Genomic DNA, 66448 nt, shown 5'->3' on the forward strand with positions numbered 1-66448 from the left:
TTTGTGTGGTGACATTTAGTGATTCAGTTTCATTCTTCTGTACGTTTCAACACACTTTTCCCAACATTTGCTGAGAAGACACTCCATTCTCTATTTAATAGTTTGGGTGCCCTTGTCAAAAATTAGACGTCCATAGATAAGTGTGGAGGTTTATTTCTGGGCTCTCAATTCTATTCCACCTGTCAGTGTGTCTATTTTTGCTCCAGTACCAGGCAGTTAGTTTTCAATACCATGGTCCTACAATATAGTTTCAGAACTGGGATAGTGATGCTTCCAGTTTTACTTTTTATTTTCTTAATGTTGCTTTTGAGAGTCTAGTTATTTTTTTATTCCAGATAAATGTTTTTAGCTTTTATTATATTTGCTTAAAAAATAGTGGGTCCTTGATGGGGATTGGATTAAAGAACAGAAATGAAAACACAAAGCAGAATTTGGACAGGAGTTGGTGTATTGCACGAAAATAAAGGACTCTGGGGTGGGGGGTGGGGAGTGTTCAGGCCCTGGAACATGATGGCAGAGGAAACCTAGAAGGGGTTGAACTGTTAGGTGGAAAACTGAGAGATGTTACACATGTACAAACTACTGTATTTTATTATCAACTGTAAACCATTAATCCCCCAGTAAAGAAATATATATATATGAAAAATACTACTGGTATGTTCCCACTTCAAATTTAATTCAACAAGGACATTGTGATCAAATCCAGCTACTGGACTAGAAAATACACTCCTTTCACAGGTAGTGGAGGAGCACTGATATTTGCCAATATTAGTAAAATCATCACCCTTGATCTCTTAGCTTTTAATAGCCTTTCATAAAATCAATACTATTAATATCTATTTTCTATGATGCAGGAAGAAATACTTTTTAAAATTTTTATTTATTTATTTATTCCTTTTTGTTGCCCTTGTTGTTTTATTGTTGTGCTTATTCTTGTTGTCATCGTTGTTGGATAGGCAGAGAGAAATCGAGAGGGAAGGGGAAGACATAGAGGGGGAGAGAAAGATAGACACCTACAGACCTGCTTCACCACTTGTGAAGCGACTCCCCTGCAGGTGGGGAGCCAGGGGCTTTAACTGGAGTCCTTACACTGGTCCTTGAGCTTTGTGTTACTTGTGCTTATCCCACTGCGCTACTGCCCGGCTCCCTAAGAAATATTTTTTTAAGAGTTTAAGCACTTCTCAATTTCTTGCTCAGCCCCCTATCCTAGGTAAAATGCAGTTATTAATTTCCTTCATGTGAAATGCCAAATTCATCATATTTCATACATATTAAGGTATCTGGGATTCTCAATACTTCACTCAGTGTCAAAACTATTTGAAACTCTAAATCTTTGGTAAAAATAAAAAAGTGATACTGATCCATACATTAAAAACCTGATAATAGGTTAAATCTCTAGCATCACCATAAAACAGAACTAAGTAACATACTTGTTGGAAAAAATAATAACTATAATGCATATGTCTAAAGATAGTGTAGTTATGAGAAACTGGATATTTTTTCTTGAGATAACTTGTCTTTAGCTATCCCTAAAGAATTTACATTGTGCTAGAAATGTTTAACTCCTCTAGACTTACTCTCCACATTTTTTTTGCCAGTCCTATGCTCTGGAGAAAGGCTGAAGTGTATGAGTTATTTCAGCAGGTTCTGTGACCTCTGGTTTCTATTTGGCAGAAGATCTGAGAGAGGGAAAGAGTGAAATTAGTTTGGTTATTTTCCTGGGTCTTTCCCATGAGGTCAAATTAAATAAACTGCTTGCTTTGATCAAATTATCTTGAAAGTCTTGCCATATAGATCCTTTGCTACATAGTACCTTTGATTATGTCACATTTTCTTCAGCTGTATCTAATGAATTCATGAATCCTTATAGTGCAGTCTTCCTATAGCATTCATCTCCAGTCTCCTGCAAGGGCAGAAGGGAGGGCATGCTGAGAATCTGAGATTCATTTTTTTTAACTGTAAAGCATGTAGAGAGAAGCACACTAGAAATTATTTTCTTTTGTTTTTCAGACTGAGATATAAAGCATTTGACTGCCTCCAGTAGTTTTGCCTTCCTGTAATTCTGTGGCAGTTTTATACGTAGAGTATTTTTTTATTTCTTCCCCAAAGCACAATATGAGAATATTCTAATCAAGATTTTACTTCCCCAATAAAGAAATTTAAAAAAAAAGACAGATTTCACTACTGAAGTTAAAAAATATATTTGGGATTTTTTAGAGGAAGATAAAATGATTACATCTTCATATTTTAAACATGAGAGGTTTCAGTTTTAAATTTCATTTTTACAGATTGATAAGCTCACAGATAATGATGATGCTTTTGTGATAGCATGGTTTCAATATCTATTAACAAAAAGAAATTGTGCTATTAAAAAAACATGTTGATCATATGCAAAAAGAGTTTCAAATCACTTTTTTTTTTATTCACAAGAACTACTCTTACCAAGTGGTCAAAGAAAAAAAAAAAAAACGCCACCAAAAGTAATACATAGGCCATAAATATGCACAAGCAAAGCAGGAAAGTATGCATCAACTTTTCTTGGCTTCACAACCTTTTCCCTGCACTCCTAACCACGGAATATGCTCTTGCCTGACTACCTTGCTTATACAGATCTCACACAGTAAATTACCTTTAGGTGAAGGTTCCTTTTATTAATTTTTTATTATCTTTGTTAACTTATTGGATAGAGACAGCTGGACACTGAGAAGGAAGTGGATGAAAGATCCAGAGAGACATCTGCCAACACTGGTTCACCTCTCTTAAGCTTTCCTCCTCCAGGCGGGGACCAAGGGTAGAACATTGTAACATGTGTGCTCAACCAGGTGCACCACCACCTGGCCACTAGGTGAAGGTTTCTAAGACAAGTTGAGTCTATAAAACAACAACTCTACCCTTTGAAACTAAAATTGGGAACAAAAGTCGTAGAACCAAAGAGCCTCCATTTACTACCTACCCACAACTTTAGTTATTTCCAGATGCTAAAATTGATTCATTTCCATGAGGTCCTTATTTCATTCTACCACAAGTTACAACAAAGCACTTTCTCTTAAACTATTGGTCAAAAGCAACAGGCTTTGTACAGCTTAATAATGAACCATTTTATCTACTACAGCAACAAAGAAATTACTTTCCCTTAAGCCTTTAACACGTAAAACAACAGCCTTCATACAACTTAGTCATCATTCTCAAGCAGCTCTATAAACTTCATCCTTCACCTTCCTGATGTGTTACTAGATTATCTTGGTTGAATGAACACCGTGCAAAGTGAAACTTGCATTTCTCAATTACTATTTAAAAAGATCCGTGTCACCAGTTCTTCAAGACAGCCACCCGGTAAGTGATTTTTTTCGACTCTGTCTTTGAAGTGATCCTGTTTTGTATAAAATAAAATTCAGTGACTGAAAAATTACACAAAGAGAAAAATAATTTCTACTACGGCCATTCTGCTAAAGATAAGTATTTGGGCAAGTATATTTGGGCAAAAATCCAGGTATTTTCTGTATTCCTGGGATTTTTCTTTTATTATTTGAAATTGTGTTGAGGTAACCTTCTAGGTTTTAGGTTTGTAAAGCTGAAACTAGTTACAAAGGCTATCAGCCTTTCACCTCAATATTTATATTTAGTTGGAAGGAATATTCTTGAAAGGTCCTCTGCTAGGCAGAATTCTTAATAAGTCTTTGTGGTATCATGAAAATCGGACCTAGACAAAATACACATTTTCAAAAGTTTTCTTTGTTGTACTTCTTGAGGTTACCAAATATGAAGTGTTGCACAAAGATGATAGATAAGTGTATTTTCCATTGACAACTTCATTATTTCTTTTTTTTTTTTCTCAAAAATCCTTTGTCTATATGGCATGCTTTTCACTGCAACACACACGCAACTTTTTTTCAATGTTACACCACAGAATCATAAAAGTGATGGTTTACAAACCTCTAGGAATTTATTGCTTCCTAAAGGGTTTTAAAATTAGATTTGAGCTGTAATTTTTTTATTGATTTAGTAATTATTGACAAGACTGTAGTATAAGAGGGGTACGATTATACAAAATTCCCACTGCCAGAGTTCCATATCCCATCCCCTCCCTTGAAAACTTTCCTATTCTTTATTCCTCTGGGAGGATGGATCCAGGATCATTATGGGGTGCAGAACGTGGAAGGTCTGGCTCCTGTAATACTGCAGTTATTTTTATACTTATTTATGTAATAATATGTATTACTATATTTATTCACTTGCAGTTGCCTAGTGAATAATCGCTTTGATATGTTCTTATGTATCATTTTGCTTTTCAACTTGAGTTTGCTATTACCAAAGCTATATTCTAACCATGCAATGAGTATGAAAAAATCCTAAAAAAAAAAAAAAAAAAAAAAAAAAAATCCTTATAATCAAAAAGTCAGATGGCATCATTTCTTACATCAATAATGAAGTGTCTTATACTGTAAATTAAATTTCAACAACAGATGAAAACAACTTAATAGATTTAATTTTAAATTAAAACAATTTGATAAGTCAAATTAACCTCACTCTAGTGCCTACAAGTTTTCTCAGGAGGTAAATGTTTCACACAGACTACTATTTCAAAAGTTCTCTTCAAGTTCTTTTCAATATATACATATACAAATGTATATATTGAAATTTCTAAACCCATGTTCTGTAAATGATACAACATTATGTTTTTATTTTTATGGTAGGTAGATTTATATTAGCTATTAACAAGTAAAGATATTAACACAAATAAAATTGTAACTGGGCTTTACAAATTGCTATGATCTTAACCTAGTAGTATAGCTAATAATCCTTAGATTGTTATATGATTTACACATTTTCAGAAATGCTAAGAAATTTTCTTGTGAATTAAAAAAAAATAGTTCCATGGTGTCAATGAATGGTTTAGTATTTCATGATGAACCAGAATATTTGGAGGGTGTTTTCACTTACAATTAGATTCTTTGTTCTTCCTGGATTTTTTTTTAATTTAATTTTTATTTATAAGAAGGAAACATTGACTAAACCATAGAATGAGAGGGGTACAACTTCATACAATTCCCACCACCAGAACTCTGTATCCCATCCCCACCCCTGATAGCTTTCCTATTCTTTAACCCTCTGGGAGTATGGACCCAAGGTCATTGTGGGTTGCAGAAGGTTGAAGGTCTGGCTTCTGTAATTGCTTCCCCGCTGAACATGGGCGTTGACAGGTAGATCCATACACCCAGCCTGTCTCTCTCTTTCCCTAGTGGGGAAGGCCTCTGGGGAAGCAGAGCTCCAGGACACATTGGCGGGGTTGTCTGTCCAGGGAAGCCTGGTCAGCATCATGCTAGCATCTGGAACCTGGTGGCTGAAAAGAGAGTTAACATACAAAGCCAAACAAATTGTTGACCAATCATGGACCTAAATGCTGGAATAGTACAGATGAAGATTTGGGGTGGTCTCTGTTTTGTAGGTAGCTAGTAGGCATATTTTAGTTATATCCCAAAGGGCCTGTAATTATACTAGTGGTTTTTTTGCTTGTTTGCTTTTTTGCCTGAGCCTGAAATCTGATATGCAGGTGGATTTTATTTATTGTCTGGGGTGGTGATGTCATGGCTGGCAGAAGGACCAAAAAGGTGGATCAGGGAAGAGAGTAGCTCCCAAATATGGGAAAGGGGTATAAATATTGTTGACTGTAAACCCTATCGATTTGATGTGATCTTGGGCCCATATTCAGCTTAGGAGCCTGTGTGAGCTCTGCATCCCTCTTAATCTGAGCTCACATTCTGTGGTCATGAGTAGGAACATTCCAAGCTGCCCCAATATCGACCCATCTTCCTCAGGTGTAGCATACAGTATGTTGTCCATCCTCCTTTCAGATGGACATTGTTGATCCAAGTTGAGGGCAAGGTCCTATGGGGGCCCAAAAAGGGCATTGTGTTGTTCCTGATAGGAATGACCGATACGAATGGAGAGAGGAATTTATTTGAGGTCTAGGCCCATCATGTCTATTTGGGAATCTCAGGACTCCCCAAATAGGGCCCCAGCTGATGGGGTGGTCTGATAGCGACTAAAGAGTTATCATTAAAGTATACCAGTTTTTTGCCCTTATTCAGCTTTTGCAGTCTTCACTTTGATGAAGTTAGCTTTGGAGTGAGTGAGAGAACTGTAATAGGAAGTAGGTGGGGAGGGTATCTAAGTCTAAGTAGACACTATTTTATTATGAACTTGATACTGACTCACCACAGACTATTATGTATTTTTGCTTTCAAGTATATATTTTGCCCTAAATTATGGATACACGTGCCTGGAATTTTTTTTTTTTTAAGTCTCCGTTCATTGCATCTAGAAGCAACTTGAACTACATGGCAAGCTTTGAAACTTGTTAGAAACAACACAGAAAGAGCTTGATTGGCTTCAAATTTTGATAAGAATTCATTTTCAAAATTCGTTATAAATCTACAAAGTAGTTTCAAAGACAAGTGACTTTTTCAAAATGACTTATACATGAAGAATTTATTGTTAAAATATTTATATAATTTATTCAAAATCCTACTTGAAAATTCCTTTTGAAAGCTTTACTAGAGTAATCCACACTCTTTTAAAAACATTGTACTCATTTGTTTAGTGATTAAAGACACAGTGATACTGAGGTGAGGAGAGAACACCTGCAGCGCTGCTTCACTACCACTTGTTTATGAAGCTTTCCCTGTGCAGGTGGGGACTGGAGGCTTAAACCCTGGTCCTTGTGCATTGTGATATGTGTACTCAACCAGGTATGCTATGTCACTTCCTGGCCCCACCAATTCACTTTATTTTTGGCTTCCAGGGTTATCTCTGGGGCTTGGTGCCTGCACCATGAATCCACTGCTTCTGGAGGCCGTTTTTTCCCTTTTGTTGCCCTTGTTGTTTTTATCATTGTTATGGTTATTATTGTTGTTATCATTGATGATGTTGTTGTTGGACAGGACAGAGAGAAATGGAGAGAGAAAGGGAAGACAGGCAGAGGGGTGGAGGGAGGAAAGATAGACACCTACAGATCTGCTTCACCACTTGTGAAGTGACCCCCCTACAGGTGGGGAGCCTGGAGCTCCAACTGGGATCCTTAAGCTGGTTCATGTGCTTAGCGCCAAGTGCCTTTAACCTGTTGCGTCACTACCTGACCCCCCCAACCTTTAAAAAAAAAAAATCAACCCTTATCTAATTTAGATTTTGCAAAATAGGAAGCTTGCCTTTTTTCTTTTCTACTTGTTCTTTTTCTCCGTCTTCCTTTTCCTTCTCCTCTCCTCCTTCTCCTCCTCCTCCTTTTCCTTCTCCTTTTCCTCTCCTCCTTCTCTTCTATTTGCCTCCTTTTGTCACTCAGAGCTGCTGGGGTCTTGTGAAGGAGTCTCAGATTTTCCAAATAGTGTGAGAGATTGAGAGACAGAGCTGTATGGAGAGGCACAGAGAGAAGGAGAGACAATACAACACTGCTCCACCATTTGTAAAGTTTCCCCTTTGCATGGTGCTCTCTTGAGGTGGCTGTGGCCTCAAAGCATGGTACATCATGCACTCTACTAGGTGAGCTACCTCCTGGACCCAAGGCAAGAAACTTGAATTCAGTCCTTCTTAGAACCAATATCCTCTGAAGGTTATTGCCTTTTTTTTTTTTTATGGTGGTACAGGGGATTGAACCTGTGGCTTCAAAGCCTTAGGCATGTGAGTTTGCATAACCATTATGCTATCTACCCCAGCCTGATTATTGCCTATTTTTTTATGCAAGGAAATCCTAATCTTCTACTTAAAACTTCAGGTAAAATCATAGAATAGCATGGTGACAGGAAAACCAGATCATTTAAGAGAGAAATAAGAACAGATAAGTTTTAGCAAAGCACACATATAGAAATATACAATTATATCTTTAATGCAGATACATGTTTGCTATCACAGTCCTAGCATATAATTTATACAGGCTGAAAAGCAAGCAGGCTGCTGTAAAGCAGAGTTGATTGGGCTTCATGAACCAAACCAATTATCTCCCATGCTTTTCCATTGCTATGACATAGAGTTGCTGCTTTTCTGGATTTGAATATGCCCCAGAGATTTCAAATGGAGAAAAGCATGATTAACTCTTCACCACCAAATATTATATTTTAAGAGAAATGCTATGTTACAAAGAGGGTGAAATTCACAAGAAGCATTACTCTGAGCTTTAAAAGATACATTGCTCAGATAAGGAGAACTTATTTACTGATATCTGAACATGGAGCCTCCCAGACTACATTTAGGTTGAGGCCCAAAGGGATTTGGCTTACATTTAGTTTCTCATATTTAGATGATACTGGAAGAGGTTTACTCTGGGCATATTGAGAAAAATTGACCTGTAACTCTATAATTTCCTATTTTAAAACATCTCTAAGGGAAGTCTCTGTTTTAAAATTTGTGTGTGGTGGCAGTAGATCAAGTTGTCTTATTTTAGAATATCTTAATCCAACTGAGTATTTGTGTCTAATTCCTAAAAGCAACCCTGTAGTGGAATTCCAATTTTTTGTATTATACACCTAGTAATAAAAGGCATTTCTCTTTTAAATTTTTTAATTTTTTAAAAAATGTCTTTATTGGAGGATTAGTGGTTAATGGTTTGCAGTCAACAGTAAAATACAGTCATTTGTACATGCATAAAATTTCCCCATAACAATTCAACCCTCACCCTCACTAGGTACTCCTCTGCCATCATACCATCATGTTCTAGGGCCTGAACCCCCCCACCCCCACCACCACCACCCAACCCAGAGTCTTACTTTAGTGGAATACACCATAATTTTTTTAATAGTGACTATTGTTTCACAAAATTAGGGCCCAGGCAGTGGTACACTCCATTAAGCACACAAAGGACTGAGTTCAAGGACCCAGCTTTGAGCCCCTTCTCCCCACCTGCAGGTGTTCACTTTATGAGAAGTGAAGCAGGTCTGCATGAATATATCTTTCTCTTCCTCTGTCTATCTCCCCACCCTCTCTCAATTTCTCTCTATCCCATTTAACAAAAAAAAAGAAACTAGCCACCTACCAGAAGCAGCAAGGAGGAACTTTATTAACATTAACAGGCTACAGAAAGAGCTTGAGTTGTTATGAATTCTGCGCTTCAAACAAAGGGACTGTACAAGCTTGTATAGGGGGTGCAGGCTGAGAGCAGAAAGTGTCATTACTAAAGCAGAGGCTGCAAGGTTAAGGGGGTGGGCCTTGCACACATTGTTCAGGGTCTGTTGCCTCAGTGACTGTTATGGTTACTTTTATCTTTTCCTGCAAAGCTGTGTCTGATAAAGTTTAGCCTCAGGATGTAGAAGCATCAGCATAAAATACATCACTGGGGGTTAGGGGCAGTACCTTTCTTTCTCAAGGTACTCCTGTTATCTGGGGCTTCTCTCCAGTTCTTCCAGTTTGGTTAGTTAACTCTTTGCTTTGACATTCTCTTTTCTACTTCACTGACACTGAGCCCTAGCAATTACCCTGGCGGCAATTTAAAAAAAAAATTACAAAATTATAAGATAATTTTGGTACAAAATTGTGATACAATTCCACACCTCTCCCACCACCAGAGTTCTGTCCCCATTCTCTCCACTGGAAACTGTATTAAGTCTCCCATGACCACAGGTATGGGTTGACTATTGTTTCTATAGCTATCTATTTCTTCCCCTATGGTCCTACCTTCTCTTCCTTTCTAAGTCACAACTACTGCTGTTGAGTGTCCTTCCTTCCTCCCCCCCTCACCCCACCCCCACTAAGTCCTGATGGAATTGGAGTTCAAAGCCCTCTGGTCATCTTCCTCCCCTAACATTTACCCCTCTGAGAATATGGACCAAAATTCTTTTTGGGTTGCCGAAGATGGGAGATCTGGCTTCTATAATTGCTTCTCTGATTGACATGGGCTTTGACCAATTGATCCATACCCCCAGCATGTTTCTGTCTTTCCCTAGTGTGGTAGGGGTCTGGAGAGGTGAGGTTCTGCGACACACTGGTGTGGTCACCTGCCCTGGGAGTTCAGGATGAAATCATAGTAGCATCTGCAACTCAGTGGCTGAAATGCATTAAGATATAATATTTAATGAAGATAAAATATTTAATGAACAGGAACCATAAAGTAGGAATAGAGGAGAAGGGAATAGGGATTTTAGGGTGACTAGAAGCTAAGAACTCTATTTTTTGTGTGGATAACAGTTCTAGGAAAACATGTCATTTGAAGATGCATTTGTCCCAACATCTGAAACTCTTCACTGACAACCCTCAAAACTCCTGACTGGAATTTCTAGGTTGATTTTAATGGCTAGACAGACTTTCATGCCTGAGGCTCAGAGGACCAGGTTAAATCCTTAGCACCACGATAGCCAGAGTGCAGTGTAAGTAAAGCAAAATATTAGTTTTAGTACTAATACTTCTGTCATTTTTTGAGTTTTTATAAATGAGAAGCTTCCAAAAATATGTACTTTTAGTTTTTTTAAAAAGGGAAGCAGAGTTTTAATTAATAGAGCCCTAGTGGAATTCTTCAGCCTTATTTCTATTGTTGAAATTCAGTGTTTAGTCAAAAAGAAAAAGAAAAAATGTTTAGTTTGATACAGAGAATACTGATTTCATTTAGAATTGTATAAGTTAGTGGTCTGGGAGATGAAGTCGTGGATGAAGTATTGGGCTCTCAAGTATTAGGTCCCGAGTTCATTCCCAGGCAGCACATGTACCAGAGTGATATCTGGTTCTTTCTCTCTCTCCTCTTATCTTTCTCATTAATAAATAAATAAAATCTTTTTAAAAAAAAAAAAAGAATTGCATAAGTTAGAAGTGAGCATGATAATTTAGCACATTTCCATGATATATTTTTAAAAGGTCAAAACATGGCATAGAATTATGAAGCAAGCAACCTACCTTTCCTGGGCAGACCTCACCAATGTGTCCTAAAACCCCACCTCCCCAGGAAGGGGAAAGGGCTAGACAGGCTGGGGGTATGGATCAACCTGTCAACACCCATGTCCAGTGCAGAAGCAATTACAGAAGCCAGACCTTCCCCCTTCTGTACCCCCTAGAGGTCTTGGGTCTATAGTCCTAAAGGGATAAAGAATAGGGAAGCTTCCAGTGAAAGGGATGAGATATGGAACTCTGGTGGTGGGAATTGTATGAATTGCACTGCTTTTATGCCACAATCTTGTCGAACATTATTAAATCATAAATAATAGTAATAATAATAATAAAGAAGTTGAAAAAGAAGAAAACACAAAGCAGAACTTACACTGGGTTTGGTGTATTGCACCAGAGTAAAAGACTCTGGGGTGGGGGCTAGAGTCCAAGTCTTGGAACATGATAGCAGAAGAGGACCTAGAGGAAGTGGAATGTGGAAAAATGAGAAATATTACACATGTACAAACTACTGTATTTTACTGTTGATTGTAAATCATTAATCCTCCAATAAAGAAAAAAAAAGAAAAAAGAATTGTGAAGCAAGTAGTTCAGGATTATTCTACTGACTTGGGAAGAACTGTACTCATTCTCTCCAGATCTAATGCTGTGCTTAGAAGCATCCCACAAACAGCATTCCTATAATTAAACTATTTTTGCATTTATATCCTTAAAAATGAGCCAAAATAATATTTTGTCTCCAGAATATGTTGACTATCAACATTCCATCTCTTAGGAGAAAAGTGTATTGATTACTCAGTCAGTATAATATTCACTTTAATGTTTAAAACATAGTATATGACTTTGGGGATAATACTTCATTATTTTAACTTGTAGGCAGGGGAAACAACAGTTTTGTTCAGAGTAACTTGAACAAATATTGATTTTTATCAGCATAAAGAAAATTAAATGTTTTCAAGGACTTATAATTACCCTCCAGAGGGAGATATAGTTCAAAGGACATTTTCAGAGAAGTAAACAAAAGAGGCTCCAGGGAATAGTCGTGTTTCAACATTTCCAGAGTTTCACTAGCACATTTTATCTCACATAGTGAGTTGAATGTATGAAGCTCAAGGGTATTTTCCTTATAATAATTTTTTGGCTCTGATTCTTAACTTGAGGATATTCAGTTAAAGCTCTCAGGAGTTTAAAGGTAAGTTAAATTTGACTGCCTTTCTACCAAGAATATTTTCTATGGGATTTTGTAGTCTTAATGCTAACATCAATTATTAAACTTCTACCCAATTTGACTAAAATATAAAAAATATTAAAATATAGTGATGTGATTAGTTGATCTCTAGTGTACAGTTTTTAATAACCAAATATTGGCCAAACAGATATTCCAAAAGTTGCAAAATGCCAATGTCCATGTCCAGCAGAGAAGCAATTATAGAGTCAGACCTTTCACATTCTTCAACTCAAAAAGAATTTTGGTCCATATTCTCAGAGGGGTAAATATTAGGGAAAGGTGACCAGAGAGCTCTGAACTCCAATTCCATCAGGACCTGGAGAGAGAAGAAGGGAAAGAAAGAAAAGGAAGGACACTCAACAGTAGTAGGTGTGACTTAGAAAGGCAGAGAAGGCAGGACCATAGGAAACAATGGGCAGATATATATAAATATGGATAGATAAATAGTTATACAAATAATATCTGTGATCATGGGAGAGCTATTGCAGTTTCCAATGGAGGGCATAGAAACAGAACTCTGATGATGGCAAGGGTGAGGAATTATATACTCTCTTATAATTTGGTAAATCAATAGTAAATCACTAATAAAAATTTATTATCCAGCATTCATACATAAAAAGGTTAAAATGTATAATTTGATTTTTAAAGTAAATCCAAATAAAAATGTATACAATTCATTAAAATATGGGACTATAAGTTGAAAAGAAATATTGGGCATGGACTAGAAACACAATAATATGTACTCTGGAAGTAGCTATGTGTGATTATGTATGTGTATATACTTATGAAAGAGTGTGCATATTTTAAGTAAAAATCCTTGATTAATGGGCCTGTATTCTACTACTGCTTCCCAGGATTGATAATCAAAATTATAGTAGTAAAATAAAATTATCTAATCTTTGATTACTCCACTTATATCAAGTAATCCTGTTACTACACACTAAATATTAGGTAAAAAGGAAGCAAATAGTGAAGATCATGGAAGTTCAAAGTTAAAACTCTTTAAACTTTACCCTTTGGGTTACCAGTTGTTATGATCAAGTATGAGGACATTGTCAGGTGATAGGAAAAAACTGATTTGGGGAACTAATTAGTTCTATGGGAACTAATTTTAAAATTATAATTGCCATAATATGGAGTAGATGATGAGTATAATTCGAGACAGACCTTTGGACAGTAATAATAGTAATAATATTAATAATGGCTACCATTTATTATGCACCCATTTTATGGAGCACCTTATTACAATCAGTTACTTCACAAGTAAGTCATTACTCTCATTTTAAGATTAGAAAGTTTAATAATTTAGGTTTATGATTTGTCCAATGTCACATTGATAGTAAATGGCAAATTTAGCACATGAACCCTGATTCTAGAAACCTACCAATTCTAACCACTAAGGTATTTTGTAAAAAGAATTTGTTTTTTCCAGGAATATTTGAAAAATAAAAGTGACCAAATTTGTAAATCAACTGGATTTGGAAGGTCAAAGAGAAAGTAAATGATTTAAAATCTCTGATTCAGACTTCCTTACAAACAGGAAATTCAGGACAATCTCTATTTCAGTGGTAAATAAGATGGATAAGTTAATTTTGTAGTTACTGAATTTGAGTTGGCAGAGTAAAAAGGGCATAGGGGGATGGATGATAGTATTTGAATATATATATATATATATATATATATATATATATATATATATATATATATATATATATATATACAACTTAAAACAGAAAATGAAATTTAAAACCTACCTCCTGAAATCATCAGCTCACAGCTGGTTGATATTTTGCTGTTACTAACATTTTTAATCAGTGATTAAACAATATTATAAAATTAAAATTACAAAGCTAGATAAACTCCACACCACATCTCCTACCATTGTTCTCTTAAGTCTTAAAATAAATAAGTAAATAAATGTCTTAGAGATCTTTAGGCATTTTTTTCCCCCAAGTTCATGTGCTCCTCACAGCCTATGAAAGTATAAAAATAATTGAAGCAGCTGTGGAATCTTAAAGAAAAATAACATTCCTGGCCTAAATATATAAAAATTGATTTTACCTTTTGTAGACTGTCACTGGTAATTTTTCAACAACTACCATTCTAGTCTATAATTGAAGAAGAGAATTTAGGTCACCGTGACTTTTTAAAAAATATTTATTTATTTCCTTTTTGTTGTCCTGGTTGTTTTTTATTGTTGTTGTAGTTATTACTGTTGTTGATGTCATCATTGTTGGATAGGACAGAGAGAAATGAAGAGAGGAGGTCAAGACAGAGAGGGGGAGAGAAAGATAGACACCTGAAGACCTGCTTCATAGCCTGTAAAGGGACTCCCCTGCAGGTGGGGAGCCAGGGGCTCAACCTGGATGTTCATGTAGGTCCTTGCCCTTTGCACCAAGTGCTCTTAGCCAGCTATGCTACCGCCGACTCCCTAGGTCACCTTGATTTTACAGTTAAGAAGAGCAAATAGTTTTAGGGTTTGTTCAAATGTCTGCTGCAATAAATTCACAAGGATGTGGTAAAAACATTTTCGCATACTTCCAAAATCTGGTGCATTATTACATATTCCAGAAATATTTTTTTGAGGAAGTACTGTATAAACCAGTACACAAATACAAAAGGTTGGTATCACTTTATATATAAACAGCAGATAGCATGTATTAAATAAATTATAAAAATTAATAAAGCAAGATCTTGCTTATTATTATTATTTTCTTTGCCTCCAGAGTTATCACTGGGGCTCTGTGCCTGCACTACAAATCCACTGCTCCTGGAGGCCATCATTTTTCCATTGCTGTTGCTATTACTGCTGTTGCTGCAGCTGTTGTTGTTGGATAGGACAGAGAGAAATGGAGAGATAAGGGGAAGACAGAGAGTGAGAGAGAAAGACACCTGCAGGCTGGCTTCACCTCTTGTGAAGCAACCCCCCTGCAGGTGAGGAGTCAGGGGCTCAAATTCATATCGTTGAGCTGGTCCTTGTGCTTCACACCATGTGTTGTTTCTCCTCCTCCTCCTCCTCCTCCTCCTCCTCCTCCTCCTTCTTCTTCTTCTTCTTCTTCTTCTTCTTCTTCTTCTAATATAGGCTTGTACAGTACCGTCATTGGATGCTTCCAGATCTACAGCAATAAAATGTGTTCTTATTAATTTAATAAAATGTTAATTTGTTTTAAGATTTGTTTGACACCATTAAAACAACACCTTTTAGCATTGTCTGCTTTGTTTAAAGCCTAGTCTCTTCTAAGACAATGGACAATAAGCCGGATGTGCTCAGGCGGGAGCTGGTGGATGTTGAGGGCATCCCCCTCTTCTGGGGCACGGCTAAGGAGTGGTCGCAGGTGCAATCATTTGAGACCCGACCAGATGACCTTCTGATTTCCACCTACCCCAAATCTGGTAACATCTTTATATTTATTTGTTTTACCCAATTACTTATTAATCCCTAGGAATAACTGATCAAACTGAACTGAACTGCAAATCACTAAGCAAAGGTGCTTGTACTGTATATAAACAATGGAATACTACACAGCTACTGGAAATGATGACATACTCTCCTTTGTTTCAACATGGGGGGAACTGGCGGAAATCATGTGGATTGAGATCAGCTAGAAGGAGAAGGATGAGTATCACATGATCTCACTCACAGATGGATCCAAGAAAAAGCAAAAATCAATACAGGGTGGATCCTCAAAGGACTATATCCTAGCACAGCAGCTTCAGGGACTTGAAGTGGAAAGGGAGGGTTACTAAGGCAAGTTTGGGGGCATAAGATGATTATTTGGTTGAGGGTGAAATATATTGATATCTGTTTTGGGGAAATATGCCTTTGTGACAAGAAAAATCCTATAAATTAACATTTCCTTAGTGAAGTGTTACTTGAATTGGACACAAAATGAAAGAAAAGAAAACTGGAAATATTACCTTAGAAAGCCATCACTAGATGTTTGAAAACTTCAGCATTCTTTTCAGTTTATAGATTTAAAAAAAAAGCCAAACTTAAAAATGATTAAGAGGAATTGTGGGAGATAGTATAATGACTATGCAGAAAGATTTTCACACCTGACACTCGGAGATGCCGGATTCAGTCCCTAGCACCACCACAAACAAGAGCTGATTAGCACTCTGGTAATATAATCACAATAAGTATTACTGTTAGAATAATCATAATAAAATAAACTATTATTATTATTTATTTTTATAAACACTGTGGCAGCTATTGTCACTTCTTTTTTTTCAAACTAGATAAATTCCTCCCTATTGTGAGGAATCCATAACTGAATGAATGCAAATTCAAAAAAAAAGATTGTTATCTTGTCATTTTGAAGTTCAAATAACATTATTATAAATGCATATATATAAATTATCTGACTTTATTAGAACATATGTTAAATAAAGTTAGTTGTACCCCTGCTACATATTTTGTTTGAATACTATATTTTTAACACATATTTTGAAAAATACTAATACTGGAAACATATTTATGACTATATTTAGATTTTTTTGATATATCTACAAACAAGTATCTATTAAGATAATGTTTGGGAAGTTGGGCGGTAGCGCAGTGGGTTAAGCAAGGACCAGCGTAAGGATCCTGGTTCCAGCCCTCAGCTCCCCACCTGCAGGGGAGTCCCTTCACAGGCGATGAAGCAGGTCTTCAGGTGTCTATCTTTCTCTCCCCCTGTCTGTCTTCCCCTCCTCTCTCCATTTCTCTCTGTCCTATCTAACAACAACAACAACTACTACTACAACAATGAAAAACATCAAGGGCAACAAAAAGGGAAAAGAATGTTTGGAAGGAATCCTACAAATCCAGCAGCTTATGAAGAGGTACAGCAGTTGAGCACAGGGCAAGCAACTCTTAGATCTTGAGTTCTGGCCTGACACCACACATATGTCAGAGTAATAATCTAATTCTCTTTCCTTTTTATTAATAAATAAATACTTTTTTTATGAGCTGGACTTCACACATGCACAATATCATAGCTTCTAGGCAAGGCTGCCTTCTTATTTAGCTAGAGAGACAGAGAGAGGAAGAAGTGCCACAGCTTCAGAACTGCCCCCACTGCCAGGGCATTTCCATATGGTGCTGGCATTCAAACCTGGGAAGATCACATGCTAAGGCAGGCACACTACCCAGAGAAATAGTCCTGCTATGCCAGTAAGACTTTTTCAAAAAGCAGTTTATCTGTGAAGGTGCTCTTTGAAGCTGGAATTTTTTTTTCCCTAAAATCATAACGTTAGCTGACTATGCATAAATGAATATGTTCTTTGACTTCTTGTTCCCATTTAGAAACTGTTGAGAATACGTTTTGAAGTTAATGTGTCAGTGCCCTGTTAATCTTGTTTTAATACATCCAAATTAATAGTATATGGAATTTATGATGCACCATGAAAAATAAACATTTCCATTTCAAAGCATGACATAATGACAGTTCTTTCAATCATGTCCTGTTGTTTTGACTTGATAGACCACTCACTGAAAAAAAAAATTGTAAATATATTTTATTGTACCTTTGAATTTAGGTATATCTCTGTTCTTCAAAGGACCATTATTTAACCTTAAACTAGATTAAGCAATAGGATATTGAAAAACAGTATGAATTTGACTGATATTCGTGTTTAAAGGAATTGGGTACTGGGAGCCGTGTGGTAGCTCATCGGGTTAAGCACATGCAAAGTTCTAGGACCCACATAAGAATCCGTTTTGAGCCCAGGCTCCCCACCTGCAGGGGAGTCGCTTCTCAGGTGGGGAAGCAGGTCTGCAGGTGTCTATCATCCTCTCCTCTTTTCTGTCTTCCCTTTCTTTCTCCATTTCTCTCTGTCCTATCCAACAATGACAACATTAACAACACCAATAATAACTACAACAATAAAAAACTGTGTACTATAGCCCCATATTTGTGGCTTAGGAGCAATGAAGAATTTTTACTGGAGAAAGTGCCAAAAACATCACACTCTAATATTTACTATCAACCCCAAAGTGTACCCATATATAAATCAATTTTCAAAAATATTGCTGTATTTCTTAGCTTACTTTTTGTTCCACTCCAAGATTATTCTGTTTAAAGACTAGCATAAACAATAATTTTCCAGCTACGTGCTATAAATAGTGTTCTTTTTCATCAGTATCTTGAAAACCTGATTACTGTGTGTTGTAAGAAAGCAATTAGACCACATTCTAATGTGCTCTAAACACATTTCTAGAAAAAGAAAAGGTGAGATGAAACCTCCTAAAGGTCACTCTGCTCAGCCAGTCTAATTGTAATAGTCTCTGTGAATATTAGCCTAGCCACTAAAAGCATACTCACAAAGTTTTCTGTTCTGCTTCTCACCCCTCCACGGAAAATTATACATTGTTAGCTGAAGTAGTCAATCAGTTACAAGGTCTAATTATCATTTTATATCAGAAGGAAATGTAGAAATTATTATGGAGATTCACAGAAATTCATTGTTTCTCTTATCTGCTCCATAAGGAAGGATATATTACTATTGCTTGTATATTGCCTCTTTAATACTCTATGTTTTATACTGCAAATCTCTCCTGAGTATGTCATATATTACACATATATATGTGTAATATCTGACATATATGTCAGATATTACACATATATACAGTACATGTGTATGTACTTTGAATAGAGAAGGAAGTCTCCTGGGAAAAGTGAAAGTAATGGAAATAAAAGAAAACATGTTTAGTTTTGGTGTTGCTGAAATTCTCTTTACCAGATTGTCGCTCTCATATACTTTTTTTTATAAAAAGCTTAAAGTTGATTCCTCTCCCCCCAACTCCCACAGGAACGACCTGGGTCAGTGAAATACTGGATTTGATCTATAACAATGGGGACACTGAAAAATGCAAACGAGATGTAATATACAACAGGGTGACATTCATGGAGTTAATTATTCCTGGATTTGCAGATGGTATTTTCACTTCATGTTCTTTCTCACTGTAAGAGTAGATTTCCCTATCTTAACTTTGTGCTGTCTTAGGAAGACATTTTGAAAACTTAATTACCCAGAGCTTGGACAGATGAGTCGTGAGAACTTGACTGTGCCAATCTACATAAGTAGTATCTGCAAAAGACAGAAACTGATGTAGTATAATTTTAGTAGTAAAATAGGTGGAAGTCTTCACATTTAATCACTATGTGGTCTTTATAGAGCAAATACAGAACTAAGTCTCCAGTCATGCCTACTGCCTGTTAGATGAAGGGATTCTAAAACCTTTGATTTTACTTTCCTTTTGTTGTAAAAGAAAAGGAGGGAAATAATGAATAAATGAATGAAAAAGTGTACATTTTGACTTGACTGACTGCTGCTTTTTGACTTATCAAAATCTTACAGTTGAAGTGTTTATGGATATATATGAAGATAACGAAACTTGTTATTTATACGCAGTAGACAGTTTGGCCAATGAGAATTTATCATTTTTACCTCATTGTAAATTTTAGAAGCCTTTGGAGTCCAACAAACAACCATATTATCATTTGATGTCACTTTATAGAGTTCGTGATCAGTAGATTTTGGGTTATATGTTAAGAAGCTTCATGATTACACATTTAAATCACCTTAAATTTTGTGGTTGTAGGTGTTAAGGAGTTGGAAAGCAAGCCATCTCCTCGATTAGTGAAAACACACCTACCTGTTCAGCTTCTCCCTTCCTCGTTCTGGAAGAATAATTGTAAGGTAAGAAAAATAATTTCACGTTTATGTTGTAATTTATTTTACTAACATGAAGAATTAATATAGGGAATTTCAACCTCTAAATTAATAATTAAAGAAACATAATGTGGATCCTGTATGCCATGGACCGAAATATCACCAGTGAATACCAGTCTTGTAGATAGGGATTACTGTTAGTATCCAAGTTCTGAGAATCTGTTAGATTGTCCATCTTCTAAAATGCCTGCCATTCAGTCTAAATCCGTCCACAAACTGCATACTTTGAAATCATGCATATTTGAATAATGCCTGCTAAGAAGATAGTACAGTGTCAGATCACAAGACTTGTATGCTAGGGGCTCTAGGTCTAGGTTCAGTTCCTGCCACCTTATATACCAAAGTTGAGTAATAGCTCTGATCTCCCTCTCTTAAAGTGAAAGTAAGTATCAGTGAGTCTTTAACCATAGTCCCTAAGTCTCTACTTCATGAATTCAGCACAACTGTCACTTAAAACTATAGATTTATAAAAATGCATAAAATACATTTATAAAAATGCAGAAAAATGTTTCTTTTTCATAACTATCTTAATTGAAGAATAACAATATGGAAGTGAATATATCCTAGATATATTTTTAATTTCCACAAAGTTATCATAAAGATCAATTACTCAATTGTATTTTTAAGTCAGAACTGAGATTAAAAAAATTGAACATTACTAGCCTTCATAAGTAATGTTTTTCTCTATGCATTTCTTAATAAAAATTTTGAAAGAATTTTTTATTTTGTGACTGGTAAACATATAACAGTTTTCTTCCTGTAGTTAGAGATTTCCATATGTTTTAAAAATCATCTTCCCCTGGGGCCATCTGGTAGTGCAGCGGGTTAAGTGTGCATGGCTCAAAGCACAAGGACCAGAGTAAGGATCCCAGTTCAAGTCCCAAACTCCCTACCTGCAAGGGGGTTGCTTCACAAAAGGTAAAGCAGGTCTGCACGTGTCTATCTTTCTCTCCCCCTCTCTATCTTCTCCTCTTCTCTCTAATTCTTTGTCCTATCCAACAACAATGACATCAATAACAACAATAACAATAACCACAACAATGATAAAACAACAAAGGTAACAAAAAAAGGGGAAAAAAATAGCCTCCAGGAGCAGTGGATTTATGGTGCAGGCACCAAGTCCCAGCAATAACCCTGGAGGCAACAACAACAAAAAAATCTTCCCACAGGGATGGTGGCACACGCAGTTGAGTACACATGTTACCATGAACAAAAACCTGAGTTCAAGCCTCCAGTCCTCCCTTGCAGGAGGGAAGCTTCATAAGCAGTGAAGCAGTGCTATAGGTGTTTGCAGGTGTCTCTCTCTCTCTCTTTCCCAATCTCTCTCTTTCTCAGTCTCTCTCTTTTTCCCCTCTCAATTTTTCTCTGTATTATCAAATAAAATTTAAAAAATGTTTAGAAAATATCCAAAATCTTTTCCCCAGGGTTGGCAAAGTCGCTTACCTAGAGTGGTACTTGCTTTGCCATGTGTATCACTCAGATTAAGCCCTGGCCTCCACCACTGTGGTGACGTCCCCTCTCTCTCTCTCTCTCTCTGTTTTTGTCTTTGAGAAAGAAAAAAAAAAAAAACTCAACCCAACAGCAAAGGAACCTCTGTGATGACCAAAAGCAACGACAAAATAAAACATCATCTTCCTAAGAGATAAAGGTGTTCTTTCTGTTTAAATCTATATCCTTTATTGTTCCAAATATCACATTTAGATCTAGATATCTATTTAATATACATTGACAATTGTATGTTGAAGGGCAGAACTGAACTTCCAGAAACCTAACATAGTATATACTATACATCAGTTGACTTACAAAATGGAGCACAACAGAAATAATTTATAATCCAGTGTAATTTTAATATGCTACTTTTTAAAAATATATTTTTAATATAATGCAATATAATATAATCCTCTCTATATCCCTTCCTTTCTTCCACACATACACACAAGCACACGTATTTTTTCTAAATAGTTGTTGCTGGTATATGAACATAAATCTCTTATTCTGGGCAGTTGTGCAGTAGTGCAGTGGGTTAAGTGCACATGGCACGAAGTGCAATGACTGGCATAAGGATCCTGGTTCAAGCCCCCAGCTCCCCACCTACAGGGGGATCGCTTCACAAGCAGTGAAGTAGGTCTGCAGGTATCTATCTTTCTCTCCCTCTCCCTGTCTTCCCCTCCTCTCTTCATTTCTCTCAGTCCTACCCAACAACAACAACAGCAATACAAACAACAATAATAATAACAACGACAACAGCAAAAAACAGAAAGGGAAAATGGCCTCCAGGAGCAGTGGATTTGTAGTGTAGGCACTGAGCCCCAGGGATAATCCCGTAGGCAAAAAAAAAAAAAAAAGTTTAAAAAAATCTCTTATTCTGAAGCTTGCCAAATTCACTTAACAAATCCAGGTTCAAATTTATAGTTCTGGTTCATATTTCTAAACAGATACTCATTCTTTGAGTACATAAAAATATTCTTATTTTATTTTTACCAACTATAATGTGTTTACTCCTTGCTTTTCTAAGTAGATAGAACCTTTAACACAATGCTGAATAAGAGTTGTGAGAGCAGAGGTCCTTGTCTTTCTCCTACTCACAGAAAATATTTTATGTATATTTCATATATATATATATATATATATATATATATATGACAAATGTATATATCTCCTTTGTCTGGCTGAGAAAGTTCTGTTTCAGCCTTATTTTGCTGACTTTTTATTAGGAAATTTTGTTGGTTTTTGTCTAATTTTTTATCTTTTTAGACAATTTTATGTCTTTTTAGATGATTTTCTAACATTTAATCTATTATTATTAATCATTGATTTTTACATACTACTATAAACTTGTATTTACTATTTATGTTAAGTTATGGTTATTAAAGTTTTATAATTTTGGATTTAATATATTTATTTATTTGATTAGATATTTGAGTAAATATATTTGAGTCTTTGATTACAAGAAATTTTTGTCTATAGTTTTAAACTTTATATTAATGTTTGTATTATTAGGATATACATTTTTTTGTAATCTATGTATTTTATTTTAATGAGAAGTAGGGAGAGAAACACCAGAGCACTGCTTAGCTGTGGTTTATGATGGTGCTGAGGACTGAACCTGAAAATTTGGAACCTCAATCATTAAAGTCTTTTTGCATAACCATTATGCTATCTTCCCCACTCTGTTTTCTAGTCATTTTTAATGTCCATGTTATATAATAGTTTATTTTACTACAAAGTCAGTGATCTTTACATAATAAAATGCCGTACAACATAGTGAGATAAACATATGCCAAAAATATACATCAGAACTGTAAGTGCCAAAACATGAAGAGAAACTCTATTGGTAAAAAAAAAATTCATAGATGAAGAAATAATTTATTAGTATCCTAAAGAAAGAACAGCAGTTTTGTCAGATGTACATAAAGAGAAAAAAATTATAATTCTACAAATGATCTAGTGTGGTTGAAAAAATCAATCTGAGGAGGTACAGATTCATCAAATATCTAGGTCTGAGAGAGTTGTTTTGTATATGCCTTTACCTTTTACCATAACAGCTTTAACAGAATGAGCAAAACAATTTTTTTTTTTTTTTGCCTTTGAGGGTTTGGTCCTTCCTTCCTCCCTTCCTTCCTTCCTTCCTTCCTTCCTTCCTTCCTTCCTTCCTTTCTCTCTGCCTTTCTTTCATACCTTCTTTTCTTACTAAGGTTATTGCTGAAACTCAGTACCTACAGGATTCCACTGTTTCCAGTGGTCATTTTTTCTTCTTCCTCTTCCTCTGCTTCCTTCTTTCTTTCCTCGCTCCCTCCAACCTTCCTTCCTTTCCTCCCTTTTTCTCTTTATTCCTACTTTCTTTTTTCTTTTCTTTTCATCTGTTGGAGGGTGAGAGGCAGAGAGAAATAGACAGAGAGAGAGAGAGAGAGAGAGAGAGAGAGAATAGAGACACCTTCAATACTGTTTTACTACTGGTAGGGTCTGGGGATTTAGGACTAGATCCTAGGTCATCATACATAGTAACCTGTGCTCTCTAGCTGGCGAGTCATGACCCACTCCTGATTATTCTTTCCAACGTGTTCTACAAAAAACTTTTCGTAGCCCCCAGCTCCCCACCTGCAGGGGAGTCTGCAGGTGTCTGTCTTCCCCTCCTTTCTCCATTTCCCTCTGTCCTATCTAACAATGACAACAATAATAACTACAACAGCAATAAAAAACAAGGGAAACAAAAGGGAAAATAAATAAAATTTTTTAAAAATTTAAAAAAAAATCTCTTTGTTCATGTTTACACATTATTTGCTTTATCATTCAAATCTTATTTTAAAACTGATAAAGGAGTAGAGATATAATTTATCATCTTAGTTCCAGAAGTGAAAATCCAGAGATTTTTTTCACTCCTATTCCAGAAACACATGACTTTGCCATTCTGACATTAGGGGATTACCTTCAGGACAGCTTTCTTTCTATACATAGAGAAGTGAAAACAGATCCAACCTAAGGAATTTAGATGATTAGAAAGCAGTTGATACATTACAATAGTCTCTTGGTTTTCAAACTGGAAGTAAATTGGAATGCTGATAGAGTAGGACAGTCTTTCAGTTTTATACTTTTGCTTCTTTTTACTAGTGGTTTTAATAAGTGATGATGACAAATATTCTAAAGTTAAAAAATAACAGTAGTTGATCTTCATTGGTAGTCACTGCAAATCTTATTATATTTGGTCTCCTGTGATTCAAAAGATGGTCTTTTCAAATGCTAAAGAGAAAGCAGAAATGAGATGTCCTTGTAAAACAGCATGTGGTTATAAAGATCCTATGTCATGAGATGCCCCAGCCAAGAGCCAGAAGAGAGAAAATAAGCATTCTGTCAAAGTAAGCAAACTCTTAAAATTTGAATAGTCACAAAGTGATGTCTGGTCCTACCTCCTTATAGATTGTCTACGTGGCAAGGAATGCTAAAGACGTGGCTGTGTCTTACTATTATTTCTATCAGATGGCAAAATTGCACCCAGATCCTGGGACCTGGGAAGAATTCCTGGATAAATTTATCACTGGGAAGGGTAGGTTCAATTTTTACTTTTTATCATTAAATTAAAATCTTATTTAATTTAATGTCTTTTTTATTGTTGTTGTAGTTATTACTGTTGTTATTCCTCGCGCCCACCTTTGCTGCAGTTTTTATGAGATGTTCATGAAATGACAGAGTGCGATCGAGAGTAACGCCAAGATAGACTGGCTGGGCTTCATGCCGGATTCTCGTATCGCCAAGCTGCACATTAAGCTCACGCGAGGCCGAGGCATGGTGTAGATGGAAAACAGATGATACCGTTTTTGCAGTGCTAGGGATTAGTCGCCATTTTTTACAGTAATCAGATATCAGAGACATGTCTTTCGTGAGTGTTTCCTCGAGGATGTCGAACTTCTTGGATGCCTGAGTTGCACAGCAGATGTCATCGGCGTAGATGAACTTCCTTGAAGAAGTTTCTGGGAGGTCATTGATGTAAATATTAAATAGCGTAGGAGCCAGAACAGAGCCCTGGGGGAGGCCACTTGAGACAAGTCTCCATCTGCTAGACTTGTCACCCAGATGCACCCGGAATCTTCTGTTTTGGAGAAGAACATCTCATAAAAACTCACGAACATCTCATAAAAACTGCAGCAAAGGTGGGTGCGAGGAATAACATCATTGCAAGACTGGCCAGCTCCTCATGGGGCGCGAGCGCTTCCACACTACGATCATCATCTCTGGCATTATGCTATTCCACTGCAGAATACTGTGCCCCAGTATGGTTCCGTAGCCCCCATGTCCACTTGGTCGATTCCAAATTATATTCCTCCATGAGGATCATTTCTGGAACCATCCGTTCCACTCCGGTTCCATGGCTGCCAGTTCTTAGAAACATCGCCCCACCAGATATTCGTCGGGATGCGGCATCATCTAAGTTCATTTCCCACGTCTACTCTCGACCGGACCTGCCAATATACGCGGATATCTTAGCCCACCCTGTCCAACGTTTGACGTCTCGTCACCCAATCTGGTCCCCTACGCCTACACTGAACTTCTCTGTTCCAGACTCTTGGAAACAGAGTTGGCAGTCAGCTGAGGTAAAGAACAAACACCTCGTCACAGACCCCTGCAAGCGTCAACCCGCCTTTGACCTAGCACGTTATGATTGGGCCCTCCTCAATCGCTTTCGAACAGGCCATGGCCGGTGCGCCGCTATGTTCCATCGCTGGGGAGCCAGAGACGACCCGAACTGCCCCTGCGGCTACAGACAGACTATGACCCACATAGTCAACGACTGCCACCTCTCCAGATTCAAAGGAGGTCTCGAAACTTTACATCAGGCTCAACCTGACGCTGTTGACTGGCTACGGAAGAAGGGCAAACGCTAGAAGAAGAAGAAACTGTTGTTATTCTTGGTCTCTTCTCTCTCCTGCAACGCACAACCCGACACACTGCTTCCTCCTCAGCCCTTATTAACCTTTCCTCCTAGTGTTTTTATTTTCCCCTTTCTCTCCTTCCTATAAACTTGAGTACCACTTATTGTCTGCATTACTCAGTATCTACCATCTTTTGGAGTTTTGGTTTTATATATTTGCTAGGGCTGCTAATAGAACTACCTTAGACTGAGTCGCTTAACTATAATTTATTTTGCCTGGGGCCGGGCGGAAGTGCACCAGGTTAAGCACACATAGCACAAAGCCCAAGGACTGGTTCAAGAATCTCAGTTCGAGGCCCCAGGGGGGTCACTTCATAAGTGGTGTAGCAGGTCTACAGGAGTCTATTCCCCTACCCTTTCTCTGTCTTCGCCTCCTCTCTCAATTTCTCTCTGTACTATCCAACAATGACAGCAGTAATGACACCAACAATAATAACAGCAGCAACAACAGCAACAATGGAAAAAAGATGGGTCTTCAAGGGCAGTGGATTCATAGTGCAGGCACAGAGCCCCAGCGATAACTCTGGAGGCAAAATAAATATATTATGGAGTGTAGGAGTATAGAACCAAAGCATCTTCAGAATTTATTATTATTATTGTTATTGTTATTTTATCAGAGTACTATTCAGGTCTGACTTATGGTGGTGCCAGGGTTGAAGCTAGGCCTCAAAGCATCAGGCATTTAAGATCTTTGCCTAAGCACTATGCTATCTCGCTGACCCAAGAGCTGATTTCTCAGACATTTTTTTTTGAGAATTTTAGGTAATCATATACCCCATGTGTTTTTACATGTTCTTCTTCTGTGTGTATGTCAGTGTTGTTATTTCTTCTTAGAAAGTGACCAGCCATTTGGTATTAAATCCCATTCTAAAGACTTAGATTTTTGTTTTCTTTTCTTTTTTTGAGGAGGTTAATACTTTATAATGCAATCACTGACATATGCATACAATTTCATTATGTAATAAACCCTCCAGATTTTCTTCCTGTGTTCCCTCACTCTCCCTCCCCAGAGTCCTTTGCTTTGGTGCAATACACCATGTCCAGTCCATGTTTCACTTTGTGCTCTGCCACCCTGTCCATACTTTATTAAATTTTGCTAATAAGTGAGATCATTTGATATTTGTCCTTCTCTTTTTGGCTTATTTCACTCAATATGATATCTTAGAGTTTTATCCAAGAGGATGCAAAGGAGACAACCTCATCATTTTTAACAGCTGAGTAGTATTCCATCATGTATATATACCACATGTTTTTAGCCACTCATTTGATGTTGGGCATCTAGGTTGCTTCTAGGTTCTGGAAATTACAAACTTTGTCTCTATGAACATAGGTGTACATAGATCTCTTTGGATAAATGTTTCTTTTTCCTTTGGGTAAGTCCCCAGAGGAAGAAATGCTGGGTTGTAGGGTAAGTTCATTCCTAATGTCCCACTTAAGTCTCCAAAATGCTTTCCACAATGGTTGGACCATTTGGCACTCCCACCAGCAGTAAGAGTAAGGAAGTGTCCCTTTTTCACCACATGCTTTCCAACATTTGTCATTTCTGTCCTTTCAGATGTATGGCATTCTCACAGGTGTAAAGTGGTTATCTCATTGTTGTCTTTATTTGCATTTCTCTGATGCTCAGTGACTTTGAGCACCTTCTCATAAGTCTGTTGGCCCTCTGCATCTCTTCCTCAGTGAAATGTTTGTTCATGTCCTGGCCTCATTTTCTTCTTTCTTTCTTTCTTTCTTTCTTTCTTTCTTTCTTTCTTTCTTTCTTTCTTCCTACTCTAGGGTTATTGCTGGATCCTGGAGGCCATTTCTTCCATTTGTTTCCCTTGTTGTTATTGTTACTGCTATTGTTGTTGTTGTTGGACAGGGCAAGGAGAAATTGAGAGAGGAGGGAAAGACAGCGGAAGAGAAAAAGACACCTGCAGACTTGCTTCACTTCCTGTGCAGGGCTTGAACCAGGATCATTACTCTGGTTCTTGTGCTTCCCACCTGGTGCGCTTAACCCACTGAGATACCACCCAGCCCCCACTGGCCCCATTTGTGAATGTAGTTGTTTGACCTTGTTTTATCTTAATTACTTTTTTAATTTATTTTTTATTTAAGGAAGGAAAAATTAACAAAACCATAGGGTAGGAGGGGTACAACTCCACACAATTCCCACCACCCAATCTCCATATCCCACCCCCTCCCCTGATAGCTTTCCCTCTGGGAGCATGGACCCAGGGTCATTGTGGGTTGCAGAAGGTGGGAGGTCTGGCTTCTGTAATTGCTTCCTGCTGAACATGGACATTGACTGGTTGGTCCCAGTCTGCCTCTCTCTTTCCCTAGTAGGGTGGGTCTCTGGGGAAGCAAAGCTCTAGGACATATTGGTGGGATCTTCAGTCCAGGGAAGCCTGGCTGGCATCCTGATGGCATCTGGAACCTGGTGGCTGAAAAGAGAGTTAACATGCAAAGCCAAACAAATTATTGAGCAATCATGGACCCAAAGGTTGGAATAGTGGAGAGGAAGTGTTAGGGGGTTAGTCACTGCAAACTCTAGTGTACTTCTGCTTTCAGGTATATATTTTGCAGTAGTTTATGGATACGTGTGAACATATGCTCTCTCTCACAGAAACTGGTGTATATCTAGGTTTTGGGACTTTGTTAGGAAGTGATCCACCTGGGATGGAATTAGAGACTACTATGAAAGGAAAGGTCTCACCCGAGTAATGAAGCTGAAGGGTTGTCATTCCACACCAGAAATCTCTGGACACAGTCTGAGCTGAAGCATGTTAAAGTGGCAATCGTTGTGTTGATTAGGTTGTGATCGGCTGATGCAATATTATTTGATATGGATTGGGAGAGGCATGCGGGAAAGTGGCCCCTATCCTAAGGTTCCAGGACTGGGAGAAATATAGGCTCTATAGGTGAGATGTAGGTTCCTGCTCATTTAGGGTTCAAAAAGATAATCGATAGTTAATGTTATCATCACATTATTTGGTAATTGGGTTAACTTTGAAAAGTCCTTTTGTTAGGGTTTGCTGTGTAGTACCCAGTATCTTGTAAATAGCTGTGCCACTGGTTGCCTCTGATCTACTTGGTCTAGGTTTTTGAGAGAGTCCGCATATCAAATACACAGCCTATATAATAAGAAGACTCAGTCTGTGTTTTAAAAACTTCAAGGCATACAATTAAACTTCCCCCTCTCATATTAATTAACTAGTGATTTATATGACTACACTTTACTAGGAGTGTACATAAACACCATTCCCACCACCAAAAGACTGTGTCCCATCCCACCCACCCACCCCCACCCCCCACCTTGCCCAGGAAGCTGCATGTCTACCCCTCACTACAGGGTTTTTACTTTGGCGCCCTACTTTAAGCAGAGCACTGATCAGCTCTGGCTTATGTGGTATGGGAAACTGAACCTGGGACTTTGGAGCCTCAGGCTTGAGAGTCTCTTTGCATAACTATTATACTATCTACACCCTGCCCTCTTAATTACTGCTTAAATGACACTATACTCCTATATAGTTACCTTCTGCAGTAAAGTTTTAGGCTTCAATTCTTGAACTTTGGGAGAGAGCTTCCAATTCAGCATATAACATTCTGCATCCTGCCCCTTCCACAGCAGCCCTTTGCACACTTTATTCCTTCCTATATGTAAAAAAAAAAAAAAAAAAAAAATCATGCATTCTGTCCCAACAGAACCAAGAGTTCTTTCTTTTTTTAAAATCAGTGCATCTCTATATCTATCTATCTATCTATCTACCTATCTATCTATCTATATCTATCATCTATCTATTGTCTATCAAATCTATTCATCTATCTGACAGACTAGAATACAACATCACTGGGGAGAAATATCTTTAAACTTCTATCCAACAATGATGACATCAACAATAACAATAATAATAACTACAACAATAATAAAAAAAAAAACAAGGGCAACAAAAGGGAAAATAAATAATAAAAAAATTGAAACAAAATAAAAAGAAAGCCTTGGCAGAAACACGATCAAATACCTTGTCTCCTTAATAAAGATTTCCAGTCACATCCTGGTATATTCTTCAAAGCATATTTTTCAGATGTATTTTATGCTAGAGAAAAGTTGTGAATGTTCTAAATCTTCCAGATGCATAATGATTGATTCAGCTTCTCTCTCTCTCATCCCACATAATTGTTATAAACAGTGAGGACAAGGCTTTCAGTACTTTTTAATGAGAAAATTTCTTAGTTAAATATCCTAGTTTATTACTTAGATGTTTGACTTCCCATAAAATGGAGGAATAAAATTTTGTCAAGTCCTTTGCCACTTTCACTAACATATTCCTAGTTTGCACCTGTGATTTCAGTAGAAGTACCTTTAAACTTCTTATTTCTATCAAAGTTCTTTTCAGAGACTTTACCCAATGCACCTCTGGCACTTGTGTTTCTACCTGCATTCTGGTCATAGTGATAGACATATCATATGACAACAATAAAGCTTTCTCTACTGCTTCTTTCTTCCTTCCTTCCTTTCTTTCTTTTTCTTGTTCTCTCTCTTTCTTAGAATTTTGTTTATTTATTATTGGAAAGAGACAGAGATAAATGGAGAGGGGACTGAGAGGGAAAGAAACAGTGAGTCACCTGCAGCCCTGCTCCCCCCTCCCCACCTGCAGATGGGGACCAGGGACTTGAACCTGGGTCCTTACACATTGTGATGTATGCACTTAACCAGGTGCACCACCACCTGGCCCCCTGCTTTTCTTTCTGAGCTCTTGCTAGAATCAGCTTTAGCAGCTACCTATTTTCTCTTAAAGACCATCTGTAATTTTTTCAACATGAACTTCATACCTATCCTAGTTCGTGGCATTACCCAGTTCCAAAGTCACTTCTGCATTTTTAATTATTTGTCACAGCAACATCCACTTATCAATACCAAAATCTCAAATGATTTACTAGGCTTTCATACAAATTTCCACAGAGTGGGTGTCTTAAAAAACACAAATTTAGGGAGTTGGACTATTGCGCAGTGGGTTTAGTGTACATGGCACCAAGCGCAAGGACTGGCATAAGGATCCCCATTCAAGCCCCGGCTCCCCACCTGCAGGGGAGTCACTTCACAGGCAGTGAAGCAGGTCTGCAGGTGTCTTTCTCTCCCCCTCTCTGTCTTCCCCTCCTCTCTCCATTTCTCTGTCCTATCTAACAATGACGACATCAATAACAACAACAATAATAACTACAACAACAATTAAAAAAAGACAAGGGCAACAAAAGGTAAAATAAATAAATAAACATAAAAAAATTTTAAAAATAACAAATTTATTTTCTCATTCCCCTGGAAATTACTGATAGATGACTTGAGTTTAAGTGCCTTTAGATTTTTTTCTTCTTCTCCTTTTTTAAAATTTTATAAATGGTTATCTTTAGACTGTGCTTTCACATGATCTCTTTCCTTTCCTTAATATTTATTTATTCCTTTTGTTGCCCTTGTTGTTTTATTGTTGTAGTTATTATTATTGTTGTTATTGATGTCCTTGTTGTTGGATAGGACAGATAGAAATGGAGAGATGAGGGGAAGACAGAGAGGGGGAGAGAAAGACAGACACCTGCAGACCTGCTTCACCACTTGTGAAGTGACTCCCCTGCAGGTGGGGAGCTGGGGGCTTGAACCTGGATCCTTATGTCACATGATCTCTTTTCTGTGGTAGTTGTGTTGTAGACCCTCTTCTCATAGGACATAGCAGTTTCACACCCACTCTAGTCATCTCATTTTAATGTAACTCTTTAAAGGCTCATTATACAAATGCAGGCATTTTTTTTTTTTTTTTTGAGTACTGAAGATGATGATTTCAACATAAAAATTGAGTGGAATAATTTATCCCACCAAAAAATGTCATTCATACAGCCCAAAAGGTGACAGTGTCTAGATCACAGGACTCAGAAGCCTGAGGTGCTGAAGTCAGTTTCCAGAATTTCATGTGCCAGAGTGATGCCTGGAATCTCTCCGTCTCTGTTTCTTTCTCTAAATAGATTATGTTAGCAAATAAATAACATCTTCTGAAATTAAAATCAAAAAGTGCTTCATTTTTTTCCTAGTGGATTTTATATTCAGTACGAGTAGGGTTTATTTGGTATCCCTTCTCATACCATCCTCTTTCTTGAACAATCAGTGTGTCTCTATTGATCCCAGTGACTTGGAATAAGCTTTAATAATTATTTATTTCTTACAAAAACTTTCAATTTTGCAATCATTTGATCTTCCACTTCAGTTGCTTTTGGTTCTTGGCATGACCATGTGAAGGGCTGGTGGGAGAAGAGGAAAGATCATCGCATCCTTTACCTCTTCTATGAAGATCTGAAAGAGGTAAGAGACAAATGAAGTTTCTCACACTTTTAAAGTAAACCTAAGGCTCTTCTCCAGATCATACTTTCTTTTTTCTTGACCTGTAAGTGTAGTTAATCTATTGATTGCTTTGAAAACTGATCTTTCACTCAATCCACTGCTGTTTAGTTGAGGCAACAATCTTGACTTACTTGGAAAATCTCATTAATATCTCTCCTATCTACTTAGAAGGATGTTGAAGCATAAATAAGTATGGCCACCCCTTCTTCAAATCTCTCAATGGTTTCTGATGCTATGTGAAATTAAAATAATTAAAGTAGGGGAAGGTGGGCGGTGGCACAGTGGGTAAAGCGCACATGGCGCAAAGCGCAAGGACCAGCAGAAAAATCCAGGTTCTAGTCACTTCACAAGTGGTGAAGCAGGTCTGCAGGTGTTTGTCTTCCCCTCCCCCTCTCTGTCTTCCCCTCCTCTCTCCATTTCTCTCTGTCCTATCCAACAACAACAATGTTAAACAACAAGGGCAACAAAAAAAGGAAAATAAATAAATAAATATTTTTTAAAAGAAAAAATAATTAAGGTTATCTATAAACTAAAATATTATTTAATCACTATCGATTTCTCCAAGCTGTTCTGGTGACTTTTTTTTTTTTTTTGGTATTATATGTGCCTAATTGAAATATTTTTTCTGAATTTTTTTAGACTAATGCTTTCTCATCTTTCATATATTAAGTGATATTTATCTATGAAGTTTTTTCTTCTTTTAAAGATATTTACTTATTCCCTTTTGTTGCCCTTGTTTTTTTGTTGTAGTTATTATTGTTGTTATGATGTCATCCTTGTTGGATAGGACAGAGAGAAATGGAGAGGGGAGGGGAAGATAGAGAGGAGGAGAGAAAGATAGACACCTGCAGACCTGCTTCACCACCTGTGAAGCAACTCCCCTGCAGGTGGGGAGCCGGGGGCTCGAACCGGGATCCTTACGCTGGTCCTTGTGCTTTGAGTTCCTTGCGCTTAGCCTCCTACCCTACAACCTGACTCCCTTGAAGTTCTTTCAAATATTTCACCTTGTTATAATCTAGTAAAATCTCTACTGCTGACATCACATTTGTCATAAATATCTACCACAATTTATAACTATTTTATGTTTTACGTTTAATAATAATTTCCTATGCTTACTTACTCTCTTCTACTACAGTGTAAAATTCTTGAATGGAAAGACTAAAATAATCTTTCTGTGTTGTTTCCTCCAACTGGCAAGTATAATGGGGAAAATCTGTTATTTTTAAAATTCATTCTACTGAACATCCAACTTTTATGTTTTCTTCTCATCTGATTACTAGCCTGGAAAGTAACTTACTCTCTACGTTGATCAAAGATGTAGTCTAATCTAATTATTTAGCAGTTCATTGAAGGAAAAATTTATATTTTTTTAAATATAGGACAGAAAGAAATTGAGAGAGGAAGGGGAGACAGAGACAGAGAGAGAGGGAAAAAAGAGAGAGAGGGAAACCAGAAGTATTGCTTCACTACTTATGAAACTTACCCCTTGCAGTGGGGAACCAGGGACTTGAACCTGGGTCCTCATGCATGGTAACATGTGAACTCAACCACATACACCACCACCCACTCCCAATGCCGCATGTCTTAAACAGAATGTCTGTCAGATAGCCTGTCCACACCTCTCCCATTCTCTTTAAAATAGTGCCTAAGTATATGGGGGAAAGGAACAATTTAATCACTATAAAAAGGAGATGAGTTGGCATCCATGACATTCCTCTAGAAGCCTTAGATGGGCTTTATCACTCTTCCTCTTTCAAAGAAGAATTTTTATTTTCTTCTTTTAAAGAAGTGATTCTTAACTTAATCACTCTCCTAGGACTTCTATTTTGCTGAATAAAAGTGATGAATGTCTGACCCTTTTCTTGTCTGACCCTTAGAGGCAAGCTTTGAATTTATCATTAAATACATTAGTTTTTGACTCAATATTTATAACCACTATTGTGTTGAGATATATTGTCTTCATACTTACTTAGTGGTAACATTAATCAACATAAGTGAATATGCTGAATTTTGACACTTTTTTTGACATGATCATAAGATTTTTATTTTACAGGTTGTCATGCTGAATGATCACAGAGTGTTTTGCAGATGTTGGGCTATCTTTTAAACTTATCTATTCATAAACGTATCTATTAAATGCTTATTAAAGATAGTATATGGTAGTATAGGATTCGTTTTATTATTGAGATTTTCTTGCTAGCATTTTGTTTAGAAATTTTGCATCAGTGCTCAGTCTGATTTTCCTTTCTTTAAAGTCTTTGTTTTGCTTTAGGGTCAGGGTGATGATTGCATTATAAAAAGCGTTTGTAAATGTTCCCTCTTCTACTTATCAGAAGAGTGTAAGAAGTGTGTGAATGGGGGAGGGACATCGTGCACCCTGTTAAGCTTACATATCACCATGCACAAAAATTGAGGTTCGTCAAGTCTCTGCACCCCCACCTGCAGGAAGAACACTTCATGATCAGTGAAGCAGGTCTGCAGGTGTCTGTATTTCTCTCTCCTCTTCTACCCCCCTCCTCTCTCAATTTCTCTCTGTCCCGTCAAATAAAAATAAAGTTAAAAAAATAATAAAAGGAAAAAAAATGGCCTCTAGGAGCCATGGATTTTAGCGCTGTCATTGATACTGACCCCCAGTAAAAATTCTGGTAGCAAAAAAAGAAAAAGAAAAAAAGAAAAGAAAGAAAGAAAGAAAGTGTACCGTGCCATTTTTGCAATTATATGAGCCTTTGTTCTTTTACATATTAATTCTATTTCTGCTGTGAAAGTTTGAATATTAGTCTAATATTTTCCTTTGACTTTTTGAAACAAACTTTTATTTTTCTTCTAGCAATAGAATATTTGGAAAGTGTATATGAAAGTATAAAATCATCCCCCCACACTATCACACTAGCTTTTATAGAACCTTGTGAAATGTGTTGCCTTCTTCATATCAAATCTAATCAAAGATTATTTCAAATTTCTAATTTCTTTAGGACCCAAGGCGTGAAATTCAGAAATTGATAAAGTTTCTTGAGAGAGATATATCAGAAGAAATTATGGATAAAATCCTCTACCATAGTTCTTTTGAAGTAATGAAGAAGAATCCTAGTGCAAATTACACCACTGTACCACAAAGTGATATGGATCACTCCGTGTCTCCTTTCATGAGAAAAGGTGAGTTCAGCATATACTGGTTTCTGCAAAGCTCACTAGTCCCACCATGGAGTGTGCAGGTGGAAAAATACAAGTGATATATTTAAGAAATGGAAATACATTTAGTTTTCAGGGCAAGAGAACAATAAAGGAAAAAAAAATCTTATAGAAAATAATTTGTGATAATAAAGCTCCATTACCAATATAAGACTGGGGGCCGGTTGGTAGCGCAGTGGGTTAAGTGCACATGGAATGAAGCAGCGCAAGGACCACCTTAAGGATCTCGGTTCGAGCCCCTGGCTCCCCACCTGCAGGAGAGTTGCTTTACAAGCAGTGAAGTGGGTCTGCAGATGTCTCTCTTTCTCTCCCCTTCTCTGTCTTCCCCTCCTCCATTTCTTTCTATCCTATCCAACAACATCAGTGACAACAACAACATAAACAATAACAAGGGCAACAAAAACGGAAAAAATAGCCTCCAGGAGCAGTGAATTCATAATGCAGGCACTGAGCCCCAGAAATAACCCTGGAGGAAAAAAAGAAAAAGAAAAAGAAAAAAAAGACTGGTGTGTAAAACAAACCTCCTACTGAGAAATGCTTATGCAAAGAAAGATATGTCCTCAATTAGAATGACTCATTCTTGTTCAAAAGATGACCTTTGGCCTGCGGGCACAGTATAATGGTTATGCAAAAGACCTTTCTGCCTGAGGCTCTGAGGTTCCAAACTCAGTTCCTAGATTAGAGTTGAGCAGTGCTCTGGTCTTTCTGTACTTCTCTCTCTCTTTCTCTCATTAAAATAAAACAGATGAAAAATATTTTTAAAAAGAGATGAGCTTTATTTGTCTGAATTTAATTTAGTACAGGCTTCATATTTTCTTAAAAGATTTCCATTGTTAGGTATCTAGATTAGATAATATTAATCATTGTAAAATAATGAGGAAAAATGCCAACTACTTGTGATTATTTCCAATATTATGGTAAACTGCTGCTTCCTCAAGACTAAAATCAAAGTATAGTTAGCATATTGCTCACAAAAGTTCTTTAATAAATATATGTGGTATTATATTGAATTGTGAAAGACATTTATATTAGACATGATATTAGAATGAGAAAGACATTTATATTAGTCAGCTCTGCTATATATAAAAGAAGAATCCCAAGAAATTCATTAACTTAACATTACATGATGTATTTTTTTATTTAGTTTTGGAAGATGTTTGTCACTTGTAACGGCTGCAATTTTTGCTTAGTTTTTTTCAACTCAGATTAGTTTTAATTGACTTTCATAGGCTCAGAGTCATGTATATTATCTTTCTAAAATCCAGACTTTAAAAATTATCCATTTACGGAATGTGTGCAAGAATGTGGTAGAAAGGGCACAAGTGTCACAGTGCTCTTTATAAAAGTTTTATTTAGATATGCTGCATATATTCAGATTTCTCTGATCAAATAATGTCAAACAAAATCTAAGCCCAAAATTAATGTGATAAGGTATAATCTCAGTCCATGAAAATTAGACAGAGATATAAATGTTATACTTATGGAGAGAGTGAATAGTTCTTAACACATACATTATAAAGAATATTTTTGGAAAATAAGACATGCTTTGGAGAAACCAGACCTGGGAAATATTTGAGTTTTGATGGTCAAAAGTAAGAGTATGGAATTGATGTCTAATGTGTGGAAGGCAAGGTTTCTGCTAATATCATGCAGTGTGAACAATCTGAGGATAACCTTCAGATTCCCCCAGCAAAAGATAATATAAAATTTCAATAGTAAATACAGATTAATTAATTAACTAAAATGTCATCATGTAGAAATCCTGGACCTAAGTTATTTTAGCATGCTCCTACCCTGATCTCCCCAACCCCCGGTTTTTGTTTGTTTGGGTTTTATTTTATTTTATTATTTTTACTTATTTATTGGATAGAGACAGCCAGAAGTCAAGAGGGAAGGGGAAAATAGAGAGGGAGAGAGACTCCTGCAGCTCTGCTTCACCATTGCAAAGCCTTCACCCTGTAGATGGGGATGGGGAGTTTGAGCCCAGGTCCTTGTACATTGTTTGGGTTTTATGTGTTGGTTTGCTTTTCAGAAACATTGGGATCCCTATTGTGTTACCCTGAGATAGTTTTTGAAGTGATTTTTGTTTTTTAAGCCAGAACACTGTTCAGCTTTGGTTTATGGTGGTGCTAGGAATTAAAACTGGAAAGTCTTGAGCTTTATGCTGGACAGAAATGGCATTTTTTAAAAAATCAGATATTCGTAGCAAATGCTGTGCTCTGTATCCTTCCTTCAAGATTTTAAATATTGTAGTTATTTTGTAGATTGGGCGGTCCTATCAAAAAGAAATCTGCTTATGGCTGACAAAATAGCTCACTTGGATAGTGTACCTGCTCTGCTATGCACACAAGCCAAGTTCAAGCCTGCTTCTCACAACACTGGAGGAAGTTTTGGTGCTGTGATGTTTCCCCTAACCTTTGGCATCTTTGTCTCCTTTTTTTGCTGTTTCTATATGGAAAATCAGCCTAGAGCAGTAAAGACCCAACAACAAAACATAATTGTGTTTAATTACATTTAATTTATCAGTTTTGAAATCTTAACTGCTCGTACGATTTTCTCATAAATTATTACCTGAAAATGGAGAATGTAGTTTTAAATAGAATGAAAACTTCTCTATTCCTTTGTTAATAAAACTCTTGAGACCAGAGAGTAAAGATTGCAAGATACGAAATTTTACTGAGTGACATTACTTGAAGTTATTGAAGGGATTATCCTTTGCATAAAATACTGGAAAAACTCATAGGAATTTTTGGAAATTAAAGAAAGTTTGGGGATGGAGAGCTGGGAAGATAGCATATTGGTAATGCAAAAAGACTTTCATGCTTGAGGCACCAAAGCTCTTGAGTACAATCCCCAGCACCACCATAAACCAAAGCTGAGTAGTGCTCAGGTTAAAAAAAAAAAAAAGATAAAAGATAAAAAAATAAATAAGTGAAATTCTGGGAGTGTAGAAAGTTGCAGAGTAGTATCTATGACAGTCTAGGGTTTAAATATTTAGACATACATATGGCAGTTGGCTCCCCAGTTTGGTTGTGTCATGCAGGAGACTTGACAAAATGTGGGAGAGCCACAACTGCAGCATCTCTATTGTGTGGTGCTTCTGCCTCTTTCTATCTCCACCTAAAAAAGAATAGAAATTTTGACCTGATAGTAGCAGCTAATAGTTATAAATGCACGTGTGTGTGTGTGTGTGTGTGTGTGTGTGCACGCGCGTGTAATTTAAACATTAAATCTCAGAAACAGATAAAAATAACAGCTCTCAGAAGGAAATTTTACACTGATATCAAATGGACTGTTTTTATTTTTTTCATTTCAGGCATTTCAGGAGACTGGAAGAATCAGTTCACTGTAGCCCAGTATGAGAGATTTGAAGAAGATTATGAAAAGAAAATGAAAAATACCACATTAAAATTTCGCTCAGAGGTCTAAGGCGGGCCTACTTTTTCTCTGATTCCTTTAATTGACATTTGACTTGTCTGATGTTCTTGTTTTAATCTTAAAACACCATGACTTTCATGTAGGCAATCTAATCAAGTTCAGAATGTTCAACTATCTCATTTCCCTAGTTCAGATGCACTAAATTTCAAAATAATATGCTAATATAATTAATTCCATATGATCTAAAGAAGCAGAAGAGTTCAATCATTTTATTCTTTGTGTCACATATTGATGTTATTATGAAATTCACTGTTGAAGATGGTGATATATTCTAAAAATCCTTTTATCCATGATATTACCTCAGCTTTGTATAATTTGATGTCAGCACTTCCATGTATAATAATTATTTTCCAGCCAACTCTTTTCTCTTCTTTACCTGATTTCTGACTCACATCAAATTACGATTGCTTTGGATCCTTCTGGCATCAACTATTCTTGTTTATGGCATACTCCTTTTTATGTGAGATCCACTATAAAGTCATAACAAGAAACAAACTACTGATTGATATATGTCAATTTAGGAGTATCTCCAGATTACATTAAGTGCACAGGTAAGCAAGCTAGGCCCCCAAACACAAATACTACACGATTTATTTATATAAATTGTAATAGAAGCAGGTTAAGTGCACAGGGCTCAAAGCGCAAGGACTGGCAAAAGGATCCTGGTTCCTGCCCCTGGATCCCCACCTGCAGGGGAATTCCTTCACAGGTGGTGAAGCAGGTCTTCAGGTGTCTGTCTTTCTCTCCCCTTCTCTGTGTTCCCCTCCCCTCTCCATTTCTCTCTGCCCTAACATCAATAACATCAACAATAATAACTACAACAACAGTAAAAAATAAGGGCAACAAAAGGGAAAATAAATAAATATTAAAAAATTGTTGAAATAATGAAATTACTGAAATGAAGAAGTGACTAGTGCTTGCCAGGATTTAAAGAAGAGACTGGAATAATGAAGGTGAAGATAGTAGAGGGAGCTTGAAGGATCCTTTGATGTCTACTTTATAGTTCTTATGGTGCCAGAAGGGGGTTGTTTAGGAGGCGGTGTGGCAACAGTTGATCTGCCCATGCTCTGGTGGCTCTCCCTCTATTTTCTCTGTACTTCCTGTCTTGTTGAATGAAAAGGTCACCTTGAGTGGTGAAATCTGTTTATGTCCAAAAAAAAAAAGACAAAAAGTATATTGATAGAAGCATATATTAGATATACATGAATATATAAATAATAAACAAATAAATAAAATGCCAAAACTGTGTGGTACTCTGATCTCTACTAAGAGAATTCTAAGCAAAACAATGTGCTAGCACTTCTCTGCTGGACTCTTAGACTTACACAAAGGCATTTTCGTGTGTGATTATCAAAATCACTGTTCTTTGTGGGGAAGATGCTGACCTCCTCTCTTATGTTAACATTACTTTCTTTAGGATAGTTTGCATTCTGCATCCTGCAGTTTCACTATGAGGTGCCTAAATTCTCTTTTTGGAGGCAAACTTTCCTTTCTGGATTCTTTTCCGAATAAGCCATTAGTAAAACCAAATGTAATTTTTTTTTCCCTTTTTTGTCTCCTTCAAATCGCACTGAATACTTTCTAGTTGATGCTGGTAGTTCATTGTATATTGTTCCCACAAACAGCATTTGTTTAAAAATAAAAACTGGGTATTATGTCAAACAGAGTTAAGAACTACCACATGGACTGTAGTGAAGTCAGGCTCTGGACTCTGACCAGGAAGGAGGTTTAACATAAGCTGATTAAAGAGATTGAGTTTCCAGGAGAAAAAAAAAAAAATCCACATTTGAAATGTTCCAAAATGAACAAAGAACATATCTATGCTGTAGAATTAGCAGGGTCTGGCTGGGTGGTGGTGCACCTAGTTGAGAGCATATGTCAACAAGTTCAGGGACCTGGGTTTTAGCCCCCCAGTCCTCGACTGCTGGGGGGAAGCTTCATGATAATGAAGCAGCTCAGCTTATGTCTTTTTTTTTCTTTCCCTTTCTATCTCCCTCTCCCCTCTCAATTTCTCTGTGTCCTATCTATAAAAACTAAAAAAGAAAGAAAGAAAATATAGCCACAGAGAGCAATAGATTCATCTATCTGGCAGCAATAAAAAATAAAATAAAATAAAATAAAATAAGAATTGGTAGAATCTTTTGGGGCAAGGTTCACTGTTAATTTCTACTTAATTGTCTATACATGTTAATTTATTAACCAAATAGCTTATTGGCACCTGAGGCATTCTGTAATATAGATCAGATATTCTACCTATTTCAAAAGTGCTTTTTATTATTTTAAATTGTAAAGTTAGAGTGCCACATTTTAAGTATGAAGCACTATAAGTGATTTAAACTAGTACTACTCTATCTGCCTTTCTAATATAATTATGTCCACTAAATTTTTCATTCTCATATTGTTGTTTTTAGTTCTTAGAATGAAAAAATATAAACGGGAACTGTGTATATTCTAGGTGAAAAATAGATATATTTTGAAATGCAGATACTATCCTTGTGGGGGGGTGTTTGTTTTGTGTCTTTAACAATAGGAAATTTCACAGTCAAATAATGAAGAGACTAAGGTATAATGATATGCAGTGCTTGAGAAAAATCTAAGGTGATGGTCCAAGGAAATAGTGCCATTGGAAGCACTACAGATTTTCATGTCTCAGGAACCAGAGCTCCTAGGTTCAATTCTTAGAACCACAATAAATCACTGCTGAGTAGAACTCTTGTTAAAAGAGGAAGGAAGGGAGTGGGGGGAGAAGAGGAGAGAGAGAGAGAGAGAGAAGTTGGGGGGGGAGAGAGAATATCTAAGTATATATAAATATTGAGTGGAAACTCACCTTTAAATATGTTGAAATGTCAGTGAATTGTTTAAATGATATGCTTTTTGAAATTAGGTCATGTTTTCTACTTTTAAGAGATTGTTGGTAATATGCCAACACTAAATCCTTTATTTGTTCCAGCTGACAGGTGAAAAGGATTAAAGTTTATAGTGCAGTGTTGTATTTCTAAGAAAATGAATTCTTTGTAGAACACATGTATTTTGAAAGAAGAAAAAAAACCCTACTTTTCAAATATTTTTAAAATTCAGGAAGTGTTTTATAATCTTTTGTTGTCTCACACTTGCACTGAAACATGAATCTTCCTCTACCACAAGGAATTATAGGGTCCTCCCCTTGTTGAAGCTCTCCCCTTTCACTCTTAGAAACCTCAGATATGCAGACATAAGCCAAAGATTTATTTATGCTTTCACCTGTCTATTCCTGACTTTGCCTCCTAATATCTACATATGTGTGTTGTCACTCAGTATTTGTCTTTCACTTAGCATGATCCCCTCCAGTTCCTTCCATGCAAGCACAAAAGGCAAGAGTACACTTTTACTTTTATTTTTTAATATTGATTTATTTTCATGATAGTGAAATAGAGAGATCAAGAGAGACCAGAGCATTGCTCAGCTCTCACCATGTGGTAGTGGCAGTGATTAAACCTTGGAACCTCTGGGGATCATATTCTCTTAACACTGCACAGTATTCCAACCCACCCCCCAAATAATACATTTAGAGGAATGACTCTTACTTTATTTTTCAATTTTAGTATAATTTTATTGAAAGAATGTTGATTTATAGGATTTTGGAGTCATATTTCCCCAAAACAAGTATCAATACATCTCACCTTAGTATCAGTACGTCTCATCTTCCAGCCCCCATCATGCTGTTCTACTCTAAAGAATTAGATACCCATGTTCCCCTTCCTGCACTTCCTTTCCCTCTTCTTAAGTCCTAACTGCTGCATCTTTTCCTTTACTCGATGATTTTAAATTGCATTTTAAATATTTCAGTATATCAGTATCTGACTATGGGCCATGCTAGCTTTCAGTTTCTTTTAGTTTATACAGCATTGTGGGATCAAAAATGTTTCAAGGTTATAAAGCTCACACAAAATGCAGATGTAGACAAAACATGACTCCCATTCAGTGTTAGTGCTGCAGCTATAAACACAGTATGATCTTAGAAGTTTAATAAGATCTTAAGATACACTGACCTCACATCCTGGGTTTTTCATAACAATTCTCTTTTCAGATATTTTTTCTGATTCAGAAAATATTGACACTGTACTAGTAATTCCAAACTAACACATTATAAAGTATATTGAGTATGCATACATGTAAATCTATATTTAATTGGAGATTAATGGTTTACAGTATAGGTGTTGACACATGGGTAAAATTTCTCATTTCATCATGAAAGGTGTCTATAAAACATTCTCACCCCCAACCTAGGTCATTTTCTACCATTTTACCAGGACCCCAACCCCAAAACCGCCCCTCAAATCTCATCTCCCTCCCTCTTCCCTAGAGTCCTTTGCTTTGACGCAATACACCAAACCCAGTCCAAGTTCTATTTTGTTATCTTTGTTTATTTCTTGGATCAACACAGCCAGAAAATGGAGAGGGGAGTGTAAAGAGAGAGAGAAACAGAGAGACACCTTCAGCTCTACTTGACCACTGATGAAGCTCTCCCCCTGAGGGTGGGGACCAGGGACCTGAACCTAGGGAAGACATTATTTTTTCTTTTTAAAGATTTATTTATTTACCAACAAGAGAAAGAGAGGAGAAGGAAAGAAAATCAGAGCATAACTTTGTAATGTAATGCTGGGAACTGAACTCAGGACCTCATGCTTGTAAGTACACCATTCTAGTCACAGTGCTACCTCTCAGGCTGCCTCCAAGTTCTGCCTTTTGTTTCCCTTTTCTCTTTTGTTTCTTAAGTTCTGAACATGAGTGAGATCACCTCATACTCTTTCTTTTCTTTCTGACTTATCTTACTTAACCTAATTCATTCGAGCTCCATTTAAGACGAGGTGAAGAAGGTCACTTCATCATTCTTAGTAACTGAGTAGTATTGCATTTTGTATATAGACTATGATTTTCTTAGTTACTCATCTGTTTTTGGACACCTAAGTTGCTTCCAGGTTTTGGTAATTATAAATTGTGCTGCAAAGCATGTAAAAGGCCTTCCATGACCTCATGCGATTTCAGCAATTAGATTCTTTTCAACCTTCATTTAAATGGATTTTATAGTAACAATCTAAAGCTCTAAATCAAGGAGAGGAAAACTCAATATATTGAAATTAGTTGAAGAATACTTCAGTTTGGTATGTTCTTGTTCTGTTAGGAAATGTGGGAATATTACCTTGAGTATCTTATATTTTAAGACAAGTGATCAGATAGTTGCTCGGATGACTTCAAGGTATAGATACATGACACTTATAAAGCTGACATAAACAAATAAAAGATATTCAAAAATAGTAGCTGCTAAAAGCAATGATAATAGTATATAAAAATTTTCTTGAGATATTATTTCAGCATATATTAATATGCATGTATATTCAGTATACTTTATAATGTGTTTATTTGAAATTACTAGTGCAGTATCAATATTTTCTGAATCAGAAAAAAATTCTGGAAAGATAACTGTTATGGAAAACCTAGGATGTGAAGTCTGTGTATCTTATGATATCCATTGGTACATAATTTTAAATTGATACATATTAGGTAGTTTTATAACTTTATAAAGTGTACAAAATTGCATAAAGTAAGTAATTGTGAGACATTACTCAGTATAATACACACATGCAAGTAAACCAAAGTTGGGTAATATCTTGGGGTGTTCATGACCTATATCAAAACCAGAGAAATACTCAAAAACAAGAGTTTCTCCAGAGAAGAAAATAAGAACTTAATGTATATATTCTAAATTCATATATATCTAGTAGAAAAGGAGGTTATTTGAAAAATAAAAGAAATATACATATAAATCTTAAGGAATAATTTAGAATATATTGTTCTAGGGGAGTCAGGCAGTAGCACAGCAGGTTAAGCGTATATGGTGCAAAGTGCAAGGACCAGCATAAGGATCCCGATTCAAACCCCCAGTTCAAGCGCCCGGCTCCTCACCTGCAGGGGTGTCACTTCACAGGCACTGAAGCAACTTTCTCTCCCCCTCTTTGTTTTCCCCTCTTCTCTCCATTTCTCTTTGTCCTATCTAACAACAACAACATCAATAACAACAATAAAAAAAACAAGGACAACAAAAGGGAAAATAAATAAATAAAATTTTTAAAAAGAATATTGTTCTGCATGTTAACTTTTACACACTTGATTTTCACTTTTTCTCTCGTATCAACCAATTAAGGAGCATGTGAATTTGTAAGTTTATCACTTTATTAGTCAATGTCAGAAGAACAATGTACAACTATTGTCTTTGGGGGATTCCAGAGTAAATAAATCATAGAGAAATGTGGCACTGCAGACTGATTCTTAAATTCTCCTTTTCAGACATTAAGTGCCTCTGAAGTTTTGATGTTATACTCCATAATTCTCCCAAAATCTCAGATCTTCCTTCAGGGTTAATATTAATTTTTATCTTGAAGTTTTTATTTTAGATTTTCATAAATTGTAGTTTTACTGGTGGTAGAGTTATATTTATGAAAAATAGAAAAATGTCTTTAATTTGCTCTTATACCTAAAAACAATTTGCTCTGCAAACTTTCCAGATATTTTCTCACAGAATGTTTAACTTTCACTGTTGCTTGTGGAATCTATTAGTAGTCCACTTACTATTGTCTGTTTTTTGCCTTTAAGATACTTTCCTCATTTTCTGCTGCTTGCTGTTTCATAGCCAAATCTCTAAATGTGGAAGTGTTTAAATCATGTCTTCTATTTATATTGAATTGTATATGTTGAAATTGGAAAAATTACACACTTCACTATTTCTGGAACATTGTCATTCATTTTTAAAATAATCTCCCTAATTATTCCTATTCTTTCCGTTCAGAACTTCAGTTACACATTAGACACCCACAAATTCATCTTACTTTCTATATCTATTACATTTTCTTTTATATTCTCACTTTCCATGCTCCTTTAAATTTTTTCATACTGTTCAGTTTTACTGTTTTGCTACTTAATCAGTTCTGCAGTGTTTTATTTCCGTGCCTTCAATGTTTTTGTGTATTTATTTTTCAGAGATTTTCTTTTTGAAAAAAAAATTATTTTTAGTTGGGGAAAGACAAGCAAAGAATCTCTCTGGTATATGCAGTCCTGGTGACCTAGCTGGGAACCACATGCTTGCATGTCTGCTCTCTATAGCTGTGCCATCTCCCTGGCTACTCAGTGATTTCAGTCTTTACAATTTCCTGTTAGATTGGAGTCCCAGTCACCACATAGGTGTATCATATACAGCACCAGGGAAGTTTTACCAGAGATGGAGTGCTACTTTGATGTTTTTTGTTTTTTTTTCTCTGTCTGTCTGGATCTCCCTTTGAGATTGAAAGGAAAAAATAATTTGGAAAAAAATCACTGGAAACAGTGGAATGGTACAAGTATAAAGCTCCAGCAAAATCCCAGTGCCCTTCCTTAGTCCCTCAGGCCCCCTCCCTCCAATACTGTCAGCATTTTCGTTTAGCTGAACAGGCATCTTGATAATTTAATTATATTGGCATTTTCTTTTCTTTTTTCTCTTTTTAATATATACTATTTTTATTTCTAAAACAGAAACACTGACAAAACCATAAGATAAGAGGGGTACAACTCCACACAATTCCCACCATCAGAACTCCATATCCCATCCCCTCCCCTGATAGCTTCCTATTCTTTATCCCTCTGGGAGCATGGACCCAGGGACATTATGGGATGCAGAAGGTGGAAGGTCTGGCTTCTGTAATTGCTTCCTTGCTGAACATGGGCATTGACAGGTCAATCCATACTCCCAGTCTGCATTTTATTTTCTTAAATGCTTTATAAATCACTGATGAAAATTCTGTATTTGATAAACCCAAATGATGTAGTCTGTTTCTATAATCTCCATTTTATCTCTATTTTACAATGAATTATTTCTTTTTGAGCTGCAGAATTGTATTACATGATAATAATTGTGTAAAATTTAGCTGGGATGTTGAGATACACAGATTTAAGAAAATCCTCCAATGAATATTTGTATTTGTATCTCTGAAGCATTCGTCACCGCAACCCAGTCTCCAATGATTCTATTATAATTTTTCTATCTGGATTGCAATTTTCAAGCATATCAAGCATAGGTAGTGCAGCTCTATCATATACCTATGTGTCACTAAGCTCAAGATTACAAATTCTCATGCAAACTCCATATTAATATTATCAGCTCACAGTGTTATCTGGGAGAGGCCAGTCTTGTTGGTTTTGTCTGATTACATTAGCTTTGGAATATTTGCAGTAATAAATTCTAACTTATCATGGAACAATTTCCTGAAGGTTTTGTGTACCACAGTTATCTTGCTTTTGTGCTTTCATTTTTGCTTTTCACCACACAAAAACCAAGGAATGAAATGTGGAGTAGTACTTTATTCAGCATTATGATGCTTGCTGACGGTTTGTGGTGGTTTGCATTGCAAACAGCACTCTCAAATATGTGTCTGTGAATCCAGAGTTCATTAGCATTCAGCTGGAGTAAAATCAGAAATAGAGAAACAGTTCTCTAAGGCTTATATAATTTCTTTAGTTAGGAAATATTGCTGTGCTTCACTCCTATACACAGTGTTAGGAAAACAAACTAATACTTTTATCAATATGCTTCTTATATGCAAATGACTTGCACTGTTAGGTGTACTCTACTTGTATCTTCTTGTTAGGTATCTGCTAAAGAATACAGCAGGAGGCCCGATAAATCCAATATCATATTTTTTTCTTTTTCTTTTTTTTATTTAATAAAGGATAAATTAACAAAACCATAGGGTAGGAGGGGTACCCAATATCATATTTTAACTAAGCTGACCATGGTCTGATTTTCTTTGGAAAGCAAATTATCAATAAAACAAGTTCCAGTGTCTCCAGCTATGGCCATAGTAAGAAGTTTCATATTAAAGTCATTGTAAAGGCTTCAGTTCCAGGTAACATCAAACATGATCAAAATAGAGAGCAGTGAAACCTGAGGACGGCTGGGGAATGTCAATTTTAGGACTTTGGAAATAATTAAATATTGGAGCTAGTGGGGGAGTTGGGCGGTAGCACAGCAGGTTAAGCTAAGCACACAGGACTCGAAGCACAAGGACTGGCTTATGGATCCTGGTTCGAGCCCCTGGCTCCCCACCTGCAGGGGAGTAGCTTCACAGGTGGTGAAGCAGATCTGCAGGTAGACCTTTCTCTAAGCCCCCCCCCATCACCTTTCTCTCCCCTTCTCTGTCTTCCCCTCCTCTCTCCATTTCTCTCTGTCCTAAGAACAACAATAATAACTACAACAACAATAAAAACAACAAGAGCAACAAAAGGGAGAACAAATCAATATAAAACATTTTTCAAAAAAAGAAAAATTGGAGCTAGTGCAGTTGTTATGCAAAAGACATCCATACTTGAGGCTCAGTGACCAAGTTGCAATCCAGACAACACCATAAACCAGACTTCAGCAGTGCTCTAGTTAAAAATAAACAATATCATACACAACCTCACCATAATTTATGTCCTTTGACACTAGGTATATATAGTTGTATCTTATAAAGTAATGCTGCCAGTTGCTTCTGTTCTCCCTGGTCTAAGCTTTTAAGAGAGTCAGTATTTCAAAGAAGTCAGCTAGACTTCCCTGGACAGATAACCCTACCAGTGTATCCTGGAACCCTGCATCCCTAGAGCTCTGCCTCACTAAGGAAAGAGAGAGACAGGCTGGGAGTATGGATCAACCTGTCAGCACCCATGTTCAGTGGGGAAGCAATTACAAAGGGCAGACCTTTCACCTCTGCACCCCATAATAACCCTGGGTCCATACTCCCAGAGGGTTAAAGAATAGGAAAACTATCAGGAGAGGGAATGGGATACAGAGTTCTGGTGGTGGGAACTGTGTGGAATTGTACCCCTCTTATCCTATGGTCTTGCCAATGTTCCCATTTTATAAATAAATTTTTAAATAATATAAATAAATAAATAAACAGCATGTGGGATATGTAGAAGATCTTCCTTGAAGACTGTGAAGAATTCATTTGTGAAACTATTTGGACTACTGTTTTTAGGTAAACTTTTGATGAATTGTTTCTACTTGTTTGGCTGTAACCGTTCTCATATTTTCTTTTTTAAAATATTTTTATTTATTTATTACTGGATAGAGACAGAGAGAAATTGAGAAGGGCAGGGGAGAGACAGAGAGACACCTGCACACTGCTTCACCACTCCTGAAGCTTTTCCCCTGCAGGTGGGGACCAGGGACTTGAACCAGGGACCTTGTGCACTGTAACTTGTGTGCTTAACCTGGTGTGCCACCACCTGGCCCCTTTCTACTCATATTTCCTAGGTTCTCCTAGTTAGTCTTGATTTTAAGAATTTATCCATTTCTTTTAGGCTTTTCAGCTTGATGGCATACAATTTGTCATGGAAACTATGTCTTAGGCTTAATTTCTACTGTACCTGTTGTGATTTCTCCTCTTTCATTTATTATTCTACTATGACAGAAAAATAGAGTTCTAAAATTAACATATGAGTATATACTGCATTTAAGTTTGGAATGGAACACTGAAATGTAATTTATAAGTATTTGTAAGCACTACCTTTTATTTTAAAAAAAGCATAGTTAGCATAGTTTAGGAGAAACCTACTACTAATGTCAGTTATCTGGGAATAAAGTCACTGCTCTTGTGGAAAAAACTCTTAGTGAACACAGTTGAATCAGGATCACTAAGAATTCAATAGTCCTCTCCTGCTCAGACTTTTTTCCCAAGTTATATCCACTGTTCAGCCTATTCTGCTGTTGAATTAGACAGTGAATGTAGACTAGATAATACTGAAAGTTTATTCTTACATAGTGCTGACTACCATTGTATTAAGTGCTTCACAAATATCTTTTAAAATTTTGTTAGCCTTTTAAAATGCTTTGTTTTATTTTTATTTATTTATTTATTTATTTATTTAGAGACAGACAGGCAGAGGGTAAGAGTAACAGAGAACCATAGTATGGAAGCTTCCTTCAGTGAGATGGGGACCAGTCTTGAACCTGGGTCAAGCACATGACAAAGTTGCATAGTGTCCAAGTAAACTGCTTCACTAATCCTAAAATGTTGAATTAATTAGTTAGTTAACTTTAATTTTGTCATTATCACTGCTATGTTGATCTGGGATGATGAGAGAAAGAGACCATGGACAAAGACAACATAGTAACTTGAACGTGAGTAGCCTTCATGGCAAAACAGGCCTACTATCTGGGTGAACTCTTTTTCTTTTTTTTTTCTTTTTTCTTTTTTTTTCTTTTTTCTTTTTTTCTTATTTAAGAAAGGATTAATTAACAAAACCATAGGGTAGGAGGGGTACAACTCCACACAATTCCCACCACCCAATCTCCATATCCCACCCCCACCCCTGATAGCTTTCTCATTCTCTATCCCTCTGGGAGCATGGACCCAGGGTCATTGTGGGTTGCAGAAGGTGGAAGGTCTGGCTTCTGTAATTGCTTCTCCGCTGAACATGGGCGTCTTTTTCTTTTTCTTTTTTTTTTTAAATATTTATTTTATTTATTTATTCCCTTTTGTTGTCCTTGTTTTATTGTTGTAGTTATTATTGTTGTTGTCGTTGTTGGATAGGACAGAGAAAAATGGAGAGAGGAGGGGAAGATAGAGAGGAGGAAAGAAAGATAGACACCTGCAGACCTGCTTCACCGCCTGTGAAGCGACTCCCCTGCAGGTGGGGAGCCGGGGTTCGAACCGAGACCCTTGTGCTTTGCGCCACCTGCGCTTAACCCGCTGCGCCACAGCCCAACTCCCATGGGCGTCTTTTTCTAACCTTTTGATTTTACATTTTGATAGACTGTCATCCACACTTTATACAGGATAAAAACTGAAATGCTGAGGTTGTAAGTAGTTTCTTCAATACCTAACAGAACTGGAATTTGAATCTAGGCAATTCTGCTTTACCCTAAAACCTTGCCTCATAATGACAAAAGTCAGTGTTTTATAAATTAGAAAATTAACAGGAGAAAATTAAGTAATCTTTCCCATGCTGAACTAATTTTGATAAAGTGATAGAGATCAAATAAAACATTTTTTTCAATACTGATCTTTAACCGTAAATCTCTAAAATAATTGCCTGAAGGTCGTGTATTCTCTAAAGTGATGGAAATTTGGAACTGAACTTATAACAAAGCAAAACACAGTTAACTACATTTTGTTCTCTATTTCACCGCTTCTGGATTCTTAGTATATTCAGCCTATCTTAGAAAGGTATAGTTCGGGAGTCGGGCTGTAGCGCAGCGGGTTAAGCGCAGGTGGTGCAAAGCACAAGGACCAGCATAAGGATGCCGGTTCAAACCCTGGCTCCCCATCTGCAGGGGAGTCGCTTCACAGGTGGTGAAGCAGGTCTGCAGGTGTCTATCTTTCTCTCCTCCTCTCTATCTTCCCCTCCTCTCTCCATTTCTCTCTGTTCTATCCAACAACGACAACAACAATAATAACTACAACAATAAAGAAACAAGGGCAATAAAAGGGAATAAATAAATAAAATAAATATTTTTTTTAAAAAAAGAAAGGTATAGTTCTCCAGAAAAAGCTAGTATGATAGTATACACAGTAAATACACAAACCACCTATATTTATAGAAGTATAAATGATCATCATCATTTATTTCCTGTTTATATTAACATGTCTGCAGTGTGTATTTCAACCAACTATATCAATTAAAATATTTTACAGTCAGATAACATGAAGTTAACCCTAAGACAGTTCCTTCTCTTTAATATTTTCATTCTTAAAAAACCCCACAATTTAAAAGAATAAATAAATAAAACCAAATATAGGTAAACTCTTAAAGGAGCTCAAGTTAATATCAATATTAGACTATTGATGAAACATATAACCAACTGAATTTTACTATAACAAAATTGAGAGTATAATAATTAACCTTTTAAAATGGTTTATTTCCTGAAAGTAAAATAAAATCAATTATCTGTTTATATTTCAAAAAATCCTAAAGTAATGATTTTTAGTTGAGTCACTGAAAGTCCAAATTCTCAGAAGCATAAAGAGTCCAGTGTGGTCCAGGAGGTGGCACAGTGGATAAAGTGTTGAACTCTCAAGCATGAGGTCCTGAGTTTGATCCCCAGCAGTACCTGTACCAGAGTTATGTCTGGTTCTCCCCTCCATCCCTCTCATTAATAAATAAAATTTAAAAATACATAAAAAAAGAATCCAAGTGCAAATTCTTAGAAGCATAAAGAATGTGATTTATTCTAAGGCAATCAATGATGGTATGAAGCAACTTTTCTAAAGATCTGGAAGCTAGGTACTTAAAAGTCAGGTGGAGGGGTCTGGTGGTGGCACACCTGGCTGAACACTTATATTACAGTGCACAAGGTCCCGGGGTTCAAGCCCGCAGGCCCCACCTGCAGGGGAAAGTTTCACAAGTGGTGAAGCAGTGCTGCAGGTATCTCTTTGTCTCTCACCTTCATTATCACCCACTTCCCTCTCAATTTCTGGCTATTTATATCCAATAAGTAAATAAAGATAATAATAAAAAAATTTTAAAGAGGATTAAAAAAGGTGACATCTTTTTTTTTTTTTTTTTTTTTTTTACCAGAGCACTGTTCAGCTGTGGGTTTTTGGTGGTGAGGGGGATTGAACCTGGAAATTTGGAGCCTCAAGTATGAAAGTCTCTTTGCATAACCACTATGGTATCTACCCTAACACTGGAATCTAATTTCCTAAGCTATGAAATCAAAATTTCTAAAGGCTTTTTTAAAATGTGATTGATATGGGATCAGCAAAATGGCTCACATGGACAGTGTGCTGTTTTGCTATATACTCAGTCGAGGTTCATGCCAGGCCTACACAACCTTGAAGGATGCTTTGGTGCTATTCTCTCTTCCTCTTTTTCTCTCTGCCTCTGTTACTATCTAAACTTTTTAATTGAAGTTTATTATATATATTTGATCCAGGTGTTTTTGTATGTTCAAAGCACTACTCAGTTTGAATAGAAAGCAATATATATATATATATATATATATATATATATATATATATATATATATATATATATTTAAAAACCCTTATATCATGCAGAGTTTTCAATAGGAACTCTAGCTTAGCCATATGCCAAGCCAGGCTGAGAGAGAATGAAGTTCATATATGGGGCTGGTATCTCTAAAGCAGTGGAAATCAGGGAGAGGAGGATGATAAGGTAAAATTTGGAATATTAAAGAGCAGTTCATATGTTAACATAAAATATCATTTTTGCATTTTGCTGTTTCTCTTGCTCTTTCAGCAATGCAATGTGAGTATGTGAACACTTGTACATGTATGTCGGAGATGACTGGTGTGTGGTGTGTAAGTGGACAGGAGACTGGTCATCAGGTAGCAGAAGTGTTCTGTTTCTCTAGGGGCAAGAGAATAAGGCTGGGTGTATATACAAAGTTCTGTGTATCAAAAAGTTTTCTCTCATCAGTAGCCAAGAAAATAGGCATTCCTTATAACTAAAATATGCCTACTAGCTTTCTACAAAATGGAGGATCTCTCAACTCTTCATCTGCACTATTCCAGCCTTTAGGTCCATGATTGGTCAACAATTTATTTGGCTTTGTATGTTAACTCTCTTTTCAGCCACCAGGTTCCAGATGCTAGCATGATGCCAACCAGACTTCCCTGGACAGACAACCCCACCAATATGTCCTGGAGCTCAGATTCCCCAGAGCCCCACCCCACTAAGGGAAAGAGAGAGACAGGCTGTGAGTATGGATGGACCAGTCAATGCCCATGTTCAGCGGGGAATAATTACAGAAGCCACACCTTCCACCTTCTGCATCTTCCACAATGACCTTGGGTCCATACTCCCAAAGGGATAAAGAATAGGAAAGCTATGAGAGGACTGGATGGCATACGGAGATCTGGTGGTAGGAACTGTATGGAGTTGTACCCCTCTTATCCTATGTTTTTTGTCAATGTTTCCTTTTCATTAAAAAAAAAAAAGTAGGCATTCCTATAGCGCCCAAGATCATAGTTTTGGTGTTCAGGCAATAATTGTGGCTTCCTCTGCAAACCCATCTTATTAATAAGAAAGAGTGGGAGACAGTTTAACTAGTAGACCTCAGGACTTGCATGTCGGAAGTATCCAATTTCATTTCCACACTACATGCACTGGAGTGGTGCTCTGGCTTCTCTCTTTCTTTCCATCTCCATCTTTTGTGTAACACTCTCTGACTTTTATGAAATAAATAAAATAAGTCTCTAAGGAAGATGAAAGGAAAGAAAAGATGGAAAATGTAAACCTATGCCTCAGCCTTAAGACACTCGTCTTGCTGAATCAAATTATTTTCTTGAGAAAGAGGAGAATATATTTAGTTGGTGTAGTTCTATTTGCAAATCCACTTATATACGCAGGATATTGCAGTAACAATTGATGACTGTCAGTATAACCTACCACAGAGAGGGAAGTTGTTTTAACTCCAGCCTAATCCCTGACTTTCAGGTAGTTAAGGTTTGGTGACACAAGGAAGTTCAATGATGTGACTCTAACCATTATGTTCATCAAATGGAGAAAAAGAATGGCTTGGGCTCAGGAAGTTAAAAGGCAACTCATAGTTGTAGGAAAGATTAACTTCTCATTTAGACTCACATGCTCAGAAGAATGGTTTTTGAGAAAAACATTAAGCATGCAGAAACCACTGCAAGACTTTTGGTGTTGTTTGCTTTATTTTGTTTTTTAGATAGAGACAAAGAGGCAAAGAAAAAGTATGTGAGTGGTCTGGGAGGTGGTGCGGTGGCTAAAGCATTGAACTCTCAAGCATGAGGTCGTGAGTTCAATCCAGCAGCACATGTCTGGTTCTTTCTCTCTCTCTCTCTCCTCCTTTCTTATTAATAAATAAAATATATAACAATAACTATAAAAAATGAAAAAGTATGTGAAAAATACCACAGTATCAAAGCTTTTTTCAATGTGGTGGGAATCAGGCTCATACCTTGGTAACACCCCTTGCAGAGCAGTAGCTATTGGAAAAGGAATAAGGACATTTGGAGATTTCAGGGCACTGGATTTCAAATGCCTGTGCAAAGGAAATGAGAACTAAGTCCTCAGATTGCAAAACAGAACTAGTGAAATATAATAAACTTTACAATAAACTTGTCATCAGTTTTGCTTTGAATGACTCCTAGTAGGGTAAGGAGAGCACAAAGAGGTTTAAATTTGATCTTAAATTATAAAACTAGTATATTAATGAATTTAGCACTTGAAATCCAGAGTGTCATACTCTAGAGCAAAGTTTTTTGCCCACCAGCCTGTCTCTATGTTCAGTGTGCCTGCTGGTCCTCTCCATAGTTTCACTAGTTGTGGTTGGCCAAGTAAAACCGACAAGGTTAACTAATAAATTCAAGGTAGGTCTGGCAAAACAGTTCCTGGATAGTACATTGCTTTGTCATAGGCATCACCCAGGTCTGAGCCGGACTTCACCTCACTGGGGGAAGTTTTGTTGCTGTGCTGTATTTCCCTCTCCCTGTGTGCTGCTCTGTCTGAAAGAGGCAGCTCAAGAAATGAGGAAAAAATAAATAAAATGAAAGATAGAGCAAGAGAGCAAGGGAAGGAAGGAAGGAAAGAAGGGAGGGAGGAAGGGAGGGAGGGAGGGAGGGAGACGAGACAGTATAAGGCATAATTCCATAGGTATCCAAATTTTGTCTTAATTTTAGGATGTGATTTTTGTCTTGCTTATCTTTTTCTTAACTAACACTACAAAATTAATTTCTCTTCACAAATATGTCTATCACATTGAAAATAGAACTTCCTGTGGCTTTGTTTTAGATGTTCTATGGATGCAGCTAGTAGAAATAAATGGATTCCTAACATTGTAAAGATTTGCAGGAAAGGGAGGCAGGAGGTGGCTTGTGAGAGCTAATGACTTGATATATAATCAAGAGGAAAGCAAAAATAACAATAATAATAATAACATTTGAATGTACAGCATCACAAAGTCACAAAAATAATTAGTAAGTTTATTTAGGCAACATATTGGGGGGGAAATCATTCTTCAGGTCTTCAGCCAAAGAGAGAGTTAGATTGCCATTAATACTGTTCTGTTTCTCCAGGGCAAGAGAATAAGGCCATGTGTGTGCTTAGACCCATGTGTGTGCCTGATGTGATTTCCGGGGTCAGCAAAATAGGTCACCTGGCCTCAACCACCCTGGAGGAAGCTTTGGTGTTGTGAACTCTCTCTCTGTATATCTACATATCTATCATTTCTTTTTTTTTCTCTCTTCCCTGTCTCTGAAAATGTCAACCCAGAATGGTGAAACCTCAGCAATGAAAAAAAAAAAGTACTGAAATCCTATAACAGCAAGAAAAAAACGAGTATTCCAGGAACACAGAATTATTTTTCCTCTTGTAGTCTTTCATGCACTCCAATTTTACATACATACACACAAACACACACACACACAATAAAATAAATAAATAATCCCCACACCTATGGACATCTAATCTTTGATAAGGGGGCCCAAAGGATTAAATGGAAAAAGGAGGCTCTCTTCAATAAATGGTGCTGGGAAACCTGGGTTGTAACATGCAGAAGAATGAAATTGAACCACTTTACCTCAACAGAAACAAAAATCAACTCCAAATGGATCAAAGACCTAGATGTCAGACCAGAAACAATCAAATACTTAGAGGAAAACATTGGAAAAACACTTTCCCACATAAACCTCAAGGACATCTTTGATGAATCAAACCCAATTGCAAGGAAGACTAAAGCAGAAACAAACCAATGGGACTATATCAAATTGAAAAGCTTCTGCACAGCCAAAGAAACTATCACACAAACAAAGAGACCCCTCACAGAATGGAAGAAAATCTTCACATACCATACATCAGACAAGAAACTAATCACCAAAATATATAAAGAGCTCAGGAAACTTAGCACCAAAAAAGCAAATGACCCCATCCAAAAATGGGCAGAGGATATGAACAAAACATTCACCTCAGAAGATCCAAAAGGCTAACAAACATGAAAAACTGCTCTAGGTCACTGATTGTCAGAGAAATGCAAATTAAGACAACACTAAGATACCACCTCACTCCTGTAAGAATGGCATACATCAAAAAGGACAGCAGCAACAAATGAGGATGTGGGGACAGAGGAACCCTTTTACATTACTGGTGGGAATGTAAATTGGTCCAGCCTCTGTGGAGAGCAGTCTGGAAAACTCTCAGAAGGCTAGACATGGACCTTCCATATGATCCATTAATTCCTCTCCTGGGGTTATACCCCAAGGACTCCATAACACCCAACCAAAAAGAGGTGTGTACTCCTATGTTCCTAGCAGCACAATTCATAATAGCTAAAACCTGGAAGCAACCCAGGTGCCCAACAACAGATGAGTGGCTGAGAAAGCTGTGGTATATATACACAATGGAATAGTATACAGCTATCAAGAACAATGAACCCACCTTCTCTGACCCATCTTGGACAGAGCTAGAAGGAATTACGTTAAGTGAGCTAAGTCAGAAAGATAAAGATGAGTATGGGATGATCCCACTCATCAACAGAAGTTGAGGAAGAAGATCTGAAGGGGGGGGTCGGGCAGTGGTGCAGTGGGTTAAGCGCACGTGGCGCAAAGCGCAGGGACCAGCGAAAGGATCTCGGTTCGAGCCCCCGGCTCCCTACCTGCAGTGGAGTCGCTTCAGGGGCGGTGAAGCAGGTCTGCAGGTGTCTGTCTTTCTCTCCCCCTCTCTCTCTGTCTTCCCCTCCTCTCTCCATTTCTCTCTGTCCTATCCAACAACAAAGCAACGTCAACAATGGCAATAATAACCGCAACAAGGCTGCAACAACTAGGGCAACAAAAAGGGGAAAAAATGGCCTCCAGGAGTGGTGGATTCATGGTGCAGGCACCGAGCCCAGCAATAACCCTGGAGGGAAAAAAAAAAAAAGAAGATCTGAAAGGGAAACTAAAAGCAGGACCTGACCAAATTGTAAGTAGGGCACCAAAGTGTTGTATGCTTTACATTGGTTTGGTCTAGCCCTCCCCATGCCAGGAAAATTGGATTAGTCCTGCTAGTTTCCTGCTAGTTTCGCTTCCAGGGCCCGCTTGCCCCCGCCCCAAGGAACCCCAACAGAGTTCCAGAGTTGGAGACTCTGAGAGTTGTTGGCGCCGCCTCGGGGGAAAGAGGCAACAGAGTTCTCTTTGGTGATTAGTTTGGGTTAGTTTATGAATCTTTGTTCCTGAATAAAGAAATACAGTTTCCCTGTCCAGCCGTGTGTCCTCGAGTCTCTGTTACCCGCCCATGAAGCTAGCCTGGCAAACTGGAGCCTCCCAATTTTAACAACACCAAAGTAAAAGCCCTGTGGTTAGGGGTAGACATGCAGCTTCCTGGGCCAGTGGGGGGTGGGAGTGGGTGGGAGGGATGGGTCACAGTCTTTTGGTGGTGGGAATGCTATTTATGTACACTCCTAGTAAAATGTAGTCATATACATCACTAGTTAATTAATATGAGAGGGGGAAAATTAATTGTATGTCTCGAAGTTTTTCAAAACACAAACTAAATCTTTTCAATATATAGGCTGTGTAATTGATATGCAGACTCTCTCAAAAGCCTAGACCAAGTAGATCAGAAGCAACCAATAGCACAGCTATATACAAGATACTGGGTACTGTACAGCAAACCATAACAAAAGGACTTTTCAAAGTTAACCCAATTAACAAATAGTGTGATGATAACATTAACTATCAATTGTCTTTTGGAACCCTAAGACAGCAGGAACCTCAAATCTCCACTATAGAGCCCCTACTTCCCCCAGTCTTGGAACCCTTGGATAGGGCCCACTTTCCCGTATGCCTCTCCCAATCCATATCAAATAATATTGCATCTGCCAATCACAACCTAACCAACGCAACGATTGCCACCTCAACATGCTTCATTTCAGACTGTGTGCAGAGACTTCACGTGTGGAATGACAACCCTTCAGCTTCATTACTCGGGTGAGACCTTTCCTTTTACAGTATACTCTAATTCCATCTCAGGTGGTTCACTTTCTAACAAAGTCCCAAAACCTAGATATACACCAGTTTCTGTGAGAGAGAGCATATGTTCACACGTATACCTAAACTACTGCTAAGTACACTAGAGTTTGTAGTGAGTACCCCCCCTAACACTTTATCTCCACTATTCCAAGCTTTGGGTCCATGATTGCTCAACAATTTGTTTGGCTTCGTATGTTAACTCTCTTTTCAGTCACCAGGTTCCAGATGTCATCAGGATGCCAGCCAGGCTTCCCTGGACTGAAGACCCCACCAATGTGTCCTGGAGCTCCGCTTCCCCAGAGACACACCTTACTAGGGAAAGAGAGAGGCAGACTGGGAGTATGGACCAACCAGTCAACACCCATGTTCAGCGGGGAAGCAATTACAGAAGCCAGACTTTCTACCTTCTGCAACCCACAATGACCCTGAGTCCATGCTCCCAGAGGGATAGAGAATGGGAAAGCTATCAGGGGAGGAGGTGGGATATGGATATTGGGTGGTGGGAATTGTGTGGAGTTGTACCCCTCCTACCCTATGGTTTTGTTAATTAATACTTTCTTAAATAAAAAAGAAAAATAATAAAAATAAATAAATAAATAAATAAAACCACACTGTTGTCTGCTGCTTAAGATGGAAACTTGTTTTTTTTTTTAATTTTTTATTTAAGAAAGGATTAATAAACAAAAACATAAGGTAGGAGGGGTACAACTCCACACAATTCCCACCACCCAATCTCTATAACCCACCCCCTCCCATGATAGCTTTCCCATTCTCTAGCCCTCTGGGAGCATGGACCCAGGGTCATTGAGGGTTGCAGAAGGTAGAAGGTCTGGCTCTGGGGAGAATATTCATTTTGATGATATTTATTCTTCCAATCCATGAGCATGGGATATCTTTCCATTTCTTGGTATCAGTTTCTATTTCCTTGAGTAGCGACTCATAGGGAAACGTGATTTTTTTAACGTGCTTAAAAAGTAGTGATAAAAATCTCCATATACTAGGAATATGCTAGCTTCTTTCTAGGCCTTCTGACCATCTTAGGTTTGTATAGGCATAATTTAAGGGTTTGACAGTTGCAGCTATTTAATTTTCAAATATATGCCCTTAGGAAGTGGATTGATTTAATGACACAGACCATAAGAAAATCATATAGGGTGGTTGAAGAAGTTGTAGTTCGAAGAAAGAAACATTTCTGGGTCAAATTTCTTTCTCCTCCACAAGTATGCTTCAACTTCAATTCTATGTGTATGTGGCTTTTTACTCAACTAAAGAAATAAGGTTGAGAAGTTGTGGAAGTGGCTAGAGTGTCATAGAGCAAATATATTCTGAATTTATCAGCTTTGCCTTCTCTGTTTCTGATACCAAAACTGTCATTTCATCTTAGCATACTTGTATATTTTCTCTTTCCATGATCTTGCTTCACACACACACACCTTCATCGCAATAAAGTTATTAAAATATATTCTTATAAGTTGTAGACAAGAAACACATTCCCATCCACTAAGCCTTCAGGTTACTCTCCTTTTTATTTCTCTTGGACCATTTTGAAGGCTTTAGTGGCAACCTTGATAGTTAGGCAATCTAACTTGATTTACTTCTGGCTACTACCTTGATCCATTTCCTTCTCAGTGCTTCCTGGCTCTGTCATTATTGAAACAAGACTTGCTGACTTGCTTCTGTGTGCACGGTTCAAAGGTTTCATATCTTAACTGCCTGTATAGTGACTATCTCATTCAGAGTAAATCCTTGAACTTGCTTTCTGTTTTATGCCAAGTTGGGAAGGAGCCTCCCAGAACGGCCATTGGCTTGTCATCTGTGACTATCACAGGCTTCCAGCCTTCCTTTCATAGCAGCACCACTGACAGATTATGAAAACTGACAAGGAGCTATAATTGTAAGGTAAATTTTTCTTGTATAAGTTTCTTTTCTCGAACTTTACTAAAGCATTGCGCATCTTGTTTGTTTTTCATTTTGAACACGTTTTTTGAGTTTTTTAAATCTGATTTTGATTTTCCCACAGAAAACTCATTGTGGTTGTTGTTACATAGACACTCTCAAGTTTTAATCACCATGTTTGTTTCTCTGAGTTTAATGGGACTTTCCTGAAGCTTGTAAGGTTAGGAGACCCTCTTGGGAAACTTTAGACCTTATATGTCATACAGGGGCCCTCTTCTATACCTAACTTCCCTGCTTTTATCTCCTCTCCTTTCCACCTCTACACACATGAACACATGCATACACTCACCACTTTAAGGCATTTCCCAGAATATGGAGCATGTCATTTATTGCATTTATTTCAGCAGCTAAAATTCATTGTGACTGAGTAGAGCTGGACTGTACTTGGGGATAATGGAAGAAACAAATATCCTTGTCTTTTTATTCTTTTTAAAATATTGATTGATAGAGACAGAGAGAAATTGAGATGGGAAGGGAGATAGAGAGGGAGAGAGACAAAGATACCTTCAGCCCTACTTAACCACCCATGAAGCTTTCCCCCTGGAGGTGAGGACCAGGAGCTTGAACCTCAGTCCTCAAGTACTATATGAGCACTTAACCAGGTGTGCCACAACCTGGCCCTCTTGTCTTTTTAAAAGAAGCATTTTTTAAATTTCTTTATTGGGTGATTAATGTTTTACATTCGACAGTAAATACAATAGTTTATACATGCATAACATTTCTCAGTTTTCCACATAACATTACAACCCCACTAGGTCCTCTGCCACACTTTTTGGACCTGCACTCTCCCCCTCGCCCACCCTAGAGTCTTTTACTTTGGTGCAGTACACCAACTCCAGTTCAGGTTCTACTTGTGTTTAAAAGTAGCTTTTTATTTTAGTGTCAGATGACTCTGTTAGTTTCTTCTAAGAAACGTGCAGTTTTTCATTTTTCTCTTTTCCGATGCCCCTTAACCTGTTGTCGTGGTTGCTGATACCAGGGCTTCTTTGCTCTGGGCTTTCTCAGATAGAGAGAACAGAGACAGAGGGAGAGAAAGAAAGACACCATAGCACAGACTTTTCTCCCAATGCGCTGAGAGGCAAGTCGAAAACCTAAACTGAATGTAAAGCAAAGTAGCCACCTTCATAGGAAGGTTATCTTGCTGCCCTACCCCCCTAATCTTTGAAAACAAATTTAGAGATTTTAATTTTGTATTTATGGCTCAATTTTTGTTGTCATAGATTATACCATAAAGTCACTTACTGTTAAAATTAAGGTATTTTTATAAATCAATTTGTATATTTTAATATACATATAATTCCTAAACCATGTCACAAGGTATTTGGCACAAAGACATTTTTTTTAAATTATCTTTATTTATTTATTGGATAGAGACAGCCAGAAATCAAAAGGGAAGGGGGTGATAGAGAGGAAGAGGGGCAGAGAGATGCCTACAGCACTGCTTCACCCAACACTTGCAAAGATTTCCCCCCTGTAGGTGGGTACTTGGGGCTCAAACACAGATCCTTGCTCATTGTAATATGTGCGCTCAACCAGGTGGGCCACCACCTGGTCCCAACAATGACATTTTTTATAACATGTCTTTCAGATGTTTCCCTGCACCTGACTTCCCAGATCATCGTTCTCAACCCTTCATCCTCCACTAGTCATGAGGAGTCAATGCTAATTCAGTACTAATCCCTGTAGACTCCCAACTGGTTACACCCTCTTTGCAGACGTGACTAGTATACATTCAGAATCTACTGTATTTTCACCTTATTACTCATATCCGTCTAACTCTGACAATTTTGCAGTATGAGCAGCTTTAACTTTTGGTGAGAAGGAAGTTTGCTTTGTCAAAGAAAAGCTTCCTTACACACTATAAACACTCTTATTTGAGTAAGTAGACATTTTTTGACTTTGACAAAATTTCTGCTTGACTGAGTGGATAGAATTCAGAGGACTGAACTCTATTTCGGGACTGCTACAAATTCAATTGTAACAAAGGAAGGATTAAACAAATCAAGCTAAAACAAGAAATGTAAGCCAGAGTCGTGCTATTAATAGACAGTGTGCTAATTACCTACTATGTGGGGATAAATTAAATCTGTTATTTGTAGCATAAAATATGGGGATGGGGAGACATGTTAGAGCTGGCAAAGTAGCACACTTCCACAGTGGCCTGCTTTGCTTTTCCACAGTCCCAGGTTCAAGTGTGGAGTGTGTGGCCCCCAATTCATTGAAGGAAGCTTCTGTATTGTGGTCTCTGTTACTCCCTGCCTCTCATTTCCTATCTAAAGAGAAATTTTTTAAAGTTTTCTTTTTGAAAAGAAAGAAAAAAAAAACATATGTCCTAAATACTGAGTCACTTTTCTGTATAATCTGTTTGTATTCTAACTAATGGTCTCTGGAATTTTATTGTGGAATTGTAAATTTTTCATGTTGGAGTCAAAATAGAAAGTGTGAGTTTTCAGGCCGGCTGATGGCACAGTTAGTTGAAGCAAGCAGTACTATGTGTGAGAACATGAATGCAAGTGCCTGGTCTCTTCCTGTGGGGAGGATGGACAGGGCATCAAAGATGCTGAAACAGTATTGCAGATGTTTCTCTCCCCACCCCATTCTTCTTTCTTCCCATTTCTTTCTGTCTGTAAGAAAAAGAAAGATCAAAAATGGCCACTAGGATTAGTGGAGTCATTGAGCAGGTGCTCCAGCCCCAGCAATAAACCTGGTTGGAAGGAAGGAAGGAAGGAAGGAAGGAAAGAAGGAAGGATAGAAGGAAAGAAAGAAAGAAAGAAAGAAAGAAAGAAAGAAAGAAAGAAAGGAGGAAGGAAAAGAAAGGAGAGAGGGAAAGATGGAAGAGAGAGAGAAAGAAAGAATAAAGTGTGAATTTCACTTACTTTTCTCAGTTAATTCAGAATATATAAGCATTAAAATAAAGTTAGGGTGGATATTAGGTTGAATATCTGTAAAGACAATTTGCTAAGACATTAATAGAATAAGATATTTCAGGTGAAACTCATTCATGTTTGAAAGTCAAGCCTAATATTAGAAAAGACAGTGTATAAATCCAAATGATAAGTGACGATAAGTTCAAGACCATAGAAGATTCTACTATGGAAGTGTAGTTTACATCATTCATTTGTTCATACATTCCATTCTGTTTTCAGCTTCAAGTACAGTACTTAGAAATTAAATTATGCTTCTTTCTACTTCCTTATTCTACTGGGTTACTGATCCATCATATTATTTTCTTCCTTTAATGAGACTTCTGACATGTTCCATAGCATTTCATTCCGGGGAACTTTTTTCTAGAAGACTCTCTCTCTATACTACCAAGGCACTGGTAAACCACCAGATATTGTACCAAAAGTAGAGATTAATTGACATACACTTTTGAAAGCACTAATTTGATATATAATATAGTATATAATATTCCTAAAATTTCCAGACCACTCATCTCCCATTGCCAAAGTTGTCTTGGGATTTTACCTGTTCCAAATGTTTTAGCATCTATTCTATGCCACGCTGGTGCTCTTTCAATATATGACTTCATGTTTCTGGGATATCCTGACTCCCTTATTTTATAAGCAATAATGAATATGTACCATTCATATCATTTTTACTGTAAGGGAATAAAATAAAAATAGTATTATTTTATACTATAAGGTATAAAATAATTCATGTCATACAATATAACATGTAAATGCATCATCCACATTTCTCTCTTCAAGGTTTTTTTTTAATTTTATCTCTTTTGAAACAAATCAAGAGTGCTTAAAACAGCAATTGCATTAATACGGTTATAAGTATTTTATTAGAGGTAATGAAAGTTCATCTAAGACACGGCAATTCAAATATTATTCATTTAAATTCTAGTCATATAATAGTCTACATTTATTGTTATGGTCTGGCAGATTATCATAATAAAGTAGAATATTATGAAAGATCCTGTAACTTGTATATCACCTGTTTCAAACAGCTCTATATTTTTGTGTGGTAGTGTGTGGGAGGACTATAAAATAGGAAAGTTAATAAGACCAAGACTCAAGTTTCATTTACTAAGTTCAGTAGAGATGAAATGTAAAAGAAATAATGAGTAATTGTGATGGTCAGTTTTATGTGCCATTCTGAGAGGGCCACAGGGAAACAGAGATCTGGTGAAAATTTAAGTTATCTCTGGCAAAGTGTTTTTCTAAGAGATTAAATTGAATTGACAATCAGAGTAAAGCAGTTCATCTTTCTTAATGTGAAAAGGTCTTAAATCAGCTCACTGAAAGCCACAAAGAAGTTGAAGATTAACAATCTCTCTGGAGGCAGGTTTCCTTGGCCAAGGTAGGCACAGAGAAATTAATGAATTCAATGAATCTAAGAACTTTTTCACAGCAATATTAAGTGCTTTTTTCCTCCAGAGCATTGCTCAACAAGGGACTGAACCCAGAACCTTAGAGCCTCAGACATGAGATTCTACTATTTATTTATTTATTTATTATTGGGTATTTGTTTTGTTTTGTTCTTTTGTTTTGTTCTTCATTATCTTTATTTATTTATTGGATAGAGACAGTCAGAAATCGAGAGAGAAGGGAGGGATAGAGAGGGTGAGAGACAGAGAGACACCTGCAGCACTGCTTCACCACCTGTAAAGCTTTCCCCCTGCAGGTGGGGACCAGGGTCTTGAACCCAGGTCCTCATGCACTGTAATGTGAGTGCTTTACCAGGTGTGGCACGGCCTGGTCCCTGTTATTGGATATTATGAGAGAAATTGAGAGGGGAGAGAGAGAGAAACCTGTAGCCTTGCTTCACCACTCATGAGACTTTCCCCCTGCAGGTGAGAACCAGGGGCTTGAACCAAGGTCTTTGTGCACTGTAACATGTGCTTTTGACTAGGTCAGCTATGGTCCAGCCACACACACCCCTGTTTTATTTCTATTGGTTCTGTTTCTCTAGAGAACCCTGGATAATACAGTCTCCCACGACCCCAATTTTTTTTCAAGAGCTTCACAGATCAGTGAAATTTAAATCCACAGGTTTTTGTTGTTGTTTGTTTTGCATTATTATGATTTAACTGGTTACTAATCAGAAATTTATTATACATAATTAACTTAAGTGGCTTTAAAGGAAAACAAGTCCCAAACTTGAAGAGTCAGTGAGCAAGATAGACACTCAGCTTAATTTCTTACTTAATTCCATTACGAATCTTCAGACTGAAACCAGTAGAGGGTCAATAAAATAGCTCACTGAGTGTGCTGCTTTGCCATGTAGGTGACCCAGATTTGAGCCTGGCCTCCAGTGCATTGAAGAAAGCTTCAGTGCTATAG

General features: G+C 37.2%; 1 protein-coding gene across 1 annotated transcript; it reads left to right on the plus strand.

Annotated features, from left to right (window-relative positions):
- The first annotated feature begins 3251 nt into the window (after nucleotides 1-3251).
- LOC103113920 (sulfotransferase 1 family member D1-like) lies at nucleotides 3252-40437 on the plus strand. Its single transcript, XM_007523526.3, has 8 exons — nucleotides 3252-3333; nucleotides 15309-15475; nucleotides 18875-19000; nucleotides 19668-19765; nucleotides 24713-24839; nucleotides 32453-32547; nucleotides 35559-35739; nucleotides 39092-40437. The coding sequence occupies exons 2-8, from the start codon at nucleotides 15328-15330 to the stop codon at nucleotides 39202-39204; spliced, it is 888 nt and encodes a 295-aa protein (XP_007523588.2). The 5' UTR covers nucleotides 3252-3333; nucleotides 15309-15327; the 3' UTR covers nucleotides 39205-40437.
- Nucleotides 40438-66448: the final 26011 nt, after the last annotated feature.

Source organism: Erinaceus europaeus, chromosome 3 (assembly GCF_950295315.1).
Source record: "Erinaceus europaeus chromosome 3, mEriEur2.1, whole genome shotgun sequence".
NCBI classification, from domain to species: Eukaryota; Metazoa; Chordata; class Mammalia; order Eulipotyphla; family Erinaceidae; genus Erinaceus; species Erinaceus europaeus.

Excerpts from the sequence above, each read along its gene's own strand:
- LOC103113920 (XM_007523526.3), top strand. The coding sequence starts at position 15,328 with ATGGACAATAAGCCGGATGTGCTCAGGCGGGAGCTGGTGGATGTTGAG. Across the intron at positions 15,476-18,874 it reads TTCCACCTACCCCAAATCTG|GAACGACCTGGGTCAGTGAA; the intron begins GTAACATCTTTA and ends CAACTCCCACAG. Across the intron at positions 35,740-39,091 it reads GTCTCCTTTCATGAGAAAAG|GCATTTCAGGAGACTGGAAG; the intron begins GTGAGTTCAGCA and ends TTTTCATTTCAG.